The sequence below is a fragment of the Lynx rufus genome, unplaced genomic scaffold (genome assembly GCF_022079265.1).
Source record: "Lynx rufus isolate CCGP_SWC_20201006 ecotype Redwood Valley unplaced genomic scaffold, mLynRuf1.p SCAF_4, whole genome shotgun sequence".
NCBI classification, from domain to species: domain Eukaryota; kingdom Metazoa; phylum Chordata; class Mammalia; order Carnivora; family Felidae; genus Lynx; species Lynx rufus.
The window spans coordinates 115702458-115774546 of NW_025814856.1; the positions used below are offsets into that span (position 1 = coordinate 115702458).

Consider the following 72089-nt stretch of genomic DNA (forward strand, 5'->3'; position numbering starts at 1 on the left):
GTTACTGGAGGGGTTGTGGGAGGGGGAACGGTCTAATTGGGTAAGGGGCATTAAGGAATCTATTCCTGAAATCACTGTTGCACTATAAGCTAACTTGCATGTAAATTAAATAAATTTAAAAAAATAAAAAGAAAAGAAAAAATTAAATTTCTACGCAGTGAAAGGAAAAAGACAATGATTAACAAGGAAGAATTACTAAAAAGATAGCTCTAACATTACTGTCAACCTGAGTTGGGAGCTAGGGTGAAAAATCATCATAATGGCAGTGCTAAGAAAGAGAATACCTCCAGTGGGCACAATAGGAAAAATAAACTTGGGGGGGGGGCAGGGGGGTGTAGGGGAAGCATTCTCTTCGGACCAAAGCCCTTGATACAGAGAATGTAGCAACCAGCTACAACTTTCTAGCTATAGAAAAGGAACCACAAAACAAAAAAGGGAGGAGCGAAAGATAGATGTAAAGATTTATAGAGGAGCAAAGAAATCAGAGGGTCCAAAGTGCAAGCTAAAAAAAGGACTCGCTACATGCATCAATGGAAAAAGGAGGCACAAAGAAGGGGAAGGACCTAAGTCCTCATAACTTTCTTAGCTAAAAGGAGAGCTCATCCTAGTGTTTGACTAAGTAAACTGGGTCCTTCTACCATTAAATCAAAGTTGGGGGGGGCAGAGAAAGAGGGGGTACACAGCTTGTAAGAGCAGGCTATCACAACTATGTGTTCTAATCCTTGACACCTATACAAAGTTGCTAAACTCCAGAATAATGCTTAAAAACAAACAAAAAAAACATTCAAAATAGGTAGGAAAAAGATCTTTTTAAGTCTTTATACCAAAGTATCCCCAGATTACCGGCAGGTTTACATTGCATGGGGAAATGGGAGTGACAGCTACCTGGAAAACATCCAGCAAAATTAAAGGCTGTCAAGACTAAGAGTGAATGTACTTGATCTTGAACAATGCAGGACACCTAAAACAAACAGGAAGCAGCACCTTGTTAAAAATCACAGGGTTTTAAAAGTGTGAAACTGAGTTTTAGAAAATATCAAACTGTATGCTCAACTGATAGAGCTGGAACCTTTCCTTTCCACCACACTGTACACCTGAAAGTAATATTGTGTATCACCTATACTTCAAAAAAACAACAAAAAAAAAAACCCAGAAAAACAAAAAACTATCCAAGACTAGAAATAGGATAAAGTCCCAATGTACAGCCCTAGGTGTCAATATTTGTCTAAGTACTTAAATGCTTGCAGTACAGCACAGTGGTTAAGAGTATGGGCCTTGAAGGGGTGTTTAGGTGGCTTAGCCAGTTAAACCTCAGACTTCAGCTCAGGTCATGATCTCCCAGTAGGCTCTGTACTCGGGGCCTGGAGCCTGCTTCTGATTCTGTGTCTCCCCCTCTCTGTTCCTCTTCCAATCGCACTCTCTCTCAAAAATAAATAAACATTAAAAAAAAAAAAAAAGTACGGGCCTTGATACCCCATTACTTGAGTTCATAGTTCCCCACTTAACAGCTGTGTGTCCTTCCGAAAGAAATTTCTGATTCCATTCCCTCACCTATAAAATGCGATCCTAACAAAAATCATCCAAACTCTTCACTGCGCAACTAGGAAAGCAAAAACTATTGTCATAATCATGCTTCAAGACGGGGCATATCCACGAGGTCTACAGGCCTCTTTCTATTTAGGACCACCTGTAGAACTGAGGACAAATGCCGGGAAAACCCACCTAATGACAGAATGAGTGGTCGCTTTCAAATATATCAGGTCGTCTAACTCTCCCAACAATCCTCAAAGGTAGGTCACCTCCATTTTATAGATGTAAAAACAGAATGAGAATTTAAAAAACTTGTTAAAGACCATTAAAAAAAAAAAACAGTAAAGGACAGACAAGAACTTGAACTCCGGTTAGACCGACCTCACTGACTAGACAACATCAAAAGGACGTGCACGGCGTGGTCCGGTTTCTGTCTCCCGCCCTAGAAAGCCAAAAATGGAGGCAAGGCCTCCGCATACCCTTCCCTCCCGTCTCCTTCCAGGTTCTCCTCCTACTGACCCAGGTAAATCACGAGAGGAATAAAGCCCCAGCGGATGGCAAACTGGCCGCCCTTAAAGAGCTGCTGCAGCCTCTGCTTGGCCTCTTTGCTCAGCTTCACCATGGCGACAGCCGGAGCGGCGAACTGAGAACGCTTCAACGCCAGCAGCAGCTTAGGGACTCCGAAAAGGAAAGACGCGCACGCGCCAAACACCGCATTTACGGCAGAAGTCGTGACGCCGCCAGCAGAGGTCGTAATTCATCGCCTGTCCAGACAAGATACCCCTCCGCGGCGCTACCTGTGGACGGCGCATGCGTGTCTGGTTCTTCCCCGCCCTCCCCCCCGGAGTTTTGATTTTACTTTCCTACGTTTTAGGAATTGCCGGGGTTTGCTGATTGTGGGATGCCCGAGGCAGTGCTTTGGGGCTTCCTTCAGCCTGGAACGCACTTTATCCTTACCCATGTTTTATTGTGCACCTCCAAGTGTTCCTCTCCTGAAAAAGAAGGAATATTAACTAAATTCCAAAGGACTATGTTTTAGTCCCGACTCCCATTCTGACTTGCTGTGCAGTCTTGGGCAAAGTGTTAAATAACCACTTTCAGTGTCAGTTTGTTTCTTCTACCCGCAGGTTGAACTGCAAGGGAGGTTATGAACTGGTGGCCAACTGGGCCACTATCCATGTTTTCTTTGATTCCGCGGTGTTTCGTTGTTTTTCTTCTTTGTTTTAACATTATAAATTACTTGCCAACATTTTTAAATTTGGGTAACTTCACAAAGAAGCTGGCAAATAGTATTGCAACAATCAGCAGGAGTGAGAAATGACACACCTGTTCACCTATCTTGCCCTCATTGGTTTTAGAATTGCAGTGGATCTCACCCCTGGCTGCACATTAGACTCACCTGAAGAAATTTAAAGACATACTCGTGTTGGGGACCTACTCCTGGAAATTCTGATTACTTCAGGATAGGAGCTGGCCCATTGCTTTGCCATCAGTTTCCCAGGTGATTCTAATGTGTAGCCAGTGTTCCCAATTTTTTTTTTCACTAGCTTCCTGACTGACCTCTGCTGTTATTTGAACTTTTGATCCTACTCCAGGACTTCTGGATTTCTAAGGCTGTAGGAGATTTCTAAATCCTTGTCCCTGAAGGCTTTCCTAGATTATCCCCAAGATACATTATGACATTTTCTGTCAAACTCTGAAGGTGCCCAATGACACCTGAAAATTCCCCCTGCCTTTATGGCTTTTCCTGTATTTGGCTCATCTTCATGACAATAACCTGTGACTACTACACCTGTCACTGTGTTAAGTGTTTCAAATATAATAGTTCGTTTTAATCCTTAAAAGAATTTAAGATTGCATTGCATTAAACTTGTTTTACTAATTCTTGTAAAGAAAAAAATATATATTACAGGTCTCATTTTACAGACAAGGGAACTGTTTCTAATCTTTTTATCCAAATGCCTAATACATATTTCTGCCAGTTGGGCTGAACAAAACCAACGTCATTTGCCTTCATCAAACATTAATTGAGCCTTACTGTATGCTAGGCACTAGGTATATAAGATTTTGTTTAAAGGCATTGCCATTAAGAATTTCATGTTTGAGTAGAAAAGACGAGTAAACAGATGATTCCAATGCAATGTGAATGTGCTAAATTCCATAGTAAATTATACACATCTGAGGGGAAAGTGGACAAGTTTTAGGAGGGAGAGCTAGCATTGTGATCTCAGATGATTAGAAAAAAAACTTAATAGGGAGCATGGGACTTAGCTGGCCTTGATGAGTATAAGTCCAGAAACTCAACTTTATCTATTGAGGCAGAGATTGCCTCCCTTTCTCCAGCCTTGGCGCCTCAACCCTACCCCCAGTTTTCCCTCCAAACTTAATACTAAATCATTGAAAGATGATCATTGAAAAACTTCAATACTAAATCATTGAAAGATATATAAAAAGCACACAGAAGATATTCTTCTCCTATTATAATAATAATCACCATATATTTGTTACTGTGTGCATAGAGAGAAAGAAAAATAGAGAAATATACTCCAAACTCATTGTAGTAGTAATTATTTCAGGGGACAAGGGAAGGAATTATTGGAAATCTTCAGTTTCCATGCATATACCTCTGTAGTGTGTTACTTGTCTTTTCATAATGTGCACATACGACTTTTATCAAAAGAGGAAAACAATAAAGGTAGATTTTAAAACAAAAGCACACCCCCCCCCAAGGACTCCACATTGCCTTTAGGATAAAAGATGAAAGATCCATTGCACAACCTACAGGCTTCTTGAAAGTATCATATTATCTCTCATCTCTGCTGTTACCTCTGCCAGAAATGCTTTCCCATACCCTGTTCTTTATTTAGGGCCAATCAAGTATCTCCTTCAAACTGTAATCTCCTTTGACTTGCTTCTGCCCCTGTGTAGGGCAAGTTGAACACTTTCTCTGTTTCTCTGTGCCACCATTTTCAGGTTGATTTATTATTATTTAGACGCCTATCTCCCCAAGTAGATCACAGGTAGAGACTCTGTCTAATTAATCTTATATTCCCAATGACTGTATTTATAAACACTTATAAAATTGATGAATGAATTTCATCAGGAAATAACAGCCTTAATAATCATGCTACTTCATCTGTCACAGAGCATGTATCTAAAAGCTCATTTGTAAATTTACAATTAGAGATATCCTTAGCAAAAAACTGGCATTCTCCTTCCTAGTGAGCAAAAATATTCAATCAATTAGAAATAACTAATACTTACCAGGCACTTACTATATGCATGCCCTGTGCTAAGGGCTCATCCACCTGAACTTTGTATCCTCACAGCTCTATGAGGTAGAGGCTATATTTTCATCTTCATTTTACAGATGAGGAAATTGAGGCCCAGGGAAGTGAAGTAAATTTCCCCAAGCTTGTTATACTTTGTAAGTGGTACAAGTAGAGTTTAAAATAAGACACTTTTTTAATTAAAAAATTTTTAAGTTTTTTAAATTTATTTATTTTGAGAGAGAGAGAGAGAGCATGGGAGGGGCAGAGAGAGAGGGAGAGAAAGAGAACCCCGAGCAGGCTCTGCACTGTCAGCGCAGAACCTGATGTGGGGATCAAACTCACAAACCATAAGCTCGTGACCTGAGCTGAGCCACCCAGACACTGCGAAACCCAGATACTCTTAATCCAGAACTTGGATGTTAACCATAACACTAGACTGCCTTATAGAAGAGACATAAACTCAACATTAGAAGAAAAGTCATTGTATATTCGCAAAGAACATTTCCCTCAAGGCATGATAGATGAAAAAACTGTTTCCATTGTACTGGAGTAATATACGTGATGAGACCATAAGCTGGCCAGTAACCTAAAGGTATGCTTGACTGGCTGAACCGAGTCAGATTCTAAGTGAGATTTGAACTCAAGACACAAAAAAATACCAATTTGACTGAAACTGATAAGACAGAGAGAATAGATGACATTAAGTAGTAGAAGACACGAATACGCAGAAGCCATGAAGTACACAATATTGAGTTATAACGTTCACAGCCTTCAGAGGGAGAATAACATGGTGTCTGGTGAGAGGGAAACAAGATAATGCCATCTAGAGTCTGTTGTATGCTAAACAACATTCCATTCCAAAGCTGGGAATGGAAGACATGACACTCCTGGCTATGTCATGCTTCCTGTTCTGTGATGTAGAGAAAGTGGAACTAATCAATTACATTATCACCCCTGTGGTCTCATCTAATTATAAAATACCACAAGAGAGGTGAAGGCATAAAGGTGAGAAAATAAGGGGGGGGGAAACTGTCAGGGTTTCACAGCACTATCCAAAGAAAAGATGCTACAGACTCTTCTTAGAAAAAAATACCTTTAGCGAAGATTAGATGCAAGGCACCTTGTGGCTCAGTTGGCTCAGGTCATGATCTCACAGTTCGTGAGTTTAAGCCCCGCATCAGGCTCTCCACTGACAGCATGGAGACTGCTTGGGATTCTCTCTCTCTCTCTCTCTCTCTCTCTCTCTCTCTCTCTCTCTCTCTCTCTCTCCCCCCCCCCCCCCGCTTGTGCACACACTCTTTCTCTCTGGAAGGAAGGAAGGAAGGAAGGAAGGAAGGAAGGAAGGAAGGATGGATTCGGTGGTTGAGCTCTTTTTGGTTGTAAGAAGGAAAAAACCCGTGGAAAGAAATACAAGTAGTCAACATATCTGACAACACAATCAGGCTTCATGGAAGAACAGGACCATTCCTTTGAATATCTATTTCCCCATTGGTAAAATGGGAAAAGTAACTACTTATTATGGACTGAACTGTATTCCCCCCAAACTCAGATGTTGAAGCCCCAAGACCCTAGTAAATGGGTTTGGAGATAAGGCCTTTAAGGAGGTAATTAAAGTTAAATGAAAGGCCAGAATTCTTCACAGAGCTAGAACAAATAATTCTAAAATTTGTGTGCAACCAGAAAAGACCCCAAATAGTCAAAGCAATCTTGAAAAAGAAAACCAAAGCGGGAGGTATCACAATCCCAGACCTCAAGCTATACTACAAAGCTGTAATCATCAAGACAGTATGGTACTGGCACAAGAACAGACACTCAGATCAATGGAACAGAATAGAGAACCCAGAATTGGACCCACATACGTATGACCAACTCATCTTTGACAAAGCAGGAAGGAATATCCAATGGAATAAAGACAGTCTCTTCAGCAAGTGGTGCTGGGAAAACTGGATGGCGACATGCAGAAGAATGAACTTGGACCATTTTCTTACACCATATGCAGAAATAAACTCAAAATGGATGGAAGACCTCACTGTAAGACAGGACGCCATCAAAATCCTCGAAGAGAAAGCAGGCAAAAATCTCTTTGATCTTGGCCACAGCAACTTCCTACTCAACACATCTCCGGAGGCAAGGGAAACAAAAGCAGAAATGAACAACTGGGACCTCGTCAAATTAAGTAGCTTCTACACAGCGAAGGAAGCAATCAGCAAAACTAAAAGGCAACCTACAGAATGGGAGAAGATATTTGCAAACGACATATCAGAAAAAAGGTTAGTATCCAAAATTTAGAAAGAACTTATCAAAGTCAACACACAACAAACAAATAATCCAGTGAAGAAATGGGCAAAAGACATGAATAGACACTTCTCCAAAGAAGACATCCAGATGGCCAACCAACACATGAAAAAATGCTCAACATCACTCATCATCAGGGAAATACAAACCAAAACCACAACGAGATATCACCTTACACCTGTCAGAATGGCTAACATTAACAACTCAGGCAACATCAGATGTTGGCAAGGATGCAGAGAAAGAGGATCTCTTTTGCACTGCTGGTGGGAATGCAAGCTGGTGCAGCCACTCTGGAAAACAGTATGGAGGTTCCTCAAAAAATTAAACATAGAACTACCCTACAACCCAGCAATTGCACTACTAGGTATTTATCCAAGGGATACAAGTATGCTGTTTCAACGGGACACATGCACCCCAATGTTTTTTTTTTAATGTTTATTTATTTATTTTTTAACGTTTTATTTATTTTTGAGACAGAGAGAGACAGAGCATGAACGGGGGAGGGGCAGAGAGAGAGGGAGACACAGAATCGGAAGCAGGCTCCAGGCTCTGAGCCATCAGCCCAGAGCCCGATGCGGAGCTCGAACTCACGGACGGCGAGATCGTGACCTGAGCCGAAGTCGGACGCCCAACCGACTGAGCCACCCAGGCGCCCCTTTAAATGTTTATTTTTGAGAGAAAGAGTGAGAGACAGAGCTCGAGAGGGGAAGGGCCAGAGAGAGAGGGAGACACAGAATCTGAAGCAGGCTCCAGGCTCTGGCTGTCAGCACAGAGTCTGACGTGGGGCTCAAACTCACCAACCACGAGACCATGACCCGAGCCGAAGTCGGACGCTCAACTGACTGAGCCACCCAGGCGCCCCTCACCCCAATGTTTATAGCAGCACTATCAACAATAGCCAAAGTATGGAAAGAGCCCAATGTCCACCGACGGCTGAATGGATAAAGAAGATATGAAATAGATAGATAGATATATACACACACACAATGGAGTATTACTTGGCAATCAAAAAGAATGAAATCTTGCCATTTGCAACTATGTGGATGGAACTGGAGGGTATTATGCTAAGCGAAATTAGTCAGTCAGAGAAAGACAAACATCATATGACTTCACTCATATGAGGACTTTAAGACACAGAACAGATGAACATAAGGGAAGGGAAGCAAAAATAACATAAAAACAGGGAGGGGGACAAAATAGAAGGGAGTCTTAAATATGGAGAACAAACAGAGGGTTACTGGAGGGGTTGTGGGAGGGGAGATGGGCTAAATGGGGAAGGGGCATTAAGGAAACTACTCCTGAAATCATTGTTGCACTGTATGCTAACTAATTTGGATGTAAATTTTAAAAAATAAAATTAAAATTAAAAAAAAAAGTTAAGTGAGGTTGTAAGTGTGGGGCCCTTGTCTGATAGGGCTGGTGTCCTTAGAAAAGATGCCACAGCTCTCTCTCCACCTGCAAGCAGAGAGGAAAGTCCACGTGAGGACACGGTCACGGTGAGAAGGGAGCTACCTGTAAGCCAGGAAGAGAGGCCTCACCTGTCTGCACCTTGATCTGGGATGTGGAGGAGTCTCCAGAACTATGAGAAAATAAATTTCTGTTGCCACCCAGTCTGTGGTGTTCCGTTATGGCAGCCTGAACTAACACGCTACCTAACAGGGTTGTGTGTGAGAAAGATTAAATCATATAGTATCACTGTATTAACTAAGTACCATGTATCAGATACCTCCCTGTGCCAGGCACTCCACAGACCTCATTTCCAGTCCTCCAAAACTCATGTTCTTTGTACCACTTCACACTGCCTGCTACATAGTTGGTTTAATACTCAATCTGAGTATCATAGTCTTATTAACATCACATTTATAAGCCACAGTTGTTTTTTATGCATTTTTCCATTCTGGGATATTGAGTACAGACAATGTCCAGAAACCTGTGCCATAGATAATTATGTGTGAAGAAACAAGAAAATAAGGCACAGCCTTCCACTTGAGGATTTCATGATCTAGTTAGAGTCAGACAAGTATATTGGTAAGTTACTTGTCCGTGTGACTAATCTTTGGGAAAATAATAACATCAAGTCAAAATTAAACGTAGGGAGCCAGGAGCAAAATCTCTGCACTTGAATCCTGGCTCCATCACTCAGCTGTATGATCACGGTCATGTCTCCTATCTCATCTGCAAAAGTGGGTAACAATAGTGCCCGCCTTAATCAGTTGCTGTCAAGATAAAGAGACGATATAGCTGAAATACAGAGTCTAGTGAAGATTTCATCAAAGATAAGCTAATACTGTTACTGTTTGTTTGTTGTTTGCTTCCTCATTCTTACGGGTTTCAGATTCAAAGATCAATCTTCTTCATACATTTTTTTCTCTAATTCCAAGGCTACCTATGAAGAGCCTCCTGACAATTGGCTACACTTACTACATAGCCATCAATGGGCAAGGGCCAGACAGATGCAACATGTAATCAAGCGGAAGTTCCTGGAGGAATCTATTTTACACTTCATCTCCATTAAGTCTTAATACAATGCTTTGCAATGGAAGGAACCCAACAAATATCTGTTGCTATGACCGGCTAGAAGTCATGTAGCTCCCTGATCTGACCTGTCAAGACTTGAATCCAATTCTGCCATTTACTGAAAATGAGGATGTCAAGAACCAGTTCATAACATATCAGAAAAGCTAATTAATTCACCATGGTTACTAGGAAAATAGGGCCTATTTTCCAAAATGCATCCAAACATATGAGCCAAAATGCAAAAAAAAAAAAAAATGTTATGATGTATCGTTTTCCAGGAATGTTATATTTAAAAATATATCAATATTCAAACACCAGGTGATTTCTTGAATTTTAACTCATACTTTGTCCTCTTTTATCTGCTAGGGTGTTTTTGGATGGATACACAATGTCTTATTGCCTCAATACAGCCAGGAATTCTTAAGCACATCAGGCAAGCATATGCATAGAATAAAATCGCTACAAAGAAGAGATTTAGTCAACATCACTGGGCCATCAACCTAGTGTAAGACTCTTCCAGGAAAGGGGAATTTCAGAAAACTCACATACTCAGCCACTACCCACAAGAAGTTGGTAATCTTATTTGGGGACAGAGTATGCATACCCTTGACAAGAGAATATGGGTGAAGGGCCAGATGTGTAGGACAGACAAGACATTATAGGAATTTGGAAGAGAGAGAAATTCAAGAGGTCTGGACCACTGGGGGACAATGTCCCAGAAGCGAGATGATTTCTGATGGCTGGGGAGCAGGAAGAGACTAAAGAAAAGTGCATGATATGAGGAGAGAAAACAAAACACAGTCGGTGAAACAGAAAGCTTCAGGCAGGAAATAATGAGACCGAGTTATAAAAAGAACCTAAATGTCAAGTAAAGAAATCTGAATTTTAGCCAGAGAGTAGCTGAAAAGCCGCTAAATATTTTAAAGGGGGAAAAATTACAAGGTAAAAGCAATTTATTTCAGGGTTTATTTTTTTTCAATTTCCTTTATTTTATTGCAAAGGAAATAAATTCACATAGTCTAAATTTAAAAGGTACAAATTTAAAGGTACAAAAGGTCTCCCTCCCACTTCTGTCTGCCCATTTTAATCCCTGGAGGCAAACCAATGGTTACCAGTTTCGTATCTATCCTTCCAGAGAAATCTGTGCATATGGAGGCGAAAACACACAGCTCCCCCCCTTCTTTTTTTTTTTTTTTTTTTTTGGTAGATGGGATACGTACACACTTATTTACCTTGTGTTTTTCATTTAAAAATATAACAGATTATTTTGTATGAATACATAAAAACTTTCCTCATTCCCTTTTTAAAAATAGATAGATTGGTACAAACGAACACACGGTTCCAATACTCTCTATCCAGAGCTGCTATCCAGTTCTTCCTGGAGGCAACTCAATGTGTCTAGCTTCTTATATATCCTTTAAGAAATCTTATAGGTATATGGAAGCATATAAACACACATGCACCCTTTCCCCTCTCTTTTAAATTTTTTTTTCAACGTTTATTTATTTTTGGGACAGAGAGATACAGAGCATGAACGGGGGAGGGGCAGAGAGAGAGGGAGACACAGCATCGGAAACAGGCTCCAGGCTCTGAGCCATCAGCCCAGGGCCCGACGCGGGGCTCGAACTCACGGACCGCGAGATCGTGACCTGGCTGAAGTCGGACGCTTAACCGACTGCGCCACCCAGGCGCCCCTCCCCTCTCTTCTAAAATAAATAGGATGCATACCATACCCCCACTCTCTCAGATATTTAAAACTTTCTGAGAAACCCAAATGAAGTATTTATATGAATTAATAGTATTGTACCAATGTCAATTTATGGTTATATACAATGCTATTATTGGGGGAGCTGGGTAAAGAGAGCGAGTTCCTGGCAGACAGGAACTCTGTACAAATTTTGCAACTTTTTTAGTCTTAAAATATGTCAAAATAATAAGTATTAAGAATATTTCTGAGCTATGTTCATCAGATTACTCCTTTCTGCCTGTGGATGCTGCTAAGTAATCATCTTTAAATCTCCCCTCCACGACTGTCATGTCTAAGTCAGAGTCTCCCAAAGGGCCTGAACAGCTGCAGAAGCTTTTCATCGGAGGTTTGGGCTTTGAACCAACCGATGAGAGTCTGAGGAGCCATTTTGAGTAATGGGGGAACGCCTACAGACTGTGTGGTAATGAGAGATCCAACACCAAGCGCTCCAGAGACTTTGGGTTTGTCACGTACGCCATTGTGGAAGAGGTGGACGCAGCCATGAATGCAAGGCCACACAAGGTGGATGGAAGAGTTGTAGAACCAGAGAGGGCTGTCTCAAGAGACGAGTCTCAAAGACCTGGTGCCCGCTTAACTGTGAAAACGATTTCTGTCGGTGGCCTTAAAGAAGACCCTGAAGCACACATCCTAGAGATTATTTTGAACAGAATGGGAAAACTGAAGTGACTGAAATCATGGCTGACCGAGGTAGTGGCAAGAAGAGAATTTTGCTTCTGTAACATTTAATGATCATGACTCTGTAGACAAGATTGTCATTCAAAAATACCATACTGTGAATGGCCACACTGGGAAGTGAGGAGAGCCCTATTTAAGCAGGAGATGGCTGGTGCTTCAGCCAGCCAGAGAGGTCAAAGTGGTCCTGGAAACTTTGGTGGTGGTTGTGGTGGGAATGACAACTCTGGTCGTGGGGGAAACTTCAGTGGGCGAGGTGGCTTTGGTGGCAGGCGAGGTGGCTTTGGTGGCAGGCGAGGTGGTGGTGGACGTGGTGGCAGTGTGGATGGCTGTAACGGATTTGGTAATGATGGAAGCAATTTTGGAGGTGGCGGAAGCTATAATGATTTTGGCAATTACAACAATCAGTCTTCAAATTTTGGACCCCTGCAAGGAGGGAAGTTTGGAGGCAGAAGCTCTGCGCCCTATGGTGGTGGAGGCCAATACTTTGTCAAACCAGAAACCAAGGTGGCAGTTCCAGCAGCAGCAGTAGCTATGGCAGTGGCAGAAGGTTTTAATTACTGTCGGGAAACGAAGCTTAGCAGGAGAGGAGAGCCAGAGAAGTGACAGGGAAGCTACAGGTTACAACAGGTTTGTGAGCTCAGCCAAGCACGGTGGCGGCAGGGCCTAGCTGCCACAAAGGAGCCATGTTTTAGACAATATTCATGTGTATGGGCAAAAACCCGAGGACTATATTCATGACTAATTATATAACAGTTTATTTTAGTTTCTGTTCTGTGGAAAGTGTAATGAACTCCAACAAAGGGTTTTAACGTAGATTTTTTTGGTTTTTGTACCCATGCTGTTGATTACTAACTGTAATTGTATGATCATGATGCTGAATAAATGTGTCTTTAAGAAAAAAAAAAAAAAAAAGAAGAGCACCTGGGTGACCTGGGTGGCTCAGACAGTTAAGTGTCCAACTCTTGATTTTGGCTGAGGTCATGATCTCGTGTGAGATCAAGCCTCATGTCAGGCTCTGTGCTTGGGATTCTCTTTCTCCCTCTCTCTCTTCTGCCCCTACCCCTCACACACATGTTCTTTCTTTCTCTCCCTCTCCCTCTCTCTCTCTCTCTCTCTCTCTCTCTCTCTCTCTCAAAATAAATAATCTTAAAAAAAGGGAATATTTCTTAGTGGTCATTCCATATCAATACATAAATGCCTTCCCTTTTTAGAGATGCATAGTATCACTTTTAATAATTTCACAGGGCACCTGGGTGGCTCAGTCGGCTTAGTGTCTGGCTTCGGCTCAGGTCATGATCTCACAGTTCGTGGGTTCGAGCCCTGCATTGGGCTCTGTGCTGACAGCTCAGAGCCTGGAGCCTGCTTCGAATTCTGTGTCTCCCTCTCTCTCTGCTCCTCCCCTGCTCATGCTCCATCTCTCTCCTTCAAAAATAAATTAAAAAAAATTTTTTTTTAATTTTTCTAAATAAAGAAAAATAATTTATTTCACTTGTCCCTAGGTAGGCAAAATACTTCAGATTTCCTTATAATTAATAAACACTAATAGTATCCATCTGAGTGTGCACAGTCTTTGACTCTGTGGTTAAGAGTGGTCTATACACCGGGGCACCTGGGTGGCTCAGTCGGTTAAGCGTCCGACTTTGGCTCAGGTCATGATCTCCCACTCCATGAGTTCCAGCCCCGAGTTGGGCTCTGTGCTGACAGCTCAGAGCCTGGAGCCTGCCTCGGATCCTGTGTCTCCCTCTCTCTCTGGCCCTCCCCCCCATTCATGTTCTGTCTCTCTCTGTCTCAAAAATAAATAAACGTTAGGAAAAAAAAAAAAAGAGTGGTCTATACACCAAATGATGTAACCGCCATAAAGATTCCATAGGCAAGGCCCAGTCAGGCAACAGAAACGCCCGGCCCTCCTCCTAGTCCTGCTGCTCACTAGTGGTGTGACCTTGAGCAGGTCACTTAATCCTCCAGTCATGGTTCTCTTCAAAACAACATTGGGATTACCTGCCCTGATTACCTCCCAAGTTTCTTGAGGGTGAGAGGAGATAATGGGTGGAATACTACTTACATAAAATCCATTGTGCAAATAACAGGTTTGGCAAGTATGATTATTCCCTAGAGCCTAGATCATAATCCTCTGTCTACAATCACAAGTAGAAGTTTTCTTGGGGCGCCTGGGTGGCTCAGTCAGTTGAACGTCTGACTTCAGCTCAGGTCATGATCTCAGGGTCTGTGAGTTCGAGCCCCACATTGGGCTCTGTGATGACACCTCAGAGCCTGGAGCCTGACTTGGATTCTGTGTCTCCCTCTCTCTCTGCCTCTCCTCTGGCTCACACTCTCTGTCTCTCTGTCTCTTTCTTTCTTTCTCTCTCTCAAAAATAAATAAACATTAAAAAAGAATTTAAAAAAAAAGAGGTAGGAGTTCTCTCATGGCAAATTCAACCTCAGCTTGAGTTTCAGAGAGCTACATCCTAATCCATGTGATTTTTCATTTAAAATAGAATGACTTTCTGGGCCCTTCTGTTCTCAAATCTAGTCCTTAATGACCATCAGAAGGTGTGCTACACAGGAATAATGAGAAAGGACAAAATGCCAAGACAGGAAATGAGTGGGGAACACTCATATTAAACCCAGAGGAGAGTTGCAGCAGACCAACAATGGTGAGAAAGGGTATAATGGAGAAAAACCAGTGCTCAAAAGCCACTCAGGGAATAAGAAGCAACCTGGTTGCCTAGCAATACCAGAAGGTACACTGGAGTTAGGATCTTAGAGGTGACACCTGCTAAGAACTGTGCAGGTCTGAAATTTTACTGTACTTACAAGCTTGCAAATTAGTTTTCCATGGATGCTGGCAAAAGGCATGAGACCTTTGGGTCAGAGACCAAAGATTTTATTACATATGGCAAAAGAAGTAGCCAGTGCTTTGTGTTGATTTGCAGGTGTTCCCTATGCCCCCAGAGTCCATAATGATGACACAACTGACCCATCCAAGATGCCTGTACACGCAGAACACTGTTAAGGGAGAGGAACACTGAGCTGGGGAATTCACTGTTTTTATAGTGAGCAGAAACAAGCCTGGTCTCTGTCTGGGAGCCTCCCTCATGGCTGCCTGCTGCAAACATAACCCTGAATGATGGCCTGGGTGAAGAACCATCAGGGCCTTGCATTCTTGACACACTCAGAAGGGACGTGCAGGGATGCTCCATGCCTATGCTAGACTGTCTCTCCCAACAGCACTTTGAAAGCAGGAGAGAAACTTTAGTCAAGATCAATTCAAAAATGAGGCTGAACTAGGTCAAAAGGAAGGAGATTCCAAAAGTCCAAAAGTAAGGAGCTGGAGGGACAAGGTGAGTCAAGGGCTGACTCTGGAGCCAAAGAGAGACTGGAGACAGGGATAGGGATTTATCTATGGTAGAAGCAGAAGAAAAGATAAAATCTGTGAGGGAGACAATATGGAGAGATAATGTGGCCAGGAAAGCTGCCACATAAAGGGCCCAGTCAAGAGAGTAGGACAAGATGGCAGAGGTGGGCAGGTGGCCCGGAAAGGATGGGCAGGAGGACCAATGCTGCTTGAAATTAGAAGCAGAGCACGCTCACACTCAGAGGTCCAGGGAAACCTTCCCAGCAACCACAGGCCAGGCGGGGAAGCCTCCTGCACTCTCCCTTCACTCCCCCTGAGCCTCAGCTGCCATCCCCACTGGACTGTGACTCCTCCTAGAACAGAATGTGTGTGTGTGTGTGTGTGACTCTCCTCCATACTCAGCATCTGCATAGGCACCTCTCCATGGTTGGGGCTCAGTGTATGCGCTTTGAATCAATGAGTGAGTTAGTTGCAAGGTAGTCAGTCTCTGGAAGTATTACGTGGCTCATAGTGTCAGATCCTGCAGATAAATCATGTAGGATGAGGACTAAGAACAAAGCCATTGCTTTGGGAAAAGGTTGAGTCACATGTCATGATTCTGGAAGGCAAATCTGACAAATTACAGGTATGCAGACCATATCTCCAGCGACTGGGGGCTGGGAGCAGGAAAAGTCAAGGCAGTATGCTATTATTCTCTGTGTCCCACTCTCCCAGCCTTTGCCTTGTATGTGACTATAGATAGCCAGGTGGAGGCATTCACACTACCTCAGAGAAGCAGGATTGGTATAGCTGAAATGAAAAGATATAGAAACAATTTCATCTTTTAAAACAACTTCTATAAGTGGCCTTATGAATTAAAATTTTAGGGGTGGGGAGGAGGGAGGATCAAGGTACAGAGCTAATACCAAAGCAATGGAGTCTGGAAGAGAGAAGAGGAGAAAGAGACCCCTGCTTCCACGAGACTTGGGGGAGGGCACGGGAGTAAGAAAAGAGGTCAGAGGTGGGGGCCAGGACCCTTGATTTGGAGAGAGGAGGGCCTGCTTCAGGGCTCCAGCTTGGGGGAATCATATCCAGAGATCACCATGCTCTCACCTCCCTACCTCAGGACCTTTGCCTTTACACCCCTCTGTCCGGTTTCATGGCTCAGTCCCGCACTGCCTTCAGATCTCCTCAGGAAGATCAGCTGCTCATAGCTGACCATCCTGTCTAAAATAAGAAGTCCCTTCTCCCATCTATCTCTGTTCCATTTCCCTGATTTTACTTACCTTCCTAACGCATACAGAACACATCAGGGGATCCGTGACCACCAGAGTTCCTACAATCTTATTTTCTATTCCTAACAAAAAAGATATGAGAAAGCAACAAAAATATGACAGGTTCTACAATATCACTTACACATTTTTCTCTCTTCTGAGGAATTTTGCAAGCTTGCTACAGGGTAATGTTTCTACAGGAAGGCAGAAGTTCCCCTTTCAGGACCCCAAATGAAGAAAGAAAAGTTGAAATTAGATGTCATTGCAGATGGGAACTTTGGTTTTAAAAGAGAAGGTAGGGTCACCTCGTCCTTTTGGAAACAGTGGCCAGGTCACATCCACAGAGCTCCCCATGGAAGACCTTCCGTTTGCTTCTAGACAGGAGTCTGATGGAGAACAGGGATTCTCCACCGTACAGGCTTTAAAAAAAAAAAAAAAAAAGAACTCAGCAGAGGGCAAAGCACCAGTGTTGTTAACATCTTCTAAATAACCATTATTCTAATTTCTAATAGAAATATTTCACAGTAGCAGGGATGCATAGTCCCTCAGGGGAAAAAAAAACACATTTTTTTATTTTTAATATTTATTTTATTTTTATTTTTTAACAACCATTTTTTAAATGTTTGTTTATTTTTGAGAGAGAAGAGACAGAGTCCAAGCAGGGGAGGGGCAGAGAGAGAGGGAGACACAGAATCCGAAGCAGGCTCCAGGCTCTAAGCTGTCAGCACAGATCCCGACACGGGGTTCGAACTCAGAAACTGCGAGATCATGACCTGACCCCAAGTTGGACACTTAGCTGACTGAGCCACCCAGGTGCCCCAATAACCATTTTTCTTTGATTGCAGAAAATTTTATACATCTTTCTCCCAGAGAGAATCCGTCTCTCACTGTCTTTTAAAAAGAAACAAGTAATTAATAGTATAAAACTCTAGTAATGAGAAGAGGGGCTCTCTCCATCTCTGGCTACATGAACCTAAACACTAAGCCAACATCTAAAGACCAGACTGTGCCCATGGACGGAAAAGTCGATTTAATCATTTCTTTCTTTGCTGTGGGGTGAGAACCTTCTGTCAACAGGGGCTGGCAGGATGCCTGTGGTTTTTCCAGCAGAAGAAAACCTCTTATACCTCAATACTTTGCTGATCCGTACCTAACTTCCACATGGGAACTCAACTTTGGTGCCCCGGGACACCCACGAACAGAATCAGGACCCTTAACGCCCAAAGCGATGGAGCCCTAACACTTCATTTGGGTGGGACCACACAGTGGTCAAACCCTCCCTTGCTACATGTGGGGGCCACTTCTGTGTCCCGTGGGCTGGTTACAAACTCCTACTATAAAAATTACATCAAGGTGGGGCACCTAGGGGGCTCGGTCAGTTAAGCGTCTGACTCTTCATTTCAGCTCAGGTCAGGTCACGATCTCACAGTTTGGGTTTGTGCTGCACTGACAGCACAGAGCCTGCCTAGGGTTCTCTCTCTCCCTCTCTCTCTGTCCCTCCCCTGCTCACTCTCTCTCTTTCTCAAAATAAATAAACATTAAAAAAATTACATCCATGCATTTTTAAACATTTTTCTAAATGTTTTAACTTATTTTTGAGAGAGCCCAATGCAGGGAGGGTAGGGAGACAGGAACAGAGGATCCAAAGCCAGCTCTGCACTGACAGCAGAGAGCCTGATGTGGGACGTGAACTCACGGACTGTGAGATCATGACCTAAGCCAAAGGGGGATGTTCAGCTGCCTGAGCCACCCAGGTGCCCCCATCCAAGGAATCCTGCAGAGGGCTGTGCCACGTCCCATGGAGGCAAAGAGAGGAAAGCCGGCAGAAAGAGGACAAAGGATTCATCACAATTCAAATTTGGTTCAACTTCAATGTGATTGCTTGGGGTTCTAAGCCCCTCAACAAAAAGGAAGTTCATTTGCCTAAGCAGCAACTCCTACCACTAATGGGGTGACCTGGGGCATATCTGGAACAAGAGTACTAGCTAGGAAGTCCAGAAGGCACAGTGGCTAGTGCCACAGAGCCTTGGGGAGAGCTAGCTCCGCCAGGACCAAATCTCTTTGCAGCCCAGACAGGTAAGGCCAGAAACCAGGAAGAGACCATCCGTAGAAGGAGGAAAGGAGGCATGGCTGGGAAGATGGCTGCTGATAAGCTGTGAGAGCTGCTCATTGTCATCTGCCTTCCCTCACTCATACACACACAGACACAGACACAGATGCACACAAAAAGACAGGACACTTGAAGCACCCCCTCCCACTCCCCTCGGAGTGGGAGAGAACAGTGTTCATGTCAGTGTGGGGAAGCAGCCAAACTCAGTGAGGAAAGAGTAGGACTCCCGAGTACCAAGGGGTAGGACTTCCCCCAGGACCAGGCTGCCCAGCGAGCTCGGAAGCCCTGGGATGGGTAGTTTGGGGATAGAAGAATTCATTAATGACTAAAATCTAGTTCTCGCCTTCCTAGAGGCTAGGAGAACACTAAACAGGAGCAAATCATCTTGAGCGCGACATAAATCTTACCAGACGGAGTGTGAAAGGGTGATAATAGTTTTTGGAATATGTTGTGTCCTTTTCATTTCGTGATCCATTCGTTTATTCATTCATCTGACAAATGGTAACTGAGGGCCTCCCCGTTACATAAGGATGAGGAGATATAACAATAAAAGAGGCAGGCAAAGCTTCTGCCTTTGTGGACTTCGCATTCTAGTAGGAAAGACAGTCGGTAATAAATAGTGGCAAATACTTCCGTGGAGCCTTCTGTGTGTCAGGCCCTCTGCTAAACCCTTTCCAGGTAGGAGCTCATATGTTTACTGCAACCTATGCGGTAGCTACTGTTATCCTCATTTTACAAATAATGAGCGTGAGGCATAGGGGGGCTGAGTAACTTGCCAGGTGTGTACAGCTAACAGTAACGGAACAAGGATTTGACCCCAGGAAGGTGAAATTTAGAGTCCGTATTCTTTTATTTTTTTTTAAGTTTATTTATTTATTTTTGAGAGATGGGGGAGTGTGTGTGAGCAGGGGTGGAGAAGAGAGAGAGGGAGAGAGAGAATCCCAAGCAGGCTCCACACTGTCACCATGGAGCCCATACAGGGCTTGAACCCATGAACTGTGAGATCGCCACCTGAGCCATGAGTCGGACGCTTAACCGACTGAGCCTCCCAGGTGACCCTTAGAGTCCGTGTTCTTAATTGATATAGATTAGCGTGCATATGGGCACAGGCATGGAGACGGGCATAGAGATGCAGACAGTAATAGAGAAGGATGTAACTGTTCACATTTCCAAGGGACAGAAGACCCCTAAGTAAAGTATCTTGAAAGGGACTTAAAGTTTTAGTAGAGAAAGCCAGTCGACACCGGTAGATGGATGCATAAATAAGTGCTATAAGGAAAGCAATGGGGTGGGGGTGGATAGGGTGGATAGGGTGGCCAGGGCAGATGACACTGCAGTTGTCCAGAGCAGGTTCCTGAGGCCTGCCCAAATCAAGAGCAGATGTGACTATGAGTCGCCAGGCCCCAGGTTTCAGTCACAAACCCCAAAGAGCCAGGACTGGGAACAGTCACATCTCAGTGGTCACTATCCGAGGACAGCCCCCACTGCAGCAGAGACCAGCTGGAATGCAGACTATTAGTGTCATGCCCTAAGCACCCCCCATGTACACACACCAGATGTCATGGAGAAGGGAAGGGGAGCAGAAACCTGAAAGGCTGGGCCTTTTACAAAAACAGACTACATGTTTACCTCAAAGGCTCGTGTACATTACCGAACCTGAATAAATTTTCTTGACTCACTAAACACAAAGCCCTCTAAACACCTCACTCCCTGTCTAGCAGAACACGGGGTCTTGAGATACAACATTTGTGATGCCACTGCCCCACCATGAACGCTACATTTGGCAAGCAGAGAAGAAAGGACACAGGGTGATCGCAAGAGAAGTGAAACAGTTCCTGTCTTTTCCCTTCCAGGTGGAACAGTTACAGTGGCACAGATGGTCAGTCACATCAAGGGTGAGGAATGAAACACACGTACTATGTGCATCTCTGGAGAGAGCACATTGTTTCATTATAGTTTTTTAAAAGCTCAAAGCATGATTTAGGAGAAGTCATTTGTGACATTGCTGCATTCAATTACCCAGAACAAATTTGGACCAGCCTCGCAGCTATTTCTGGCCTTCCAAATGTGGGTCACAAAGACACGTTAATCAAAAAGGACAATGCAATCAGGCAGCTTCACATATTTATCATCATTTCTATGAAAAGCACTTACTAGCAACTGCCTGCTCAAGGTTCAGGCAGCCTGGGTTTTATATACGGAAATTAAGCAGTCACAATCCCTACCCTCTTGAAATTTCAGCTTGGCAATGTTGATTTGAACAATCACGTAAATAGACAACTGAACAAAACTCATCTGCAATTATTCTCTGTCCCACATGTTCATGCTCTGTGGCAGTCCATGCTCTCACCGTCCATTCAGGAGTTCTGTATGTGCTGTTCTCACTACAGAAAACTCCATCCAGATTAAAGTAGAAACACGGAACGTGGTGTTTGGGGCTACATTCTTTCAGGATTGAAAATTGAGGAAATTGGTTTTCTTGTGCAAAAGAAGAGGCTCACACTGTTGGATACATACGCAATTTCCATTACTCTGTCACTTCTTTTCTACAAAAGCACCCCACTTTTCTTCAGGGTGGTAATATGCCCAGCTTTTTTTTTTTAAATGTATTTCCTAGTAGCATTTGCAGCTAGAGGAGGACATGTGATATATTTCTAGCCAATGAGATATAAGTGGAAGTCACCAAATAAGGCTTCTGGGAAAGTGCTTTTTAAAAGAACTACCTCTGTTGGCATTTGCCTTTGCCCTTTACCCTTCCCAGTCATTTGGTTGGTTGGTTGGTTGGTTGATTGTTTGGCCCTTCCCAGTCATCTTGCCTGGAATGTGGATGAGATGCTGGATATGCAGCAACCATCTTGTGACTGAAGAGCCAAAGTTATATCCTACAGATGGCTAAACAAAAAGACAGAAAGAAACAGGGTCCCTTTGCACCAGTTCTGAATTGTTATGTGAGGAAAATAAAATTGCCATTTAGTTGAGCCCTAGTATATTTATTTAGCATATGCAGCCATATACAATCCCTGATTGATTCTAAGAATTACACAGGTGAGGCTGTATAAGTTAGGGGTCCATTGTGATTAAAGTCCACTTTTTGATAGGGTTTTCTTCCCTCTGAGCACTGGTAGTTGTCCAAGGAATCTGGAGCAATTTCAGCATACGGAGGATTTTGCCCCAGTTCAACCTGGAGCATTTAACAACCATTTAGTGAGACTCTAAGATGTGCCACACAAAGTGCTGGGTGCTGGTGGGCACAAGTCTCTGCATTCACAGCACTGATACTCTATTCAGGAGACAGGAACAATAAACAAACAAGAACAGGAGGTTAAAGCCCTGCAAAGAAAAAACAGGGTCAGGGGGATAGGCCTGCTGGGTGATAGGAGGGATACTGGCACTTTCTACAGGGTGGTCAGAACACGCCTCACTTCTAGGGGGGATGTATTAATTGGCTTGGGCCGCCATAACCAAATACCACAGACAGGGGGACTTAAACAGACATTCATTTTCTCACAGTGCCGGAGGCTAGAAGTCCAAGATCAAAGTGCCATCAGAGTTAATTTCCAGTAAGGCCTCTCTTCCTGACTTATAGACAGCATCTTCTTGCTGTGTCCTCACATGGCCTTGCCTCTGTTGATGTGGACACAAAGAGAGAGAGAGAGAGAGTGAGAGAGACAGAGAGATCTGGTGACTTTCTCTTTTCTTATAAGGACACTAGTCTTGCTGAATTACGGCGTCATCCTCATCACCTCCCTTAACTTAATTATCTCCCTAAAGGCCCTATCTGCAAATATAACCACAATGGGGGATTTGGGCTTCAACATGAATTTTAGGGGAACACAATTCAGCTATAACAAGGAGCTTATGAACAGAAACCTAAAGGAAGAGACAGTGAAGGCCAAAAGGAAACCTGGGGGAAGAGCATTTCAGGCAGAGGAACAGCAAGTGCTAAGCCCTGTGGCAGAGTACGTTTGGCATGTTGGAGGGGCAGTGAGGAAGCCAGTGCAGCTGCAGGGGGAGATTGTCAGGGGGGAAGACAGAAAAGAAATGGAGGCTACATCCTGTATAGCCTTGTAGACTATTGAAACACTTTCCTTTTACACTGAAAGAAAGGAGGGGCCAGCCACTCAAGAGGTCTGTGCAAACGAGCAACATGATCTTCCTAATGTTTTAAAGAGTTCCCTCCGGTCATTGTGTGGAGAACGGACTATAAGTACAAAGACGGAAGCAAAACATCAGCTAGAAGCCTGTTAAAATAACCAGGAGAGAGATAATGGAGCTTGGACTAGGATGGTTGAGAAGTGGTCAGATTTGAGGCAGAGATGATGGGATTTGCTGTGGATCGATGTGTGTAAATGCGCAAGAGAAGAGAGGAGTTTGGGACACCTCCAAGATTTTTGCCATAGGCACTGGAAGAATAAAACTGCTATATACTCCAGTGGATTAATGGTGGCATGATCAGTTGTGAGTGATGAAATATCAAGAGTTGAGTTTCAGGCACATTCATTTCAAGATGCCTTTTAGAAACCCAAGTGCAAACCTTGAGTGTGCAATTGGACATATAAGACTGTAAGTCAGGGAATGGTCTAAGCCTGTGACAGAAATTTGAGTCACAAAACATATGAGGACTTTAAGATACAAAACAGATGAACATAAGGGAAGGGAGACAGAAATAATATAAAAACAGGGAGGGGGGACAAAACAGAAGAGACTCTTAAATATAGAGAACAAACAGAGGGTTGCTGGAGGGGTTGTGGGAGGGGGGATGGGCTAAATGGGTAAGGGGCATTAAAGAATCTACTTCTGAAATCATTGCTGCACTATATGCTAACTAACTTGGATGTAAATTAAAAAATAAATAAATTATTTTTTAAAAAAAGAATAAAAAGGAGCTGTATAGTTTATATGACAAGAAATCTGTCACAGGAAGTGAGTATGGAGAGGTCGGTAGGGGTAACTCATTTAGGTAGTTGTAGAATATAGTAATTGAAAAAAGGAAAACAGGAACACATGGTCCTAGAATAATGCCTTGCTTCAATGGAGGGTCACTAGGTAGAGTACCTCAGTTATGTGCCCTGTATACAGTCACTTTTTCAAGCCTATCACCAAGGATTGGTGGGCTTTTGAGGTGGTCACCATAACTTGAAGTCATGTGACTCTTCATCTCCATCTTTTTCAAATTAGTTACCATGTCCTGTCAATTCTACCACACAGTATGGAAAAGTTTGAGAGAAAAGTGAAATTTTGAATCCAAAAACCACTTCCAGTAACCTTCAAGCATGAGAGAAAAGGGCCAAAAAGAGCACTGCTTTGTGTTGTGGGTGTAAGAAGTTACACTGATGTTCTAACCCCAGTACCTATGATGGGGATTTATTTGGAAATAGGATTTTTAAAAATGTAACAAAGTTAAGATTAGGTAATACTGGATTAGGGCACCCTACATCCTGTGACTATTGTTCTTATAAGAAGGTCAGAAGAAGACACAGGTACACAGAGACACACAGAAGAATGCCATGTGATGACAGATGCAGAGTCTGGGGCAATAATGCAGCTGAAGGCCAAGGATCGATCATCACCACCAGAAGCTTGGAAGAAACAAAGATTCTCCCTCAGAGCCTCTGGAAGGAACCAACCTTTCTGACACCTTCATGTTGGACTTCTGGCCTTCAGAACTGTGAGAATACAAAATTCTATTATTTAAGAAAAAAAGAAGAGAAATTTGAGTCACAAAGCAAAGTCAAAACAGTATTTAAAACTGTACATCTAGATGACATCATTACCTAGATAGGAGTAGATCAAGGAGAGTTGAGATCTGAGGACTAAGCCCTGGAGAACTCCGCACAGTAAAGGTGGGCAAATGAAAAGGATCCAGTAATAGGGACTGAAAAGAAGCAGCCATGAGGTTGGGAAAAACAAACAAAAACAAAGTATGGTGACCTGGAAGACAAAAGAGAAATGTTTCAAGAAAACAATGATCACACTTGAACTGAAAAGACAACTAAGGTCAAGACTAAAAGCACCTTGGCCCTTGAAAAGAGTTGTTTCCATGGAGTCATGGATTCATGCATCAGTTATCTGGTGCCACATAACAAATTACAACAAACTTTAGCTGTTTAAAGCAATAAGCACGTGTTATCAAACAGCATCAGTGGGTCATGAATCTGGGTGTGGCTTCCTGGTTGCCTCTGGCTCAGGGTCTCCCACAAGGCTGCAGTCAAGACATTGGCTAGGACTGGAGTCTTCTCAAGGTCTGATGTGAGAGGATTCACTACCAAGCTTGCTCACGTGGCTATTGGCAGGCCTCAGATCCTTGTTGGCTATTAGCCTAAGACATCTATTCCTTGCCAATTAGTTCTCTCCATAAAGCAGCTCCCAACATGGCAGCCTGCTTCCCCTAGAGCAAAGACTCTAAGAGAGAAAAGGTAAGAGACAGCAGCCCAAGATGGTAGCTCCAGTCTTTTGTAACACAATCTCTGAAGTGACATCCCATCAGTTTTTTAAAAAGACTTTATTTTTCAGAGCAGTTTTAGGTTCACAGAAAAATTGAGCAGAAACTAGAGAGATTTCCCACTACACTACCAACATTCCCCACCAGTGCAAAACAGTTTTTACAGTTGATGAACAAACACTGACACATCATTATCAACCTAAGTCCATTACATTAGGATTCACTCTGTGTCGTACATTCTATGGGCTCTGACAAATACATAATAACATGTATCAACCTTTATAATATCATATAGAACAGTTTCACTGCCCTAAGAATCCACTGTGCTCCAGCTAGTCATCCTCCCTCCCCCAACCTCTGGCACCCATTGATCTGTTCATAGATTCCATAGTTCTGTCTTTTCCAAAATGTCATATAGTTGGGATTATATAGTAGATAAACTTTTCAGATTTGCATTTAAGTTTCTTCCATGTATTTTCATGGCTTGATAGTTCATTTCTTTTTAGTGCAGAATAATATTCCATTGTCTGTATGTACCACATTCCATTCACCTGTTGAAAGACATCTTGGTTGCTTCCAAGCTTTGGCAATTATGAATAAAGTTATGATAAACATCCATGCACAGGTTATTTTGCAGATATAAGTTTTTTCAGCTCCTTTTGGGAAATGCCAATGAGTATGATTGTTGGATCATATGGTAAGAGTATGTTTAGCTTTGTAAGGACTGCCAAACTGTCCTTCAAAATTGCTATGTCTTTTTGCATTTCCACCAGTAGTGAGAGTTACTGATGTTCTACATCCTCACCAACATTTGATATTGTCACCGTCTGGAATTTAGCCATTCCAGTAGATACATAATTATATCTCATTGTTTTAATTTGCAATTCCCTAATGACATATGGTGTGGGGCATCTCTCCACATGCCAACCTATAACTTATGTTCAATTCTATTCAATGGAAGAAATTCACTAGGTCCAGACCACACTAAAGGGGAGGGGACTATACAAGGGCATGAATAACAGGAGATGACGCAATTGGAGACCATCTCAGAGGCTGACCAATATAATTAGATTGAGAAATGAAAGGAGGAGACAAATTAAAGACCAAGATGGACAACGCTTTTGAGGAGTTGCACTATAAAGAGAAACAAAGACCTATAGAAGTATGTGGAGTTAAAGTAAAGAATGTTTTTATTTTCTTTGCTTTACAAAAAACCAGATCATTCTTAGCAATAAAGGTAATACATTGGATATGTTGAAATGTAAACAAGTAGAATTCTATTTTATACGTTTATTCATGTACTCCTTAGAAGTATTGTGAACAATGCCAAAGTTTGTAAGTAACACACCTGAAAGGGGATTTTGTTTTCCTTCCAAGATTTTATTTAAATTCAAGTTCGTTAACATGTAATATAGTATTGGTTTTGGGAGTACAATTTAGTGATTCATCACTTACATATAACACCTAGGGCTCATCCCAACAAGTGCCCTCCTTACTGCCCATCACCCATTTAGCCCATCCCCCCACCTATCTACCCTCCAGCAGCCCCCAGTTTGTTCTCTATTGCCAAGACTCTCTTATGGTTTGCCTCCCTCTCTGTTGTTATCTTATTTTTCTGTCCCTTCCCCTATATTCATCCACCTATTAGTGGATTAGAACTATTAAATTCTACCTATTAGTGAAATCACATATTTGCCATTCTCTGACTGATTTATTTCACTTAGCATAATTACATTCTAGTTTTAACCATGCTGTTGCAAATGGCAAGATTTCATTTTTTGATGGCTGAGTAATATTCCATTGCATGCGTGTGTGTGTGTGTGTGTGTGTGTGTGTGTGTGTGTGTGTGTGTCACAAGATATATCTTCTTTATCCATTTATCAGTTGATAGACATTTGGGCTCTTTCCATGATTTGGCTATTGTCGATAGCGCTGCTATAAACATCAGGGTGCATGTGCCCCCTTTGAATCAGTATTTTTGTATCCTTTGGTTAAATAACCAGTAGTGCAATTGTTGGGTCCCAGGGTGGTTCTATTTTTAACTCCATACTGTTTTCCGCAGTGCCTGCACCAGTTTGCATTCCTACCAACAGTGTAAGAGGGTTCCCCTTTCTCCACATCCTTGCCAACCAACATCTGTTGTTTCCTGAGTTGTTAATTTTAGCCATTCCGACAGGTGTAAGGTGGTATCTCATTGTGGTTTTGATTTGTATTTCCCTGATGAGGAGTGATGTTGAGCATCTTTTCACATGTCTGTTAGCCATATGGATGTCTTCTTTGGAGAAATGTCTGTTCATGTCTTCTGCCCATTTCTTAACTGGATTATTTATTTTTGGGGTGTTGAGTTTGAAAAGTTCTTTATAGACTTTGGATATTAGCCCTTTATCAGATATGTCATTTGTAAATATCTTCTCCCATTCTGTAGATTGCCTTTTAGTTTTAATTGCTTCCTTCACTGTGCAGAAGTTTTTTTTTATTTTGATGAAGCCCCAATGGTTCATTTTTGCTTTTGTTTCCCTTGCTTCCGGAGATGTGTCTAGTAAGAAGTGCTATGGCCAACGTCAAAGAAGTTGCTGCCTGTGTTCTCCTCTAGGATTTTGATGGTTTCCTGTCTCACATATATGTCTTTCATCCATTTTGAATTTATTTTTGTGTATGGTGTAAGAAAGTGGTCCAGTTTTATTCTTCTGCATGTCGCCATCCAGCCTAAAAGGGTTTTTTTTTTTTTTAATAGTCTGTTTTGTAACCATGTGGGGAAAGAAACAAGTGCATCTATATCCCAGTGCTTCCAGGACATGTACAAGTACACCTTTTAATTGCCAAAATCAGCCACACAAGTTTATTTAGGCAGATGAAACCAATAAACTTCAGTGGGCGCAGACATTCTCTCTTGGCTTGAAAACAAGCCTACAGCTGCTTGGAAAAGGTAGGCTGATAGGCAGAGACCTGCATGTGGCAACTGGCCCAATGATGCCAATTAAAATGTTACCCAACTAGAGTAATCATTCAAATCATAAATAATGTCTGCAATTGCTTTATCTCCTGACTCTCCAACACAATAAAATGTGCATTCAACACAAAGATGAAAGTAAATGAATGGGCCAATTAATTTGTGAAAGCAAATGCCCTAGATCTGTGTCTGATGTCAGTTCATTGCGAACAAGTAAGACTCGGGACCTCCTGGGGATAGGATCAGGCAATTGCAGGGTTTGAGGAGGGTGATAAATAAGTTGCTTTCTGCCCCTTCTGCATCCAGAACCAACACAGAATAAAACACAGAATGGAAATTGAAGTGTTGCCTTTACTACTAATGTTTACTAATGTTAGTTCTTCAGAGTTTAGTCTGTTCTTCTCAGGGTCCCAGTCTAGACCTTGAGTCACCATTCCCTTACACCGATCCTGGGCAGTGAGGGAAGAAAAAACACGAATCTTCAGTTTATAGCCTTCTAATGGATTTGCTCTTCCTTGAAGAGAATGAGCCACTGGATGTTATCTGCCATGACATACTTGGGAGCCAAAAATTTTTAATGTGTAAAATGCAGGATCATTACTGCATGGTTACAGAGAAATACTACCTTTCATTTAGTTAGGACTATAAAGAAAGCACAGAGGTAAAGGTAATGACACTTACAATGTACCCAATTGATTGTATACTGAACCAAGAAAACCCTCAATGGCTTCCAATGGTCACTTCTTAGCCCCTGTTTCCCCTCCCATCAGAGAAGAATCTTAGACTCTTCCATTGAGAACAGAGGACAGGTAGAGAATGAAAGTTAACAAGCCTACCCTAATTTGCATGCTCTCAAAATTCATATTAACACTGGATTTTATTGAAATTCCTTCTTGTTCCGAAAAGGAATGAGAAAAGGATAGGTAGAGGTTTGCGGCATTATCCAGCAGAAGTTTCTCCACAGAGAATCATGGCGGTGGTGGGGATAAGGTTCCCCTCTAGCAGCAGCAAAACTAGCCAGAGAAATGCCCAACACCTCCGGAGGCCCCAGGATACCTTCTCTATAAGTGTGTTTGAACGACAGGCCAAATACATGCCAGGAAAGGAAATTCAGCATGTTTTATCAAGCCCTTACAGCACACCAAGCCCTTGGCCATGTACTAGAAATGCAGAGATAAATTCACATTCAAGGTGACCCAGGAAAGTTACAGCCTAGGATAAGACCCCATCACTACCACCGTTATGAGCCTTCAAGAGTTTGATAGCATGAATACTCAACTATTTGGGGGGATAAATGGCGAATGTCTTTTCCTGGAGTAATTTCCTCCTGACCCAAGTATATTCCAGGCACTATGCTCAGTTCTGGGGAGCCAGCAGAGAAGGAAACGGAGTCCTTATGGAGCTTACATTCCACCATCATGACAACTCAGCTTCTGGAGATCACCCTAAGGCTGGCTCTACTCCACTAGAGAAAACTCTAGCTGACTTATTAGGTCCCTTCTACTCTATACTTCCTCTTTAATTCTCTTGGCCTCTTTGATTTTTACCAAATATTCTCCAATATTCGAGGTGCAGTCAGATTCCTGCTGGTAATGCTAGACGCACCATCAGTACCCCTCCTCCAAGGTGCCCTCCCTGACCCCTTAGCAGGCTGGGCTCAGTGGTCTGCGCTGTGCCATGGGCACAGTGAGTGGGCTTCTATCAACAATTGAACGTCACTCTATGTTTTCTGAGGGCAGGTGCATTTTCTCATTCCACTTTATACCCCCCAGCACCAATCACATTGCCTGGCACAGTAAACACTCAAAACATACCTGTCATACTAAACAGTCCCTCCAACCAAAATAATCTCAAGTGCCCCAGTTTAGGAAGCCTCAAATCTCAAAATTCGAAAAACAAATTAAGGATAAAACTCAATGTAAGCACAAGGCTGGAGACTGCGGGTCCGGTCCGGCAGTGCCTTCTTGACTTGCAGACCACCCTGGGGGAAGGCATGGAATTCGGGGCGGGGCGGGCGGTTACATACCTAACATTATTTGATTTGATGCCAGGAGCTTCATCAAACCTGCAGCGTGGTATAAATGAACACCCACACAGAGAGGTGTTCAGGCAAGCGTGCTGAGTCCACCGGCTCCGAGGCCAGGGCTGGGGAACGTGAGTCGCCGGCAGGGGGCGCGCGCGAGCCTCTGGGCGGCGCAGGCGGGGCGGTTACTAGGCCGGGAGGGGCGCTGGGGGTAATTTTTGGTTGGTTGTCTCAGGGTTGCCGACCGCCCAAGCCCCTTTTAAACTTCGTCTCTCCAGCGCCCTCCCTTTTCCGACGCGGTGTGCGACTCGGTGAGTGTCTTCGGACCGGCCCGACGCCGGAACCGGCCACGTGGTCTGGGGTCTCTCTCTGGGTCCCTGTGCCCGCCTCGCCCGGGCGTCCAGGACGCGGGTTCGGCCTCAGCTTGGCGCCCCCTCGGGAGAGGCCCCCGATCCCGGGGAAGGAGCCCCCGTGAGGGCTCCTCTGGGGTGAGGACGTCCTCGTGGAGTCGGGGACCCTTACTTCCTGGGAAGCACCCTTGTGGCGCCTTTCCCCGGCCCCCAGCCTACCGCGCCCCCGGTCCCCTCATCTCTGGTGCCTGTGGCCTCGATGCTCAAGGGCTCCAAGCCACTGGGAGTTTCAAGTGCCCTTTTCAAAGAAAAAATAACTTTTGGAGAATGCAGCTGCGGGGCGGAAGGCGCCCAACCGGGTCGGAGTCGGTGCTCTTGGCTAGCTCCGGGCTCCCGCCTGCCTGGTGTTACCATGACCCCGACGTAACCAGTTTGGAAAATGAGCCAGATCGTGGATCTGAGCGCTTTAACTTTGCGTGCGGAGCAGCTTAATTAGTGTGCTAGCAACAAACGGCGGCAGTTGCGCTCTGACAGCCACTCCCCACAAATGCCTTTCAGTTGCCACTTTGCAGGGTGGTTTGGCTTTTTGACAGGTCTGGGGTTCGTCTTGCGGGGACTGCTGTGAGTCCTGCCTGCAGTTTTCTGCCCCAGATTCACCTTTCCTGGAGCGACCAGTACCGTATGCAGCGCAGGACCCTCTTCCGACATTTTCAGGGTGCGAAGCCCGTCATGGTTTTCTGTCCCGGGAAAAAATGAACCATTGGGATTCTGATTTCTGTCCACCAAGACGCTGGCACCCATGCTATAGAAACGGTTGTTCTCCGGATTTAGTAAACTTTGTAAAGATCTAAATTTAGAGTTGAGTGAATGAAGGAATCTTTGTAGATATCCTAAGTATCACTTAGTAATCTCTTGAAATGTGAGGCTTCTGGGGGTTACATGTTTGCCCGTAGAGTTATGAAAGACCTTTTTACCTATTAGGAAATAACTGATATTACTGACCAGGAAACTGAATGGGACATCCCATTTTATCGTGCTTTTAAAGGGGCGGGGGGAGCAAGCTGTGCTGTAGGCATCCCTTTTCCAGCCATATCTATTACCCCAGAGCACAGGGACAGATTTCCCTGTCCTGAGTCCCTCAGTCTGGTGACTAGCACTGCAACACGGGAAATGTAATGGTCAGGCTTTGGTTTACAATTGCTTTATGTGGTGGGGGGTTCCTCTTGAGCCAAACTGTTTCAACAGTTCCATGTGAGAGAGAAACACGGGCTGAGGGAGCCAGGCACCATGACGAGGAAACAGCAGCTTGAGCCAGTGTCTATTTAAGGGTAGTGGAAACTGAGCAAGTGCCGAGAACTGTTCTCAACTTGCTGGGCTCTGTCTGCTTCTGCTTGGTCAACAAGTTTCAGGCTTCCTTTGGTTTTTAAATCTGTTTAGAGCTTGTTTTAGTGTTTCCTAGGTACAAACTGTTGCCAGTAACATTTCAGGTTTTGTTTTGTTTTTTTTCTAAAATTGATACTGTTCCATGCTAATATAAGGGTCAAGTTGGACATGTCGTGGGTGCTGACATTATATTACATAGAATTCCAGATGATAGGAACTTAATTCACTGTTCTATTTTACTTCTGGCTGGAAATTACCAAGGAGATTTCCCAAGTGTGAGGAAATTTGGAGAAAGCCTTTATATGGGAATTCTATTCAAAGGTAGCTTTTTAGTCTTCGAGGTAACTAGTAGGTAACCACAATAAAAGATGCTCTTTACATAACAAACAAACAAAAAAACCCAAATCATAAAGAGTTCATTGATATTCTTAACGTTGTTCTTCTCACTTTTCTATCAGGCACAGTCCAGTTCAAGATGCTGATGAACTTCAGGTATGGACCAAATGGAGATAATTTGTTATTAAATAGCTGAATCGAATTCTTGGCCAAGGATGAGAACTCTTAATCTGATTGGATATGCTTCTCTGATGGGTTAAAGGATTTACCTGAGGCCAACTTCATAGGAATTAGTTACCTGCAGTCACATCCCTCCTCCCTTTAGAAAGTATGTCTTAGATATGAAGGGGGGAAAGCCTGTAATAAATAGGCAGTACTTTATTATGCCAAGAAAAGGTTATTTTTAATGGATTTTTAAGTAATTGGCATTTAATCTTTCAAAGTATCTTTCCCTATGGTGACCATTTTGAGCTTTTAGTAAGATAGGGTTTGAGTTAAAAATTCACTTTTATATGAGAACATTACTAAGTCTGAGTTGACAATGCGTAGTATGTTGTGGAATTCTATTAACTTACCTGCTGCACAGCTTTTGTAAACATGGTCTAGAAACCACTGTTTATTTTCTTAATAGCACATCTTATTTCATAATTGCTGATCTAACTACCTGTTGTGATACTTCTTTTACAGGTCTGGTGCTCGAAAGACAATCGTGGTGTTTGAAAGAAGCTTTTCCAGTAGATACAGTGTATTTGAACATATGGTGATTGAATAGAGGCTTTTGCTCTCTTTGTCCCTTTCATGGTAGTAGCAGGGGTGAATTTTGAGAAGGTGCCAAATATCTGTAAGAACATATATCTACCAGCACCATAGAGAATTTTGTAGAATTCTGTTCTATTATTTAGCCTTTCTACCAACCAGCCCTAGCCTGAAGTTTGACATAGTAACTAGACTATTCTACAACTGTCTTAACAACACTGTCACTTGTGCCTTAATTTGCAAAGATTATTTTTAAATCCTATTCCTTTGACTGCCCTAAAAATACATTTCAAAGCATCCTTTTAAAAATACAGTTTCAGGGGTGCCTAGGTGGCTCTCTCAGTTAAGCATCCAACTTCAGCTCAGGTCATGATCTCATAGTTCGTGGGTTCGAGCCCCACGTTGGGTTCTGTGCTGACAGCTCAGAGCCTGGAGCCTGCTTCAGATTCTGTCTCTCCCTCTCTGTCTGCACCTCCCCCACTCACACTGTCTCAAAAATAAATAAATGTTTAAAAAAGTTTTTTTTAATAAAAATAATTTTATATGCATACAAATTTTTCCATAATACATTATTTCAGCGATTAAATTTGATCCTTTTGACAGAAAACAGATTAGTGGCTTAGTAACGATCAGCAAGGTTAGGTTGCAAAGGGGCATGAGTGAGTTTTGAAGAAGTGTTTTATATCTTTTTTTAAAACATTTATTTTTGAGAGAGAGACAGAGTGTGAGCGGGGGAGGGGCACAGAGTGAGAGAGACACAGAATCCCAAGCAGGCTCCATGCTCTGAGCTGTCAGCACAGAGCCCAATGCAGGGCTCGAACCCACAAACATTGAGATCATGATCTCACCTGAAGTCGGACACTTAACCACCTAAGCCCCGGAAGTGTTTTATATCTTGATTATGGTGGCACTCGCATTTGTCAGATTTCAGGGGTGTGTTTTGCTAAATGTAAACTACACTTCAATAAATGTGATTTTTAAAACTTAACTTTTCTGGCATCTTAATGACATTTCCAGTGAAATCTATGAAAAGATGGTCTTGGGTCAGCACTTGAATGATTTAGGGAGGTGTTAAAAGTGGCAAAAACATCAAAACATTTTGGGGGGGGTGTAAGTCACATAAGTGACTTGTGCACACAATATAATACCTGAGAAAATCAAAAGGTATATGTTGGTTCGCCTGTCAAGGATATAGAATTTCTCCTTATGGATATTCCAGACAACACATTCCTTGTCTTAACAGCTGCATTTTCAGTCTCACTGAGTCTGTCATGGCACTTTGCCTTCAGTCTCTGGACTGTCCATTCTTAGTGGCCCACATGGAGTGTGGAAATTGCTACCCTGTATTTGCCCTGTAACCTGCTCGGCACCATTTCAGGTTCCTGATAGCCTTGCTTTCCACACTGGCAATTTCCCATTCCAAGAAAATTTAGAATGGCCTTGACTGATAAATGACTAGCCAAGGGATTTGGGAAATGAAGTGAGGTTCTAGCTGCTAAGTTATTGGGCTTGGGTTGGTCTCAAAGCTTAATGCCTAAGTCATGCAGTTTACTCCTGAAAAAAACCAGTCTGAGCTCTCCCTTTTTCTCTGGGGATGTTCAAGGACGCTTTTGAAAGGAAGGATGGGCCGGGTTATTGGTCGTGAGTCATTGTTCTTTACTGTAGGTAACGAGGAGGTGTAATCTCAGAGCCTGTTGCGCCCTGCCCTGAGACCACGTGTACTTCTGACAGCTGTTGCTGTGACGTGTTGCCTGCAGGAAGAGCCAGCAATGCTCTTCAGACGCCAGGCTTGAGAACGTTCCCTGCTCTGTCTCCCCCAAACCCCCTCCATGATGACAACACAGTTGCCCAATACCTTGGCTAAATGAGTCTAGTAAACCCCAAAGAAGATGGGCTGAGGAGCTGGAGCCTACCCCACAGTCCTGCAGAGTCACCTTGCCCTCCTTGGCACAGCACACACCTGCATGTTGAGCACAGCTAAGATGGGCCGAGGCCAATAGGACCGTTCTTCCAGCCAGTTTGTGTTCAAGTGCTCTGAGAAGTGAAGCAAGTCTGGAGTTGAATGAAATGTTTTCAAAGAGGGCTTATTAACTCCAAGGGAGGAGGCTGGGCTTGAAGAGAATCTTTCCTTATGACTACAAAAGAAGATGGGATTGAAATATAACTTTATGCCAATCGTTATGCTTTCACTGAAAATGCAGTATCTTAAGAACTCCAGTCGCTATCCTCAGATATTACTTGCCCAATATCACAGTTACTCTGTTCTTGTCGGTTCAGGTAGGTAGGGCCCCGTAATTTGATTTCAAGAATGGGCATATCCCATTTTTGACCTAGACACTCTATAGTGTTACTTACTACAAGTAATTTTGGGTTCTTAAAAAAAAAAAAAAAAAAAAACAACTGTTTGTAGTTCAAGTGAGTGTTCCAAACTCAAGTACTTTTGAGGTTTCCGAAACCTGAAGTATTTTCACAATTCGGCAAATATTTATTGTGTTTCTCTTGTGTGTTGGTTAAGCCCTGTGATAGATGATTCCTGTTTTATGGTGCTTTCATGGTATGACTTAGCCACATCACTATGTCAGATGAAGCCAGTTAGAATGTGGCCCCGTTAACTTCTGTTAGAAGGAAAAATTTCACTTAGTATCTGAGTCAATAGCTGAAAGATTCAATTGTTGGGACAAGCTATGAAGAGATGATTATATCTATTTTTACCCGCCCCCCCCCCCATCACTACCACATTCCCTGAATGTTAGGGTGGTTTCTAAATAAACAGCAAACAATACAATAATTAGAAAAGGGGATAAAAGCTCAGCAGGAAGAGCAGGATTATAAAGCCAAGCCATTAGACCTCCTGCATTAGTCTCCTGCCAGCTTGGCTCTGAGCCTCCTAGGAGCTGGAGAAAAGAGCCAGTTGGCAAATTTGTTATTTGGCACTTAAATATAAATTTAAAATGGAAAAGGAGGAGGGAGTGGGGTTATTTGCATTCTAGGCTCCCTGGAACCTGGAACCTAAACCTAAAAAACCTAATGCTTTTTCCCCCTCATGATCTCAAGTATCTTGAACAAAGTAGAACAGAAAAGGTGTATGCATGACTAAACAAGGATACAGAGATGGTAAAGACTGATGGATCTGAGTTGTGAGGTCAGTCGGCCAGTGACCCAGCTCCTTGCCAAGCCAAAGGGATAACACCTCTTCAGAGAAAAGCCATGTTGAGATTGTGTAAACAGCCAGATATGTATTTGAAAGGCTTATTTTTATTTTGCACTCATAAAGTTTCCCTTTCCAAAATTTACGGCGTATTTGTGAACTGAAAAGTCCTGATTTAGATATATTGTTATAAAATTGTGATTTATCCCAATCCGGGACTATGCAACCATTGACTAGAGGGCCCCCTAGTGGAGTTTATCTGTATTGTGAGGGGCTAATTTCTTGAGGTACTCCCCACCATCGCCATCTGCATTTCCAGAAGGAGAGCTCCACATCAATCTGTTTCAGAGATAAAGAGACTAAATCCAGTCAAATCAGGCTGATGGACATCACAATGATTTGTTTCTGGGAGCAGAGCAGAATGGTGCAGTTAATGGATCAGGGCCTCATACCATTGGTTTCCCAGTTGAACAAATGCCCTGGCATGTTACCTCCACTCTTTAAGGCAGAGTAAAGCGCACTGTATCATTTATAGACCTGTGCTGGAGAAATATGTGGAACTTTGGGAATCATCATAGAGTCCAAACTGCAGTCTAATACAGTAGGCACTGGCCACATGTCACTACCGAGTACTTGAAACATGACTACTCCAAACTCACATTCACTGAGGTCTAAAAAACATCAGCTTTGGGAGAATTCACATTAAAAAAAGAATGTAAAATATTTCAATTTTATATTGACTATAAATGATATTTTGGATGCTGGGTTAAAGGAACTGTATTATGAAAATTATATAAGTGCTATTTGCATTATATTTCTGTTTCTTAAACATGAATAAAAACATTCATGGGAACCACAGGGATAGTGGTTCCACAATCCAATAGAGAGAAGGATGTTGCCATCCTATTACAGGACCTGGCGGAAAAGCAAGAGCAAAATTACCACTTACAACACAGAACTGACAATAGGTAGGCAGCTATTCTTTCCAGGGTGCAGGAGGAGGGAGCCAGTGCCACTTACAAGACTTGACATCAATTCTACCCTCAGGCTGCTAGCACTTCTGGGGATTGTAAATAAAAGGCTTCAGGATGTATTTATTAAATACTTTTGTTCTAAGACTATGGGCAAGTACTTGTGCGTTCATTAGAATCATCCAGGGACTTGGTGTGCTACAGGTCCACAAAATAAAACTTGCTTAATGAAGAATCCCTATGAAGGACATATGGATTTCTAGGTCCGTATGTTTCTGATTTCTTGACCTACTTAGTATGGGGCGTGTGTGTGTGTGTGTGTGCGCGCGCACGCGCTTGTATCTGTAGTAATCTTTCACTTTTAATGGAAGAGTCAAGACTGGGCGGGGGAGGTGACATCATAACTATTACCAGAACTTTACATAAAGTACAGTTTTTAAAAACTACCTTAGGTTAAGCAAAATATTCCACAAAATTCTCCCCTTCCCTCATTTCACTTAGGTCTAAAAAGCAGATCTGTGTGTAAAATCCCCTTTCGTAGTTTCCTTACTGGTAACAATGACTTTTTATCATTTGTCTCTTAACAATAGGTGGATTCTTCCCTTGAGACATTACTCGTAAGCAGTGATTCTGCTGTCAAGCACTGAGCCCACTTTGGATCCTCTGTCTCCCCCCTCTCTCTCTCTGCCCCTTCCCCGCTGGTTCTCCATCTCTATCTCAAAATAAACAAATAAGCTTAAAAAGGGGTGGGGGGGCACCTGGGTGGCTCAGTTATCCGACTTTAGCTTGGGTCATGATCTCACAGTTTGTGAATTCGAGCCCCACATCAGGCATTGTGCTGACAGCTCAGAGCCTGGACCACGCTTGGGATTCTGTGTCTCCCTCTTTTTCTGCCCCTCCCCCACTCGCACTCTGTCTCTCTCTCAAAAATAAATAAACATTAAAAAAAATTTTAAAAAAAGGAGTGATTCTTTAGAGGAGATGGGATGGGGAAAGACATTTCCCCCTCCTTTGTATTGGGATGGAGACCTTTGTATTGTCTGAAGACACTTTTGACTCTCACAATTGTGTGGGTGAGGGGTGCTCCTGGGATCTTGTGAGCAGAGGCCAGAGATGCTGCAAAATATCCTATAATGTGCAGGACAGACCCTAAAGGACTGTCTGCACCAGAATGTCAATAGTGCAGAGGCCAAGAAACCCTGTCTTAGAAAATGTCATTCCCGGGGTGGCTCAGTCAGTTGAGCATCTGACTCTTGATTTCAGCTCAGGTCATGATCTCAGAGTTGGTGAGTTCAAGCCACAGCAGGCTCTGCGCTGACAGTGCGGAGCCTGCTTGGGATTCTCTTCCCCTTCTCTCACTGTGCCCCTCCCCTGCTCCCATCCCCCTCCCCCCTATCTCTCAAAATAAACTTTAAAAAAAAGAAAAGAACATGTCATTCCCAACAATAACAGCCCGCTCAGGTGCTACTGAGTGTGCTACAGGCCAGACCCCACACGCACAAAGCTTCTCAGATAGACATACAGGCCTGTAGAGGCTTATTTGCCAGCTTCCTTGTTTTCACTTCTAGGTGAACTTGTATGTTACAACACTTACAAAACAGCAATTCAGTGTTATTTTAAGCATATATTTATTTTTTGTTTCTTTTTCTTTTAAGCCTCTCAAAAGCTAGTTTTACTGTTGATTGTAAGCGGCCAGAAATTCAAAATTTGCTCATCACAAATTTGTGCTTTTCTTAGCCAGAGTTGGCCGAACCGGAAGTCTTAGCTTGCTCACTGAGGCCGAACCTGCCCAAGTCTCCTGGGGTACCATCAGATCCCTAGTTTGGATCCCTAGTTAGATTGTTACAATGATCTACTTCTTCAATAAATAGCTTCAGGCCTCATGAGGAGCCCCTACCACATCAAAGAACATTCTCAATCCACCTGTAAAACAAAAAACTCGTATTAGGGGCACCTGGGTAGCTCACTCAGTTAAGTGTCTGACTTCAGCTCAGGTCGTGATCTCACGGTTCATGGGTTCAAGCCCTGCATCCGGCTCTGTGCAGACAGCTCGGAGCCTGGAGCCTGCTTCGGATTCTGTCTCCCTGTCTCTGCTCCTCCCCCATTCATGCTCTGTCTCTGTCTCAAAAATAAACAAACATTTAAAAAAATTTTTAAAATAAAATCCCATATCCAAGGAATTGAGACCAAACATGCTCCACTCTCTCTAGTTTTAAGATTGTCCAAAAGACTTTGACTAATTTTAGACCCCAAAGAACAATACAAACCTGGGAACACTGAGTTGCTCTGTTGGCAAAAGTAAAACAAGCCCCTCCCAGCTGTCTGGAGTGGAATCTCGGTTCAGTTAACAGGCACTTGGTGAGTCAGACCCCTTTCCAACTACCCATCGCTGCAAAGGTGCATTTGATGCGGGTGCTCTCCGATGGGGCAGTAGAACAAGGCAGGTCCCCGGCAGCAAGGCGGGAACATCACTGCAAACGCTCAGAATGAGACGGGGACAGGGTTACCGGAGCTCTGAGCACTCAGAGGTGCTGCCTACCTGTCAGACTGAAGTGCCCTTCTTCGCTGTCTTCTGAGAATAGCCATTTGTAACGTTATACTTCCTCGCATAAAAAAAAAAGTACAACACGTGCCCCATGGTTACAAATAGCAACCCCAGTGCGCCAAACTGCTGAGGCCGTGGGGCCAATATGACAGGCACAAAGTGAATGGGGTCCGTGAGGTAGTTCAGGGAGCACTGCCCACCATTCACAGCCCCTCGCTCTGCTTCTGGAATGTTCTCCTGGAGAAGCTGGGTCACAGTGAGGTCAAAGGACCAGAGACCTACAGGGAAGCAGTGTTGGGGGAGAGTAATGTAAACAGGTATCAGAGACCGCAGAGAGAATTTCAGCTCTGACACTGAATGGCATTGTCTTGTGGATAAATGAAGCTTTCTGTGGCTCTATTTCCTCATCTGTGAAATGGGAACGTTTAGAGCACTATCTCACTGGAGGATTATATGAAACGGTGTTGTGAAGTGTGTAGCATCATGCCTGGCCATTTCTGCATGTTACTGTCATAATTTGTGGTGTTGTATTTTTTTAAATCACCATCACCACATCATCACTACCTAGCAATATAATTTCATGTGGGGTGTATTTACTGATGCCTCCATTCCAAAAATGGTTAGGACAGAGAGCAACGTCTTCACCTTCCAACCTAGTTCCAATTCCAGACTTTCCCTCATTGCTCCTGGTTTAGCACAGCAGGGTTAGCCTCCTCTCTCCTCGTACCCCCACTTTCAACCACACTTTTAACCACTGCTGTCTGTGAGTGACGACGCTAGGGGTTCTCACCCCTGCCTGCACGGGCACTGTCACAGCTGCTGTCTGTCTGGTAGGTCTTCCAGTCAGCTGACATTCTAGATTCTCCCAGAGATCCAGCCTTGACTCTATAGAGGCCTCCTGGTTGCCCCTGCCCTGATTCCTGGACTTAGCTCTGAACTCAAGAATTATTTGGATTGAATATGCTTGCTTCAGTACCTGCCTTTGCAAAGCCCTGGCCAGACCTTCTGTCCTCCTGCACTGCCCTTGCCATCCTGCTGTGGCCACCACCTGGCTGTGGCCAGCCCCCCAGCCTCAGGGATACACTGACCACCCAGGATGGCCTCTCAGTCTCTGGGGGTGTGGACCGCCAAAGGCCTTGCCCTGCCCTAGACTCTGACCTAGAACTTACCAGTCAAATCCCCAGCCCCAGCCCTTAGCAAGCAGTGCTTACAGAGGTAGAAAGCATTTGTAAAATGCCCCGGTGGTACAATGGGAAGCACCCACAGAAGTGAGAGCTAATTATGCACTGACAGAATTATTTCTACAGTGAAGGCATAAAGAGTTACAGTTCCTAGATTTTAAAAAGCAAAGTGACTTTTGGGCAATGTGCCCAGTCTTGTTGTAGCCAGAGTTCTGTAACTTAGTTTCCATCAGAATGGAAACAAGTATTTCCTGAACAAATGCCTCGGATGAACCTGGCCTGGGGATACCCAGTCGAATGCCAAGGCAGGCCACAGGCCACCTGTCCTGGTGAGAGAACCAGTCACCACAGAGACCTGACCGTGCTGACCATGCCAACCCACACACAAGAAAGGTATACTTTTGGGCACTGGTGCTTTTCACGTGTGCAGTTTCAACAGCACACAACCCCAAGGTCATTTGTGATTCTGCTAGGAATAAATGTCAAAGGCACCTGTGGGCAGTGAGTGTGCAGGAACCACACAGCATCCATTTCACTCAGCATCGTGGTTCCGTCTCGTGGCCCAGCCCACACCCACCCTTACACAGCAATGCTTGTGAAAGCACCAGAATTACAGCCAAAATAGAGTAATGATGACGACTGAAGATGAGACCTCATATTCATTCTAATAAGTAGCACCTATGCTTGTCACCTCCCTGACAGGTAGGCACTCTCATTACCACCCTGTCTGATGGAGAAGGAAATGGTGACACAGGGAACGTTGGTGACTTCCAATATCATCAGGCAGGCTAGCTTCAAGTCCTGACCTGTCTCCTTCATGAGTGTCAAGAGTGTTCTGTGTCTCTGGAATCCTCATCAAGGATTAGCAAAAAAGAACTGCTATTGTGAGGGTGCCTGGGTGGCTCTGTTGGTTGGGTATCTGACTTCAAATCAAGTCACGATCTCACAGTTCGTGAGTTGAAGCTCCGCGTTGGCCTCTTTGCTGACAGCTCAGAGCCTGGAGCCTGCTTCAGATTCTGTGTGTGTGTGTCTCTCTCTCTCTGCTCCTCCCCCATTCACACTCTGTCTCTCTCTCTCGAAAATAAACATTAAAGAATTTAAAAAAAAAAAAGAACCACTATTGCAGTAGAGAAAAGCCGGAAGCTTCTGTCATGCTGCCTCTCTAGATTACAGGCATTTCTGATTATATTTCACATTCTCCAAATGTGATCATTTCCTTTGATTCAGGAAGAGTCAAGTGGACTTCACTCCACCCCCCCCCTCGAACATTTATTTTCACAATGTGAATTGCCTAAATCTTAAATGGCCAATCTGCTTTCAGTAGTTCATGCAATTAAAGGCTAAAAGTGCAAGCCAAATGCCCTACTAAAAAAAAAATAATCTACTTGTCAGGTACTTCACTTAAAATATCTTTTTAAAAAATTTTTTTAATGTTTATTTTTGAGACAGAGAGAGACAGTGTGAGGAGGGGAGGGGCAGAGAGAGAGGGAGACACAGAATCTGAAGCAGGCTCCAGGCTCTGAGCTATCAGCACAGAGCCTAACATGGGCTTGAACCCACAAACCGTGAGATCATGACCTGAGCCAAAGTCAGACAGTTAACTTGACTGAGCTGCTCAGGCACTGTCCCCCTTAAAATATTTTAGACGTTAGGTAAACTCCAGATGAATGAACAGATTTCTAATCAGTCATTTAGAATTAGGAACACAATTTCTTTCTCACACACATATTTTACATCAGAGGAATGAGGTTCCCAGGCTAGCCCATGGTTCTATAATCTCTTGAATCTGATCTACAAAAACCTCATTTCCCCTCTCCCAGTGTTCCCAAGCTTCTGTGGACCAAGGGTTTCTGGGTCTCCCTGGCAAAAATAATGCAAATATCTCCCAGCCCCATGCTCTCACTCCACTGTGGCTCCAGAGGTGAGAAGGTAAAGCTCTGAGTCCCTAGAGGTCAGGGACCTTACCGAAACCTAGGACCTAGAGTTAGCAGATGAGGTTTGTTGAATGAATGAAGAAGATAGATTTGGTTTTCGATCCACACCTTCCACCACCCACTACCACACGTTCCACTCCTTGCATTTCTGACCTGCTTGAGGAATCCACTGTTTCTGGGCTGCAACCTCAGGGAGGGGCTTTGAAGGTGATGACTCTGGATTTGGGGGATAGAACAAGGCTTGGGTGGAAACAGGGATCCCATGTCTAAGAGCAAGGCCCAGATTCTGCCCAGGCTGGGAATCTGCAGGTCTAATCGCTGGGTCTAAACACCTTATGCTGTTAAGCTGTTTCCATTGCCATCACTGCTGATCCCAACATGTCACTGATGGAGTCACCATGCATCAACTGATCAAACTTTAATAAAAATTTAGGGGCGCCTGGGAGGCTTAGTCGGTTGAGTGTCCAACTATGGCTCAGGTCACGATCTCGCAGTTCGTGAGTTAGAGCCCCACATCGGGCTCTGTGCTGACAGCTCAGACCCTGGACCCTGCTTCGGATTCTGTGTCTCCCTCTCTGCCTCTTCCCCGCTCAGGTCTCTCTCTGTCTCTCAAAAATGAATAAACATTAAAAAAAATTTTTTTTTTAATCTAAACACCCTTACCAAATTAGGTAAGTTCTCACTGCCACATATGAACGGCATGTGGTTGGTGGCAAAGTTCCAAGACCAGCTTCTTAGAGCAGGCAAGCTTGTAGAGCCTCAAAGTTAGGCACCTTGTCCTGAGAAAGGATTCCCCTCCACTCCCCCAGGCAGCTAAGGAAGGTTTGAAACTCCACCAAGCTGCCCTCTTTCCTGTCCCTCCACCCCAGCTCCATGGAGAAGGACCCAGATCAAAATCCTCCTTTCATGTAGATGCCATCTGTAGCATTTATGTGCTTGACAGCTAGGAAATAGCTTTCACTTCCCCAAATTTCCATGTCTTCACATTTCAAAAAGCCTTTGTACAACTGTACAACTGCCTGTCTGGTCTAGAGCACTCTTTCTTCTCCATGTCACCTGTCCAGCTTGTTCTTCAGGGATCTCTCAATTGTGCCTCCCTCTAGGAAGGCTTCTCTAACTCCAAAGACCAGGTTTGGTGTCCCTCCCATATGTCCTCAATCTTCTGCCCTCCCCCCAACATAGCTCCGATCACTTCGTATTGTTGACTGTAGTTAACTATTACTCAATGGCCTCCCATCCAGAGTGTATGCTCCGTGGGGCTAAGACTTTGTCTGATGAAACCACGCTAGTACCTCCAGTGTCTAGGACAGCTCTTTCCATGTAACATGTTCTAGATGAATGAATGATAAAGACTTACAGTGCACAGTGGTGAAATCATCAAATGCCTCTAAGATTCCTCAACATCATCACAGTCTGCAGAATCCCACGTCACACATGACCCATACTCACCGATTCTTGCCAGGATCATACCCTAGAGTAACGACATGGTGGAGATGTAAGACTCGGTGCTCCAGGTCCTGCCTGCCTTCAAACAGAAATGTGCTTTTGTTTCAATGGATGGAGGAGCAGTCCAGAAGGATAGGCTGGTTCATGTTTCTTCCAAAGAAATAAACATGTACCTCATCCTCTTTTAGCAACGCGTGGTTGGAAGAAGAATTCTGGCTTAGTGAAAGTGAGAAAACTGTCAGATCTAAAGGACTTCCGGTAGCAAAGACAAAGAAGACGCAGTGTCAGACAGCCTACCTGGGACCAGCTGGATGTGATTCCTGTGCTGATCAAGCCATAGTGCCCCTGAACCTGCTGAAGAGCATTGTGCCCGGCAGGCCGGTTAAAGCTGAAGGGGCCCTGAGGATGCTAAGCAGGGAGTCTCCAATCCCTTGGGTGTAGACATAGCCGTGGTGATGCAGTTGAATCCCAGCACCGTCATGTGGAGGAAGTCCAAGCCCAAGCCAGCCAAGAAGACAGTCCGCCTGCAGTATGCGTCCCATCCCTCCTGGCACATGCACAGCAGCCTTCGTGCATTTTGGAGGCAGAGAGGAAAGCCGGTAGTTGAGGCCTGTTGTCCTGCAGGGGTAGACTCGTGGACCTTCAGTGTTCCCAAAGTTTTGGGCTTGTTGATGAATCCATCAGTGATTTCCCAAGAGTCTTTTTTACCCAAAATAAAATCCAATAAGCTTTACATTGGTGCCCTGCCCAAATGCCCTCGGCCTGTCCCCAACCACATCCTCTTCCTTGTTGGGCACTTCCTATGTGCAACAATGGCTTCCTATCCCAAGCACTCATGTCTTTCTAATGGAGAGTCTCTCTCCAGCCTCAGGAACACAAGGGCAGGCTGTAGGTGCCCAGACATCATACCTCTGGGAACAACTCTCCACTAATAAATGACACCACTTGGAGAAACACACCAGTTTCCCTGGCCCTTGGTGGGACAATCCTGAGGTAAGTCCTACACAGTGTGTCCCAAGACCCAAACAAGACTGAGCCCCAGTGGCAGTAACCTGTCCATCAACACATTCTTTATCAGCTCTCTTCCCTTCCCTGTCTCATTTCCCATCCCCCCTCCATGCTTCCTAGGGTCACCTTCCAAATAGATTACTTTCCACCCCGAGTTCCTCCTCTCAATAATTGCTTTTGAAAGAACCCAAATCAAGACGCACAGTGAAGTCAGGAAGGTGGCCACTGACAGGAGAGAAAGTATAGCAAAGCATGAAAGACACATTTTCACATGCTTGAAACATGGTAATAAACTCTTAAAAACAGTGATGGATATTTTCTTTGTTTTTTTTTTTTTTCTGAAGAAACAAATACTTAGAAAAAGCGAATGATAATAGCTTTCAGTCTTCCAGGATGGAACAGGCAATGACTATAAACAGATTGAAAAGACATTATCCTGAGAGGTGTTTAGCACAAATTAAGACAAGCTCTGAAAAAGAAAAGAAAAGAAAAGAAAAGAAAAGAAAAGAAAAGAAAAGAAAAGAGAAGAAACAACAGAAGTCAAATAGGTCTGTGAAGGAAGGAGAGAGGGTCAGGCCAATCCATTCGAGCCCAAGAACTATGGGGAGGGGGAAGCTCTTGGTTATAGAAAAGAAATTATTGCCAGAGCAGCTTTGAAAAAAAAAACTAATAATAATAATAACAATGATGAAAAATAGCTATCAGCTTGTTTTACTAGATGCTAGGGAGCAAAACGAGGCTTTGCATAGGCAATCTTTCTGTCACAGCATTCCTGCAATCAGTTCTGCTATTGTTATCCTTACTGTACAGATAGTGAGACAGGGAGTCTGAGTAGAATGATTCTGCATGGTTACACAGCTAAAAGTGACAGATGGAAAGATACCGTACTATTTATCTATTTGTGTATATCTATCTACCTCTATAAATACATATATTTTATTCAGACAGTGAGATCTGGTGGGCTTCAATTGCAGAACAACTTGAGAGAAAAGGTGCAGAAAAAGAAGCTCAGAAAAAGAAACTGATGTCAGAAGTAAGGCCTGGTGTTATGACAGGCAAATGGGTACCACTGTCAGCAGGCAGGAGAGTTCTTATCTTGAGGTCATATTTATTGGCAGGTCTCCTTCCTCCCATCCTCACCCTAATGTTAGGGAACCTCTGATTGAAAAAACACTGCTGATAGCAGAGATGGTTGATTCATTATATTCTTTTGACCCAAAGACCAGTCCATACTCACTGAGATGGTTGTCTTTCAAACTTAGCATCTTTAAGGAAGATTATGAGTGAGAAAGGGAGAAGTAATTTGCCCCCAGGACCATGAAACAGGTTGTGCAGGTTGAATACCCCACAGTCCCATGGGAGTGCTACTCAGATTGGAGTCTCTCTAAAAACAGCTCCTGGAATTGGGCAGTGTAAAACCTGTGTAACTGCACCTGACAGCCCCACCTGCCCCACCAATGAAATCAGCCATATGAACTATATGACCAATGGCACAGTTGGAACCTTCTCATTTTTTCACTGTTTCTAGACACATTTGCAGACAGAATGTGGAGATTATAATCAGACATAAGCTCTGGAAAGAAGAAATGAAACACTGACATAAAGGAGAAAAAAAGAACGAGAGCTGTCTCTGAGTTTATATTACCTTGAATATTCACAGCCTCCTGTTGCCTTTTTTGGAAGTGCCCCTCTGCTTGTCGCTGGGTTTTTACAACCAAATGGGGAACTAGTTGATAAATCCTGGACCGAAATAGAAACTCCACAAGAAGTGAAAGCAAGTTCCATCCAAGAATGAAACCTCAATTGATCACATGAGATGCCCATGTCATCACCTGGCCCACGGACAGGAGAACAAATATATTGATGATCTGGTCCAGCCACCAGACCACTGCATTCATCCCTGTAAGTGAGGGGAAAGGAACATTGTGACTCAGTGGTGGAGTCCTTCTTCCTGGTGAACGTAACGTCGTGCATTTGCTAGATAGGTCAGCCTTGCCCTGGGTGAACTGCGGTCAAAACAGAAAAGATCCCTTTCAGTCTAACAATGAATTCGCCATAGGATTTTCTTTTTTTTTTTTTTTTAATCATAGGATTTTCAACCTGAAAAAAAGAAACCTTCAAGATCAGTCCTATTGAATTTGAACAGTTAATAGATGAATAAGCTGAGGACAAGGTTACTCAGAGCTAATTATTCCAACTCCTGTCTCCTGTCTTCTCTTTTCTATCACATCCTGCTATCTTAACCCCAACAATATTAACTAGTCGTAATGTTATTATGACAACATGCTAACGAGGAGAGGAGGATGAAGGACAGAATGACCAAAGCTTCTCAGTGCCAGGTGCCTAGTTCTAAGCCTTCTCCAGATACCTGGCTCGCGTAACCCTCACAACAACCCTAAGAGGTCGACAATAGCTGCCGTCCACAAATTAGGAAGTATGGGCACAAAGACGTGAGCTTATTTGCTCAGGGTCACAGAGAAGGTGAGTGGGGGAGCTGAGAGTCAAACCCAGGCAGTCTGACTCCAAAACTTACTCTCTTAACTATTCCACCACCACTGAAGAACATATTTGCGGGATTGCTTAAAAAATCATAGTGAACCTCGAGCCGCAATCTGCGTTTTACTTTAGATTTTTTTGAAATTAATTAACAGAGGCTAGGAAGATTTTTCTCTTCCCCAGAGACAGAGGGCAATTTCAACACCATGTCACCTGGCTTTTACCCACATAGCCGTTGTGTTTTGGGTGGTGTTATTGAAGCCGCAGTACAGCCACGAAGACATGATTTAAGGGGCTTCTACTCTTTGTGAGGAGCATATTTTAATAGACTTCTTCATGAGAGCTTCCTTTATCTTGGCTACCAGCTCCAAACGTTTTTTAGCAGAGCGTACCAATCACACAAATAGAGGGTTGGACAAGATCTCCAGCTTTAAGTTGGCAATTTGAATATATCACAATGTGAATGATCCAAGTTTTATAAACGGAAGAAAAAACAAAGATGATGCCAGATTCTTCCATTTAGCTCCATTGTTGAAAAAAATTCTACCTCTCACTGTCAGTGATAAGTGATAATCAACAGTCAGATTTGGGGATGAATTTTTCTGGGGGCAGGAGTAGAAGCTTATCACTGGCCAGAATTAAGAAAATTTTTAATTCACTTATTTTCCATGTCTAAAATTGCCATGGAATTTCTGTTATGTATTCTGAGGGGCTTCTCTCCTTCCTGAAAGTACAGTTTATATATCTTTTTGGTAATAACAATGTTATCCATTTCTTCCTGTGCGTAGATATACTACTAAGTGCCTTACAAATCCTTTATCTCACAGAATTCTTCTCCAAACCGAGCAGGCAGGGGATGTGGGCATCAGGTCTATTTCTCCCATTCTACACATGAGGAAAGTAGAGTCTGGAGAAGCTAAGTAAATGCAGCTGGTAAGAGCCATAGTTGGTTTTACCTGGACTCAAATCTAGGTCTGTTTGTCTCTAGATACATTTCTGTTAAGGGCTACTTACTGCCCCTCTCAGAGCCCTAACTGACTCATCAATTCTGTTCACTAAGCCAGGTCTATTTCTCAACTGATTAGAGGACCGTGTTGCCCAGGGTGACCCAGATCACCAGCCAGGTGGCCTCTGTTGTCACCTGTGAGGCTCACAATCCAGGCCCTCTTAATGGTGATGGTCAGTGCTATCCTGGCCAGGTGGCCAAGGCCACCATGGGTATCACAGCCGCATAGCAGGCCACCTACAGAAGGGTGGTAAAGGGAGTTTGGAATTAGCCCATTGTGATACACTCCACAGTTATTTATCTGACAGCTCAAGAACATCTACAATGAACATAAAGATCTTTGGGAGGGGGGCGCCTGGGTGGCTCTGTCGGTTAAGCGTCCGACTTCAGCTCAGGTCATGATCTCGCGGTCCGTGAGTTCGAGCCCCGCGTCGGGCTCTGTGCTGACAGCTCAGAGCCTGGAGCCTGTTTCGGATTCTGTATCTCCCTCTCTCTGACCTTCCCCTGTTCATGCTCTGTCTCTTCCTGTCTCAAAAATAAATAAAAAAACGTTAAAAAAATAAAAAAAAAAAAGATCTTTGGGAGAAAGGAGTTCAATGTAAGTTTGAAGCCAAGTGTTATGTGTTGTTTCTACTCATTTTCTTCTTCCCATCTCCATTAGCACCAGATCTGATGCTAATTTGTACCCTGCAGACACAGACTCTGCTGTTCTATCGCCTTCATGTCTGTGGGATTTAGGCTCTGACTCACAAATTAGGGGTAAGGAGAATACTGACTAAAGATTAGCCAGATCCAAAACCAGTCAGCGGGGCCATACGGAGACGACTCACTGAAGGGTATTCAGGGCTCATCTCTGACACTCACTCTTACTGCACAGCATGCACAGTGAGCTGGCCAGGCCAGACTTGCTCCTTCTCCCTTCTGTAGGAGAGCACAAACATCAGGACGACACAGCAGGCCATGAAAGAGGCATTCTGAGTGAAGAGCAAGGTGTGAGCAACTTGGTTTTAAGAGACAGGTCAGGGCTACCTCATCATTTAATGCAGAGTAACTATATTTGGCCAAATCTCTGGGCCAACCAGAGTTATTGTTTTCATCAGTAATCAAGGGTTTGAGTAGGAGGCAAAGAGCAGGCTGATATGCTCACTAAAGGCAAAGCCTTTGCAACCAAAGGAAAACCAAACAAAACAATAACAAAACAAAACAAAAACTGAGCTTTATAAGTAAATGAAAACACACTTTGAGAGAAGAATTATATGAAAAGCAAGATACTAGATACATCAAAGAACATTTTAAAAAAAGAACATAAAGTTTTTCTATTGATACATCATACTTTAATTTGTGACTGAAGTTATCAAAATGGCCAAAGGACCGGGGCGCCTGGGTGGCGCAGTCGGTTAAGCGTCCGACTTCAGCCAGGTCACGATCTCGCGGTCCGTGAGTTCGAGCCCCGCGTCGGGCTCTGGGCTGATGGCTCAGAGCCTGGAGCCTGTTTCCGATTCTGTGTCTCCCTCTCTCTCTGCCCCTCCCCCGTTCATGCTCTGTCTCTCTCTGTCCCAAAAATAAATAAAAACGTTGAAAAAAAAAATTAAAAAAAAAAAAAATGGCCAAAGGACCAACTTCAAATAAACTAACTTTTCCAACAGCATGGCTTCAGAGAATGCTTTCCAAGCCTCCTAGCCAGAATGGAAACAGTCATGTCCACTAGTAATCAAAAGAAAGGAAAAACTTTAAAAATCCTACATTCTTCCTCGGTAAAGGAGGGTTAAAGAGCTATTAGGGCCCAAAATTAAAAGTAAATCTACATTTGAATGACTAAGTCTCCAGATATTAAGTCCTAATTTAGATAGATTACTAGGTATGAAAGATACTTTTTACACATAGACACTGCCTTTAATAAAAAAAATAATAACACAAGTATATTATACCTAGGTAGTACCAGAGTGTTAAAAAGAAAGCTTGTTTTCCAGGAGTTTGATATTAAAAATCTGTGATGGGCAAGAATCTAAGAACTACAATAAAATATTTTAAACATAATATCAGAGACTATACAAATGTGTATAACTCTTTTTCTAGTTTTTAAAAGTTATGCTCTCTTTCTCTTAAGTTGATATCTGTATTTTATTTCACTAAATAAACCAAAAAAGCTAGTGAGATCATAACTTACCTCATCATTATACATCATAGTTGAAAGTATTACCTTTGTTTCTTGGTTTCCTGTTGATCTAATCACCAATTAAGACCCCAAATATTAATAGAGAGCTAGCCACCACTAAGTCAAACAATACTATTAGAAGAAGATTATGTCCATATAATTCTATCAGGAACACAGAAATGGCAAAGTGCCACATTTGGTCCCCTTGCAAGGCAATGAAGCAAATCATGTCTTAATTATTGAACCTAAAAGATGGAACAAACTTAAAATCCAGAAAGATGCATTTCTCCTAAAGGACATGTAACATGCAGGATGTAAAATCAGAATATCAAAATTATACTTTTATGCAGTACAGCTATAATGTACTTTTAAAATGCAATGTAGTTATACCTTAAAAAGCTGGACAGATTATTTTTAAAACCTTAAAAAGAGCCAAGAACCCCATGAGAAAATATCAGATAAACTCTTCTGAGAAGATGAGAGCCCCAAGAAGGAAGCCCAGGTCACCCTAAGGTATCTGCTGATTCAAAAGAATGCTATAAAATGCAAGTGCAGTTTGGGTGATATCAGAAAGTCAGGTTATAGAAACCCATGCCCACCAAGGATGAGACAAAGACAAAATAGTTTCTGCTTTAAACTGAGATCCCATATAACTCTACCCTAAAGGTAAGAAAGGGTAAACTACAAGAAAACCAGCTCATTCCTGGACTTGTGGTGCAGGCCTTACCTTATCTGGATGGTCCAGGAAATCACAAGCCTTGAACTTGGGTTAAACTGGCCCAAATGGTAGTCCCCACCATGTATCTGGTAAAAGCCAATTAAAATACTCTCTTTAAAGCCTATCACCTTAGGCTTCAAAATACTCCTACGATAATTTTTAAATACAATGCCCAGTGCATAATCAAATATAACCAGTCATACAAGGAAATGAAGCACCATGAGCAAGATCTACACAAATAGAATAGACAGACCATAGAAACAGACCTATTGAGACTTCAGACATTTAACTTATCAGACATAGGCTGTAAAAAAATAATGATTATTATATTTAAAGAAATAAATGCCAGGTCTGAAAATCTGAACAGGGAATTGGAAACTATAAAAAGTGACATAGCCAGTTTGAAAAAGAACTCCATAAAATTCTAGAACCAGAAAAATATAACAACAGAAATTAAAAATGCAATTGATAGGTTCTATATAGCACATTATAACTAAAGAAAAATCAGTTGACTATAGATATCTGTGAAGAGAAATCCACAATACAACACAGAAAGACAAATTGAGGGAAAAAGCTGTCAAAACAGGGGACTCCTGGGTGGCTCAGTTGGTCAAGGATCCAAGTCTTGATTTCGGATCAGGCCACAATCTCACAGTAGTGGGATCAAGCCAGGTGTCAGGCTCTGCACTGACAGCATAGAACCTGCTGGGAATTCATTCATTCTGTCTCTCTCTCTCCCTCTCTCTGCCCCTCCCCTGCTCACATGCACATGCATGCGTGTGCTCTATCTCAAAATAAACACTTTTTTAATGGTAAGAACAGAAGATGAAAAAGAAGAGAAAGCCATAATGAGCCAGACAAATAGAAAACACAAAACATCATGGCTTGTTTAACCTAAATATAAAATTAGTTATCATTAAATATAAATGAATCAAATATTCCAGTTAAAGGATAAAGATTAAAAGGGTGTTTGGGTGGCTCAGTTGGTTAAGTGTCCAACTTCAGCTCAGATCATGAGTTTGTGAGTTTGAGCTCCCTGTTGGGCTCTGTGCTGACGGCTCAGAGCCTGGCGCCTGCTTTGTATTCTGTGTCTCCCTCTCTCTCTGCCCCTCCCCCGCTCACATAATGCAGTACAGCTGTAATATTTTTAAAATGCAATGTAGTTATACCTTAAAAGCTGGACAGAATATATTTTAAAACCTTAAAAAGAGTTTTGTCTCTCTCAAAAAAAAATAAAAAATAAACATTAAAAAAATGTTTTAAAAGGATGGATAAGGATATACTATGCCAACACTAACCAAAAAGAATTCCTGTCACTAAACTACTATCAGACAAAATAGAGTTTAAAGAAAAACAAAAGAGCATTACTTAAAGTAAAACAGGATCTATTTCATAAGGACAAAGGGTCAATCCATGAGATAGATCAATCGATACATAGATAGTGTGTGTGTACATGTATTCTACCTAAAGATTACATAAAAGACACTGTACCCATCAATATCAAAATACACATAATTTTTAAGCACATGAAACATTTGTAGGAACTGGCCAGGTAAAGGATCGTATGGCAAATCTTACTTTCAAAGTATTGAACCGCACAGAGGATATTCTCTGACCTCAAGGCAATTAAGCTAAAAGTCAATAAGAAAAAAATCAGAAATTCCTCATATGCTTGTAAATTTTAAAATATGTTTATAAATAATCTGCTGGTCAAACCAACGATCACAAAAGACATTATGAAATATTTTTAAACAAAGCATACCATAATTTGTTAGATGTAGCTGAAATACTGCTTAAAGAGAAATTTATACTTTAAATACAGATATTAGAAAAGAAAGGCTGAGTTTAATGAGCTAAGTTATCTATATTAAGAAGTTAGGAAAGGAACAGCAAATTAAACCCAAAGAAAATAGATGAAAAGTAATACTAAAGGTAAGAACAGTAATTAATGAGCTAGAAAAATGAAAATACAGTCAAAAGGCTTCATAAAGCCAAAATTTGGCTGTTTGGAGAAATAACTTGTGGTTTATTATACAGTGAAATACCAAACAGCAATGAAAGTCACCAACCCCAGGGCTAATTGAACAACATGGTTATTACAAAAATAATGCTGAACTGAAGACACAATAGAGTATATATGGTAGGATTGCATTTCTCCAACACTCAAATTCAATTTGAACTAAACTCAACCATATCATTTAGGGATGCCTACACCAGTGGTAGAACCACACAGAAAAGCAAGGAAAAGTGAGGCTCCTGGCTCCTTCTCATTGGGGAGGAGGGAATGTGATTGGGAAGGGCTCCCTGAGGGACTTCTTAGGTGCTGGCTACTTCTTATGGTTTTCTCTTCTTTATATGAGGGGGTGGTTTCATGGATTTGCTTCATAATTATTTATTATAAGCATTCCTCTTACATATGTGTTTTATGCACTTTCCTCTCTATGTACTATAGCTGGTAATTCAAAACACTTTTTAACAAAATCTACAGGGATTTTATATCAGATATTTTGAGACATTCTAATTGTCTATTACAGTTCTCTTAACCATTCAAAACACATCAGTTTCAATTTGAGTGATCTTACTCATATCGATAAGGCACAGCTTACATAAATCAAAAATCTTAGACTCAAGAGGTAGATCAAAGTTGCTCCTAAAACACATGTATCCAAGTGATAAATGTTATTAACTAGTAAAATATATGTGTATATATTTCTTTAAAGAAAATATGGCAGTTAACTCAGAGCGAGTAAAATCCTGCTTGATGTGAATTTGCTAACTAAAAATACAGGCAACAGAGAAGCACATGGTTTTATTAAACACGTTAGGGGATTCTCAGGGCTTCTCTCTTGTTTTTGTTTTGTTTTGTTTTTAATTATTTTATTTGTCATTATGATAAGTGCATACTTTAATCCCCATCCCTTACCCCCCTCCCCCATCCCTCCACCTCCCTCCCCTCTGGGAACCATCAGTACGCTTTTTATAGTTTACAGTCTGTTTCTTTTTTTTTTTTATTATTCAAGTTAGTTAACATACAGTGTAGTCTTGGCTTCAGGAGTAGAACCCTGTGATTTATCTGTTACATATGACACCTAGTGCTCATCTGAAAAGCGTCCTCCTTAATGCCCATCACCCATTTAACCCATCCCCCCACCCACCTCTCCTCCAGCAACCTCAGTTTGTTCACTGTATTTAAGAGTCTCTTACAGTTTGCCTCCCTCTCTGTTTTTCTTTGATTCAAAGCAGTCTTCTTTCCCCTGAGTGACCACTAGGGAAATGTTCAACCATATCCCGTTTCTCTAGTCCAGCGATAGAGGCAGAGAAAGGAGCAAGGGGTTACACTGCAATCCATGCTTTAAAGGAAGTAACCTGGAGTGTAATGGAGTAACATGGAAATAATAGCAACTCAAGCTGGGAAGCCAGAACAGCAGCATACAGTGGACGTCACCCTTGAGCAAAATCTGAGTACCAAGAGGGAGTTGAACTTGTAAGGAGGTTTGAGGGTGATAGCTTTCTAAGTTGGGAGAATCATGGGCACAAAAGCCAGGAGGAAAGAGAAAGCATGGCTGCAAATAAGAAAATGCAGAGGTTGCAAAGTGCAAAAGTTAGAGTGGGAAGTAGGGAGGATGAAGCAAGTCCAAAGGGAGGTTCCCTCTTTCCCAGAAGGAACAGGGAGGGGAGGTGGGTCATCAGCTGTGCCCCTCTGTGGATTCCCAGCAGCAGGGACCCTATCCCTGCAGAGCTGTGAGCCAGAGCCTGCCTCAGCTGTTAACACAGGAATCCTCTCCTCTTCTTTCCTGACCACCCTTCCTCATTCTTGCCCTTCTGACATTCTCACCAAATTGGCACCTCATCCCCATCTATGGCAGCCACTGACAGCCCAGGCTTCCTGGTCTTCTCCTGCAACCCCCAGTGTGTCTTCTTTGTTTTAGCAGCTCTGTTGAAAGCCCTGTTCATCTGCTCCCACCACTCTCTCCCTGCTTGCATTGCTATATTTTCTTTCTTTCTTTTTTAATGTTTATTTTTGAGAGACAGAGCCAGAGGGGAAGGAGCAGAGAGACAGGGGGACACAGAATCTGAAGCAGACTCCAGGCTCTGAACTGTCAGCACAGAGCCCAATGTGGAACTTGAACTCTGAATGGTGAGATCATGACCTGAGGTGAAGTCTGAAGCTTAACTGAGCCACTCAGGTGCCCCGCGTTGCATTATTTTCTATAGATGCTAACACGAGTTCAGATCCATCTTTGCCACCCTCCCCCAGAATATCCCTGGTATAGCAGCAGAGATTCCATGTCTAATCCTGCCTGCCTGCTTGCCTACCCACCCTCTTTCATGTATTCATGCATTCAAAATTTAATGAGCACCTACTATCTTTCAGGTGTTTTGCCAGGCACTGGGGATAAAGCGGTCAAAAGTTAGACGAGTTCTTAACTCTTCTGTTACTTAGGGCTAACAGACTTTAGACAATGAGTTATAACCCACTATGATGAGTTTCATGTGAGATGGGGCTGGGTGCTATACAGTCACCCCATAAGCCAATCTTGGAGGAATTACAGACGGTCACTTAAGAGGTCCTCTGGAACCCAACGGCAGCATAAGGCACTGAGGAAGGACGTTAAAGTTGAACACACCATCTCCTGACACAGAATCACTACCCAGCAACCCACCCTAAAGCTGGAAGACTACTACCTTGGTCCTTCGCATCTTAGAGACCACTAGCCCTGTGGCCTGTTCCCAGGCCAGCCCCACTGGCCCCTAGCTGGTAGCAAGAACTTCTTAGGAGCTGACCTCTCACATTAGGAATTCTCTGGAATGTTTCCAGGTCTTCCATTTGGCCCATTCGGGAGACAGCGTCTGGGCAGTGGTAGATTACCTCTGCCTGGCTGATCTCACTTCGAATTCAAATCACTAACCATAAGTGGTCCTCCAGCTGCCCCGCCCTCATATGGCATTTCTCTAGTGCATTTACTTTCCCACTCTCCTGACTTCTCCTTTTTCCTGAAGTCTTTCCCACCCTTACTGTGCTGGTGACCTTGTTTCCTACGCCACTAGATACAAAAGCAGGGGCTCCTGGGTGGCTCAGTCGGTTAAGCGTCTGGCTTCGGCTCAGGTCATGATCTAGCAGTTCGTGGGTTTGAGCCCTGTGTTGGGCTCTGTGCTGACGGCTTGGAGCCAGGAGCCTGCTTTGGATTCTGTCTCCTTCTCAATCTGCCCCTCCTCTGCTCATGCTTGCTTGCTCTCTCTCTCTCTCTCAAAAATGAATAAACATCTTTTTTTTTTATTTTAATTTTTTTTAACATTTATTTATTTTTGAGACAGAGAGAGACAGAGCATGAACGAGGGAGGGTCAGAGAGAGAGGGAGACACAGAATTCGAAACAGGCTCCAGGCTCTGAGCAGTTAGCACAGAGCCCGACGCGGGGCTCGAACTCACGAACCGTGAGATCGTGACCTGAACCGAAGTCAGCCGCTTAACCGACTGAGCCATCCAGGCGCCCCTGAATACACATCTTTTAAAAAAATACAAAAGCAATGGAAGAGGACTTCCTTATTCCCATCACCACACCTGCCCACACCTGTGATCTACCTTCCTTCCTGTTCCTATGGGCTCCTGTCTGCTCCCAGAAAAGTCAACTCCTCACCACACCTCTCTACCCTCTCCAGGGCATCTACCCCCTTTTTAAAAAGTGATGTCTCCTTATTATATTAAGGTTAAATTAAAAGGAAATATTTCATATAAAAGATAGGGGAAAATCACTTGAAATATTTATCCTAAGGGTTAAATCTAAGTTTGGAAGTAGAGGAGTCACATGGTTTCCATCAGGGACGGGACAGCTCCAAGGGGCCACTGAAGGGAGACAGACACGTCATAGGCTACAGGTGCAGATCCAATAGGACACTTGAGTCAGGAAGCCTGGTAGGCCCTGCAGCAGAACCTCCATGTAGTGGTCAATGTCACAGTAACACGCCAGAGGTCACCCAGAAACAGGGGAGAGCCAGCTATGGTATACTTGAGCACAATGCCAGCCATTAGTATCATATGTTAAATTATCAAACAAGCCATTATAGTGGTGAGGGACTCCTGGACACTAAAAGACCTTCTGAGCCCAGGCCATACAATTCTGTGCCTTCCAAGGACACATGGCAATTGATCCCAGTCATGGCTAGGTGGCTATCGTTGGTCTGGGAATTCATTCCCACACATCTACCGTGAGTGTGCCTATCCCTTCTAAAAAGAGAGCTTACTTTTGTACGAAGGGATGGGGGAGGGGACAGGAGGGAACTCTAGTTAGGACTATTACTTGCTATGGTCAATAAATGGGCTTCCAATTAAAGAGTCCAGAGGTCAAGAGTATCCTATCATATCGGTCTCATGCAGGTTGAGGAGAAAGTAGAAACTAGAGCAGTTACTGAAAGCTTTCAGTTTTCTCTTTCCTGATTAAGCCTGATAACTCAGACTGAATTGGGGCTTTTCATAACAGGCAGACACATCCTTCCTGCATGAACAAGAGAACATGTGGCCCACCTATTATAGGGCCTTGCATATAGAGGACACTGGATCAACTCCAGGTTATGATATAATAAGGCAGTATGTATTCTATTCTGCTGTATAATGTCCTTCACAAGGAGAACAACCTTTAAAAGTAGACTGTACATTGAAATTTATTACCAAACTTGAAAGTGAAACAAAAGATAGTTTTCATGTATGGTTAAAACGTTTCTATTGCACTGGGCTGAAAAGAACGTGAGCAGAAAGACAAGAAACCTAAAGTCTTTTTTTAGATACCATTCATCTTTCTCTTAAACAGCAACGTGATAAAGAGTGAGTTTTAGTTTTACTTTCATCTAAAATCGTTTCTGTTCCCTAGAAAAAAGAGCCATTTCCCCTCTAGAGAAAAGGGGCATCTGTTCAACAAATGGAAAGTAGCTGCCATTTTCCCTTTTTCTTGTTAGGAGAACATCAACTTTGTTCAGGGAGACAGCGCATCCATAGCCAAGGGGATGAATCACAACGGACCGTGTTATTCACTGTGATGCTATTTCCTAGACTCCCTGTAGCTAGGATTGGTCTCTGACTGTTCTAGCTACTGAAGTGTAAGCAGAAGTTTTGGGGGGTGGAGGGTGCAGGGGGGCATGTATTGATAAAAGAGGCATGTGTTCTGATAAAAGAGGCAAATGCAAGAGGACTTAGACTGTGGCTATGATGCTTAGAGCTGCAGCAGCTGCCTTGCAGTCATGCACTGACAGTCTCAGAAACCAATCGGCTGACGGTGACAAGGCAGCCTGGCAGCTGGGATCTTGCTGGCATCACTGAGTTGCTCGGCCACCCCTGAAGGGATGACCTCAGGACTTCTTATGTAGTAAGTAATTAAATGTTCTTGAAGTCTCTGTCAGTTGCGTTTTCTTTTACTTGCAGCCAGAAACATTTCCAAATGATACACAGACCTTCAATTGCAGGTTCCATGACTGCCCACATACCTGGTATCTAAATTTAACTATTGCTAATATTTACCACATTTGTTTTATCTCTGTGTGTATGTGTATCTTCAATACATGCTGAAAATAAGTTGTCATAGATCATAACACTTTAACCCTTCAGTATATGTCTCCTGAAAATAACCACATTTTCCTTCATGGCCACAATGCTATGTCTCCTAAAAATAATACCAATGCTCTGAGAGCTAATTCATATTCGGTTTCCCCCTTTTCCCCCCAAACATCTTCTTGTAGTTGGAGAAATCTTCCATTTAAATGGTACAAATGCAACTTGAGATTTTGTTTTACTTTTTCTTCTTCTTTGAATAAAAAAGATTCACCACTCCCTTCCCCTTGTAAAAACTAAGTTTCACTCTCCAGCCCATTATGGCTTCCAAGACCAGGAGAGTCCCTGAGAAGATGTGAATAAAGCTTTGGAGCCTATAACCAATCACCTAAAAGCCTCAGCCAAAGGTGCATTAAGAATTCCCATTTGGAAGCTTATTTCAGACTGAGTTCCTGGTGAACTAATGTTCTTGTCAATTGGTGAGGCAAAGGACTCGGACATTTAGTGTGGAGTGAAACGTCCTCTTTCTGAGGCAAAGCTGCTCTAGTTTGGGGACCTAACTTTAGGTCCTCCTACCCGCCCCCCCCCCCCAGTTGACCCTACACATCCACTCCACAACTCACATGTAACTAAAAAAATGGACAGGAGATGACATTTTTTACCCACAACGGTGGTAATAACAACATTAATTGTGTAGTTGAACTATCAACACTCTAAAAACATAATTAGAAAAAATTAAGATTCACCCACACTCTGGAAGAGACAGATGAGAAAACAAAGCTAATTGTTTTGTGACATTTAAATTAGTGAAATCAATTGAGATTTTTGTAGAACACTGTTATGTAAAAGGACAAATGTTGCTTGATTATCTTTGCTGATTTTCTTAACCTCCCATTTTAATTGAAACCACTCTGCTCGGAAGAAGTATGCAATTTCAGATTGATGATGTGAATGCAACAGTGTTCCCCCCCACCCCCACAGAGGCGATGTGACCCCTTTCTCAAGCAGAGCTAAGGGGATGTCTAACCAGAGACTTACCCAAATGACTCTCCTCTCTTTTCATTCCTCAGGGCTTGCATATTTAGTCAGCTTCCCCTCATCTCTAGAGCTTTCAGTGTCATTTAATTCTCCATTACTATGTACTGCAAGAAAAAGATTTCAAATATTGAAAAATACATTTAAACTACTGTACTATGGTCATAAACTGGAAGAAGTTAATGTGCTTTAACTTACTTCCAATTGGATTCCTCTAAAACCATTAATATTTCATTTATTTCAATGGCAGAGAGTTAATTGTGTAATCTATTAGGGCTTTATTGCATACGAAAAAAGTCATAGCAACTGCTCTTGACAGAAGCTTATTATTAATGTTCAAAACCAATTATTTGGGGGGAAACATTCAGCCAACTATAATCAGAGACTCAAACTTATCACACACACATGGTTAAAGCTATGTTTAACTAAATTATCTGTGTTGCCATTCAACTCAAGAACAACGGTGTAAATAATTTGTGCTCCTTTAACATGTTAGTTTTCCAACTTTAATTTTTCAAAAGGGCAAATTTATTAAGCTTGGTATAACTAATGCAAATCATTAATAAATGCTTTGATACATTTTCATGATCATATATCCCCAAGAGCAAACGCTTACTTCTGAAAATGACTATTTTACTTCTAACTAGAGTTTTAAAAAGAAAGGAATTTCTAAAACTTCAACATTTTGCTTACCGAACAGAGACAGCAGGAGGGTTTGGATCTTTGAGTGGACTCCCCACGGCATTATAGAAAGGTGAATTACAAAGCACTGTGGGAAGAGCTTCTGATTCCACATGGGCATTGCTACTGTGGACCACTTTGAGCACGAACATGCTGGAGGTGCAAACGTTCCCTGCGGACTGTTGAAAGGGAGGCCGGCAGTTTCTGCCACCTGTGACCTTGCAGCACGATATGCTCTGGCAGGGGCCCTTCTGGGTCCCCTCACTGGGAGAAGCAGGCACACCACGTCTCTTGCCTCAGCTTGGACAAGGACAAGAGATGCCCAAAACATTCCTGTGGACACATGCAGGAACCTGGGATACGATGTGCTAACACCCATTAAGATTCTTAAAGAAGGAAGTTTTGTATTGCACTTTAAAATAGGTCATAAATCGCTTAGAGGCAAACAAGAGCTGGCCCTCTGCAGAGTTCAGTGGCAACAGGTCTGCAGATTGCCTCCATGCTAGAGAATGCCCCTCAGGGCTCTGGCCCCCCACACCTTTCTCCCTCCAGGCTTTGAAGCATTGATGCCCATCTGTGGTGCCTCCTTCCCTCAGCAAACTGCTGGCCAGGCCCTGCACAGATCAATCCAATAAAGGTTAATGCCAAGCATAAGTTTGGGGCTGGTCCTCCTAGGTTGACTCACCCTCTTTCCAACAGCAATGCCAACCTAACCAAAAGGATTCCATTTTTTAATGAGCATTTCAGGAATCAGGCTTTTCTTTTGGGTGGAGAAGGGTAGGATTGGGAGGTTTCTGATTCTTTGGTTTATAATGTAATGAGTAACATTCAGTTGCAGCTGTGGCCCAACAAAATCTTTTTGTGTGTTTTTTTTCAGGCCCAAGACCTTAGAGCACTGGGTAGACTTGAAGTTCTAATTTACTTCGGTAATGAGCTAAAATACTTCTCTCAGATAGGCTCAGATTCTCGAGCCCGCCTCCATGTTTAGTCCATACATCTTGTTTGCAGTTAATGGCAGACAGTTGGTTGGGAAATCTAAGATAACAAAGCTTTTACTTTATAAAGCTTCTACCAAAGGATGCCAAAAAGATATCTTAAAACATTCAATCTGACAAATTCCAGATAAATTATTTAAATTTCGCTGCAAATGCTTCAGCCTAAAATAAATGGCTTTGCTTGTAGAAATGTGTATGGTACCACACATTTGTCAGAGCTCTGCAGCCGTCTGAAAGTGCTGTCGTCCTGGCCACTGGAAAGCTCGGCTGGCTGAAAGTCCTGCAGGCTGGCAGGGTGTGACCTAAACCCCATGAGGGCAGGGCTCACACCCACTGAACTCACCACCCTTTCTCAGGTCCCAGGCTCAGGGCCAGGCACAGAGCAGGCACTCAAGAAACGAGCTCAGGGGCGCCTGGGTGGCCAGGTCAGTTAAGCGTCTGACTTCAGCTCAGGTCATGATTTCACAGTTCATGACTTTGATTCCCACATCGGGCTCTCTGCTGTTAGTGCGGAGCCTGCTTCAGATCTTCTCTCCTCCTCTCCCTGCCCCTGCTCTCTCTCTTTCAAAAATAAACATTTTTTAAAAAATGAGCCCATGGGGCACCTGGGTGGCTTGTCAGTTAAGCGTCAGACTTCGGCTCAGGTCACGATCTCACAGTTTGTGGGTTCGAGCCCCGCATAGGGCTCTGTGCTGACAGGTCAGAGCCTGGAGCCTGCTTCGGATTCTGTGTCTCCCTCTCTCTCTGCCCCTCCCCCACTCACCCTCTGTCTCTCGCTGTCAAAAAATAAATAAAACTTTAAAATTTTTTTTTAAAAAATGAGCCCATTTACCGTATTCACAAGTGTAACACAATAGCAATATACATACATAGCATGCACATAAGTGTATTCGTGTGTATTTAAACAAAGATTCCTGTGACTTACCTCAAATTGTCTATGATAAATTAGAAATGCTTTGGTCACAAATAGAGAAATAATGAAATAATTCCCAAGGTTTGGACAAAAGTGGGGGCGGGGAGAAAACGGTACCTTATTTGGCATAAGATGACCCGCTTCCTGAAGAGTACCTTTCTCTACGTAAACTATAAAAATCACTTCAAAACTTACCACTTGATGGCTTTTCATACCTTTAAGTAACAAAACTGATATAGAGTCAATATTTAAAAAAAAAAAAAAAAAAAGGAAAGCAGTTATTCACGGACCCCTCCTCGTCCCCCCGCCCCAGGAAGTTAGCCCTTCTCTCTTTTCAAAGCTGTTTTTTTGTTGCTGCTGTTTTAAGTAAGAGGAGTTGGCAATGGAGAAATTGTGAGGCTTGTATATGATAGTAGATGACATTTTACTCTCCAAAGGAGACTATTTTTCCCCTCATTATGCATTGCCTGATAGAATTATTCACTTGATGTAGTAACACAGCGCCAATTGAAACCTTAAATTAAAAGGCTCAAAGGAGCACAAGGAGGAAGCAGTGGAAAATCAGACTACACAGAAGGTCTCTCCAAAGGCAGGCACATTCTAATTCAGACCAAGTAAATTTTCCACCCTGGAGGCACTCCTCCCACAAGATGCTGGCGGTGGGCGTTTCTCCAAGCACAAGAAGGCTAACACCTGTGCCTGAGCACGGACTCAAGTCAAACTGTCTGGGTTCTGGACCAGCCTCCTCCACTCACCAGCCAGGTGTCTGCAGTCAGGTTCCCTGATCTCTTCAAGCCTCAGTTTCTCACCTCTAAAATGGGGATAACAATAGTACTTACCTCAGAGTGATGTTAATAAAGATTTAAAAAGAATGATAATGCATGAAGGTGCATAGCTTCCAGGATAGAGTTAGTGTCCAAAAGAGCATAGCTATTGTCACTTATTATTACAAGTACTTGCATATTCAATTATCATCATCATCATTATTATTATATTCAAGGAGTTTGGCTAAACCTGAGGTAAAGGTGTGAAAGGGCAACCATCATGAGGAGGAAGGTAATGTGTAGTTCTGAGGAAAATAAAATTCACACTCTCTCACTTCCCCCCATATCAGACCATCAGCCCTAAAACTTTGGGATTAATCAGGGTGCCTGGGTGGCTCAATTGGTTAAGTGTCCAACTTCGGCTCAGGTCAGGATCTCACGGTTCGTGGGTTTGAGCCCCGCGGGGGGCTCTATGCTGACAGCCCAGAGCCTGGAGCCCGCCTCGGATTCTGTGTCTCCCTGTCTCTCTGCTCCTCCCCGCCCGCCCCCCCCCCCCCCCCGCTCATGCTCTGTCTCTCTCAAAAATGAAAAAAATAAACATTAAAAAATTTTTTTAAACTTTGGGATTAATCTAGGCCTTCCACCGGGATAAAGGTTAACAGAGTGAGTCCCTCTGAGCATGATCCATAGTGGTAGAAACAAAGCCATCAGGGTGACATGGGGTATAGCAAAACAATGCAGCTTTACTTTGGAATTAATTCTTAAATAATTACTCCCTAAATAGTCACTCCTCAGAAAAATTCAAACAATACAGATAAGGAAAGACAAACTTTCCTTTGACCTCTATCCCCTATTTCTAGAGTTCTCCCCTGAGGTAATTACTGTTATCAGAATGGAATGCATCCTTCAGATTTTGTCCACAGAAAATACACTACTTGTTTTGGTTCACTTAAATGGACTCCTACTCTATGTAACATTTGGCAACTGCTGTTTTCATTCAATAATGTCTAGAGGTGTTTCCATGTTAGCATGTATAAATAGTTCTACCGTTTTCATTCTTCTCAGCGTGTATCCATCCCTAATAACTGAATGGATTGCTTTAACAGGTTTGATGACAGCCCATCTCTTGCCCCCTTCTGTCTGTTCTTTGTGGGAGACATGACCCTAGCTCGAGAGTCTGGAGATTTGTTCTTTGATTCTAGTACTTTCTTAAGAGTTTATTTTTTTTAAATGTTTATGTATTTTTGAGAGAGAGGGAGAGACTCAGAATCTGAAGAGGCTCCAGGCTCTGCATTGTCAGCACAGAGCCCAATGAGGGGCTCGAACTCATGAATGGTGAGATCACGACCTGAGCCGAAGTCAGATGCTTAACCAACTGAGCCACCCATGTGCCCTGGTTCTAGTACTTCTAACTAGAAGTAAGACCTTGAGATAATCATTAAAGCACTTTGAATTTCAGGTCCCTTATCTACCAAATGAGAAAATTGAAATACATGAGTTCTATTTTCCAACACAGCTACAATAATCAGTGTTTTGGGTACTGAGACAGAAAAGCTGTCTCTCCACAGCTGTGGAGAATGTGTCAGAATAAGGAAAGTTGTGGGGGTGGGCAAAAGCTGATGATTTCTGAAGAGTTTCTTCCTGCAAATAAGTATATGCTTTCCACAGAATTAAGTCCATTCTTAAACTAAAGTCTGGTTTTCCTCGTTCTTTTAATATATGCATAGTATTTGATTATTTATGGGCTTTGTTTGATATTACAAGAGTCGAGATATTTTTGAGTAGTCATGGATACATAAGTTAGTCTGGTAGAATTTTGTTGAAAGTATATGCATCTAGGCTGGTTATTGGGGATGGAATTAGGATGTGAGAGGGAAGGTTTGGTGAAGTGAGTACTAAAAGGGAGAGATCTGAGTGCCCTAAAAAGGTTTGTGCATTTAGTCAACATTTAATGAACACCAACTGTGTCCAGTGGTGAGGAGATTAAAAACAAAGAACGAAGATGGTTAGCCTTTGGCTTCTAGAGTCTTAGCCCATGCCTGTTCCCCACCTGAAGGGTGTCTGCCTTATGGAGTACTTTCCTGGCTCTCCAGTCCTTCACCAAGGTACTTTGCTGCTGGATTGTTCAGATGAGACCTTAACTGCTGCTTGTCAGCATGTCTTTTTAATGAGGTTCCCTTCAACCCCACCATTGATGTTTAAATCAGTAGAGAGGGATGGTTAACAATAACCATTTTATTACTATGAGTGTTACGGGGATATATAAAGAAATGATCATGATTGACACCAAAAAGAAAGATGATTTCACTAGGAAACACAAAACCAGAACCTGTTATGGCATGGATGGGCAGTGATAGAATTTGGAGTGCATGAGGAGGTTGAATATGAAGACTGTGTTAGAGGAGCTGGAGAGGAAGACTCAGCAAACCATCATCTACCTTTTCCCTTTATCCTCTGAACTGCTGTGGGTTGTAAAGACTTGGGGTGTCCTTAGCATGACCCGTGCCACAATGCCTGGTGCTGAGCCCTCAGGGAAGCTGAGTTCTGCTCCTTTGCCCCCCAACCCCTCTGATATTCTGTTGGACCAGCTCACATCCCCAACCACATCCCCACTCCCTAGGTGTAGTCCCAGAACTCCAAGACTGGGGTCTGTGGAACTTACTTTATTCCCAGGATCAGCCTTGTCTATGGAGTTAGAGATACAAAGCGCAGGACCTGTCAACCCCATCTTGTTCTCTAGTTGACTAAGGAATTCATTGCTTAGCCTCCAGCCCTTAGACTCCTTATATCAAGCAGTTACAGTTAAGTGGGCATTGGAATAAGCCCTCATTTTTTTTTCCCCACAGAATGCTAAACATCGATTCATGAAAACCTAAGCAAATCTTCCCTTCCTCCAACTCCCACCACCGTCCCCCCAGCCTCCTCACACTATTCACAACAGTTTAGAGGCTGCAGAGATCAAGGCTAGTCTTGAGTAAAACTATAAGGTAGCCCCGTGCCTGGATGGATTTGGAGCCCCCTTTCCCTTGCAGTGACTTGCCTCTGCTGTCCCACCGCAGAAGATCCCTGAGCCTCACCAGTCATCACAGGCCCTTCCCAGAGTCCTTGGTCATGTCTGGACCACCAAGAAAGGATGGCCCAAACATGTATTCTCATCTCCCAGCCTTGGGAATGGAGGCCTGCCCTGTACCCCCAAGGGAGTGCCATTGTGGAAGAGGGTCCTTGGAGGCCAACAATGTTTTTAAAAATTTTGTCTTTAATTGTATATTTCAAACACTATGGGGTGAAAAGGGGTTGAAGTTTTTTTAGGTGGTGGAACATTTCAAATCTCCCCATGTTACTCTGCTAATAATGGAAATTTGTTATTCTATAAATTTCCCTGCTATCTCTTTTTGTCCTTAGAATTTGAGGGCTAAAGTCAGGGAGTGAAATTGCTCTATGCCTATAGTTCAGCAAGATAGAATAGACTGAAAGCTATAAATGATCTTTTATGTAAACTGAAAAGTTTAATTGTGAGCAAGTTAAAACTGGATTATAGGGACACTTTGGCAAAAATACTCAGGACTTTAAAAAGTAGTCATTAAAACTACTATGTCTGTGTTAGGCTGAAATTCTCAAAAATATTCCATACAGATTGCTTATGTACAATGCACTCCTGATAAATCATTCCTTTCATGATTTATCATGAAAAAGCTTTTACTGGCTTAATCTTGATATTTCCTTTATAAGTGAAAATGCTTGAATTATTGAAAACAAATTTCATTTTGGATAGTTAAGCATGCTGTTTATATTGCATGGGTATGCATGTGTATTTAATAATCTCTTTAGAATTGCAATTCATTTCCTCTGTGACTAAGTAGAGCATTGTAAGTATGGTGGAACGATGGGTATGTGAAACTGAATAAATGTCTAATGTGATTTCTTCCTCATTTTTATTCACTTGCAACCCTTTCTACAGTACCGCTCTCTGTTAAAATTTAGTTCTATTTGAGGCATTTATATGGAAATGCTATCTTGCCAAGACATCTTCAGAGGTACTGGAGGGAAATTGCAGAAACGTAAAAGCTCTGCCAATAGTCCAACAAGTGCTGAAGCCCACCACGTCATCCTTCTGGAAGCCCAGACCCCTGAATCCCACAGGTGTGTGGGCCACCTCAAGTCAAAGGCTTTCCTTATGCCTTTAACCCTCCCTGTGAACTGCTTTGCATTTTTGTCTTAAACCCTATGTGACATTCAGGCATTCTTACCATTTTTTTTCCCTCACATAAACTTTTTTTTTTTGCCCCTAACAGTGCGGCAAACAACCCTGAAAAGTTTTGGAAGCATCATTTCCATATTGCAAGTCCTCACATTGCATCGGCTAAAATCCAGTCCTTGCTTCTTAGCTAGTCATTGTGATTTAGATCTCTCGTGCACACTGCTATTCTTCTAAACAGTGACATGTGGGAGACAGTGTAGGGCAAAGATATCACCAAACACCAGCAAGGTAGAGAGGCTGTTTTTATTATTTTGATTTCCTTTAGGCTGTGCACTCTGTGATATCCAGCTAGAGGAGCTCTGTGGTTAATATTATATTTGAAATGAAAAAGATTCCAAGTTCTTCAAAATTTGCATTTGCAGAGGCTGTCTTCTTTAATTTTTATATTTTAAAGGCAATCTTCTGACAACTAAGATCATGCTTAAATCGGCTTTGCAAATTCCAGCAAGAAACTGGGTCCACATCACTTGAGACTCTATTCTGTCGGCTTCCCTTGCTTCCCCCTGGTGAAAAAAATAAACCATTCTATTTATTTATTTTTTTTAAGTTTCTGTATTTATTTTGAGAGAGAGGGAGGGAGAGAGAGCTCAAGCAGGAGAGGGGCAGAGAAAGAGGGAGAGAGAGAGACTCCTGAGCCAGCGCAGAGCCCGACACAGGTCTCAAACCCACAAACTGTGAGATCACGACCTGAGCTGAAACCAAGAGTCAGACGCTTAACTGACTGAGCCCACCCAGGCATCCCAAGATAAACCATTTTAATATTTTATATAATTAAAAAAAATTAAGTATTCAATATAGAGCTAGCTAGGCTCCCTAGGGATTATGGTATGGAAGGAGAAAGGGACAAAAAGATACAATGCCAAGAACTGAAAGGGGAAAATTCATAAATTGAATATAACTCTAAAGCAATAGAACAAAGCAAAGATAAATGGGCAGACTGCAATTCTGGTTTGGTTATTTTTTAACTAAGCCTGAATTAATTTGTTCAAAATGACCCCTACAGAGCTATTTTAAGGGCACACAGCTCCCAGTTGCAATAACTCCTTTAAGATAACAATTAAGGACCAAGGCTGAAGCATACAGCTATCTAACAAAGTGCACAGCCCAGAAAGAGAAATGGGCTTTAGTTCTAGTTTATCTCCAGACTCCTGACTTGAAGTCTGTGAAAGTGTCTTCACTTTAGTTTTGCCTTTTGTACGAGTCTCTCTTGTTGAATGGACTCAATTAATAAATCAATCAATCAATAAATAAGGAGTTCTCCTGAACATCCCTTGGAGAGAAGAGAAGAAAGGCCTTGTTCTGTTCCTATCTCCCATCCTAAGCTTCTCTGCCATCTGTAGTTTTTTTCTTCCCGAAGAAGAGTCTTCTCTGACATTCTTGGGAGTTCACAGTGCAAATCTACCCCTTATTGGCTCCGAATATGTGGCAATAAACTTGACTTCTCTAAGCCACATGTATTCAACAAATATTGAGTTACTATATGCCAAGCAATTTTCTAAAGGGTGAGCAAGACAAAGCCCCCACCTACCAAATTCCCATTCTTATGAAAGGAGGAACAATGAGCAGATGGATAAAGAAGCAGTCTTTATAACGTCAAGTGACACCAAGAGCTGTGAAGAAAAGCAAAACAGGATGATGGGAAGAGAGTGAAGAAGGGAGGCAATTTTAGAGAAAGCCTTCAGGAAAGGGCTCTCTCGGGTGTCAGGTTGGGTCAAAGGCTAAATACATGAAAGGACTGTGTCCTATCTTGGGGAAAGAACATCAGACAGGAACAAGCTTTGAAGTAGGGCAAGGAGCTGTTGTGGCTGCAGAGAGGTCCATGTGAATCAGAGGATGAAGACAGGGAGGGGCGTGGGGCAGCGTATGTGTGCCCCATGGGCCATGGTGGAACTTTAGATTTTATCCAGTGACAGGAAGTAATTGGAGAGTCTTAACAGAGGAGTACTATGATCTGATTTCATGTTATAAAACTGGCTCAGATTGATTTTGTGGAGAATGGACTACATGGGAGTAACCATGGATGTAGAAAGACCAGAAAGGAAGTTATAGTAATGGCTACAGCGAGGGATGATGGTAGCTCACTCTTCTATCACATGAGGACAATTGTAGCAACAACCACATGGTGCCGTTGGGAGACTGAAATCAGATAATATATGTAAGTGGCTTATCACAGCACCTATTACATAGCAATAACTCGATGTTAGCATTATTGTTGTTATCATCATGATTATTTTGGGGGTGATTCTTCTAACCCAGTTGGTAGCTCCTTTTCTAAACTTTGGCACTCCTTTTGCTTAAAGGATTTCAAATACTCCTTTATCCCCTCTAATCATGTCCTCCTGTGTCCTAGAGCAGCCTTGCAAACAAGAGGGTATATGTGTTGGGTCAAAGATGTTCAAAATGCTTTATCAAGGCTGTTTTTATTCATTGTGGTGTCAGTCCTGCCATTTACGATGACAGAGAAGCAGCCTGGGGGAGAGCTCTGGAACAGTGTTGCTTCCCAGGGGGCATCTGGCAACGTGGAGGCCATATCTGGATGTCATAATGACAGGGGGACAGTGCTGGCACTTAGTGGGTGAGGTCCGACAAAGCTAAGTAACAGAACCCTACACAATAAACGATTTCCTACCCAAATGGCCCATGCAGTCCCTCTAGGAAACACCAAGGTGGCAGGAGAGTATCCATGAAAACTGTATGCAGCCCAGCTCCAGGAAGATTGTGCAAAGGCAGGGGAGAGGGGCCTGAGGATGCTGGGGTAGAGGACAGAGTATTGCGTTGAGGAGCCAATTCCAGTTTCAACCCGAACAATTCAAGTCATGTGAATTGAAATTTTTCATTCATTGTTGGACCTCAGCTTCCTTTTCCATAAAGTTGGCAAATTCCTTGGAAGGTTAAGGAAATTCAATAAGATTACGCCTGTGTAAGCATTTATTAAATTGTAAACCATCATGAGGCTCAACAACCTGTCTCTCTGCACGCATAAGTTGTTAATGAGATAGAAAATACAGTCTCTGCCCTAGATAATTTATAATTCAATCATCATTGATGAAGAGCTGTAAGCTTCCATTAGAGAAGAAAGTAGGAAATGTATTTTCAAAATCACAGGCCTGGTTTTCACAAGCCAAACATTTTATATTTAATTAAACTTTGCAAATGCCAATGCTTTTGTCCCCCCATTTAAGCTTATTTACTTATTTAAGCTTATTTACTGTTACTTACAAGTAACACTGTTTCTAACACCTACCTTCTTTTAAAAATGGGAAAGGAAACGACCCAATGGCACAAATTAGCTTTTTTCCTGTTTTGTTTTTAACTATGTCTCCTATATGACAAAATAATCTCATTGGAGGAAATTCTGATCCACTAGGATAAATTTGATCTTTTATCAAAATTTATTTTTATAGTCAGAAAATAGCTATTTATATGCATCCATTCATTGTTCACTCACTCATTAATAGATTATAATCGTTGTCTGCCATAGGCCAATTTTGTGAGCACTTTGTTCCAAAAAAAAAATTTTTTTTTAGGGGCGCCTGGGTGGCGCAGTCGGTTAAGCGTCCGACTTCAGCCAGGTCACGATCTCGCGGTCCGGGCGTTCGAGCCCCGCGTCAGGCTCTGGGCTGATGGCTCAGAGCCTGGAGCCTGTTTCCGATTCTGTGTCTCCCTCTCTCTCTGCCCCTCGCCCGTTCATGCTCTGTCTCTCTCTGTCCCAAAAATAAATAAACGTTGAAAAAAAAAATTAAAAAAAAATTTTTTTTTAATGTTTATTTACTTTTGAGAGAGACGGAGACAGAATGCGAGTGGGGAAGGAGCAGAGAGAGAGGGAGACACAGAATCCGAAGCAGGCTCCAGGCTCCAAGCTGTCAGCACAGAGCCCAACACGGGCTCGGGCTGGAACTCAGGAGCTGTGAGATCATGATCTGAGCCAAAGTCAGACGCTCAGCCGACTGAGCCACCCAGGCGCCCCTGGGCACACTTTGTTCTAAATGTCACTCCTAACCCAAACAAACAACACTGGGAACAGGAAGTATAGTGCCAACAAATACTAAAAGCTAGAGTTTGTATAGTACTTTGAAGAGGATAGCTTTCCTTAGTAAAACAATTATTAATAACAAAAATTAACAAAAAAAGAATTGTGTTAAAATGTACTGAGATTAAACATTTGGCAAATCAAGTATATTATATAAGATTAATCACTGTGGCAGGTGCTGACTCTTGTTTATCCTATATTCACTCCCCTTCGTTCCTGCTAGAAAACACCAGTTTATTCAGGTAGCAGGT

At 42.9% G+C, this 72089-nt stretch overlaps 1 protein-coding gene, 1 long non-coding RNA gene, 1 other non-coding gene and 1 pseudogene across 3 annotated transcripts in view; 2 read left to right on the forward strand and 2 right to left on the reverse strand.

Annotated features, from left to right (window-relative positions):
* Positions 1-2212, reverse strand: part of TOMM7 (translocase of outer mitochondrial membrane 7) — an 8613-nt gene extending 6401 nt beyond the window's left edge. Inside the window, exon 1 of the mRNA XM_047097256.1 lies at positions 2050-2212. Coding sequence (XP_046953212.1) covers positions 2050-2152 — 103 coding nt within the window. The 5' untranslated portion in view covers positions 2153-2212. The remainder of the gene's footprint in view (positions 1-2049) is intronic.
* A 9437-nt stretch (positions 2213-11649) lies between these two features.
* LOC124523434 (heterogeneous nuclear ribonucleoprotein A1-like) lies at positions 11650-12611 on the forward strand (annotated as a pseudogene).
* A 4065-nt stretch (positions 12612-16676) lies between these two features.
* Positions 16677-30292, reverse strand: LOC124524837 (uncharacterized). Its single transcript, XR_006965324.1, has 3 exons — positions 30194-30292; positions 16971-17084; positions 16677-16748 (listed from the first exon to the last, which is right to left on the reverse strand). It is a non-coding gene; the product is annotated as an uncharacterized LOC124524837 (long non-coding RNA).
* Positions 30293-32465: 2173 nt separating this feature from the next.
* On the forward strand, positions 32466-32537 carry LOC124525259 (small nucleolar RNA SNORD93). Its single transcript, XR_006965466.1, has one exon. It is a non-coding gene; the product is annotated as a small nucleolar RNA SNORD93 (small nucleolar RNA).
* The last annotated feature ends 39552 nt before the right edge of the window (positions 32538-72089 follow it).